This window comes from Lycium barbarum, chromosome 4 (genome assembly GCF_019175385.1).
Source record: "Lycium barbarum isolate Lr01 chromosome 4, ASM1917538v2, whole genome shotgun sequence".
Taxonomy (NCBI): Eukaryota; Viridiplantae; Streptophyta; class Magnoliopsida; order Solanales; family Solanaceae; genus Lycium; species Lycium barbarum.
In genome coordinates, this window is record NC_083340.1 from 103,639,613 (window position 1) to 103,711,701 (window position 72,089).

Sequence of the window (72,089 nt, forward strand, 5' to 3'; positions counted from 1 at the left end):
GTGTACTATGTCTAGAGGCTCGTAGACAGATATGTACAGTCAGTCAGGTACAGTTAGATATATGGTGTTCTAGCATGTTAATGTTGTTGTAGAAAGTGATAATGAAGTTGACTAGTCTATGCTCATAATGATGCTGCTAATGTTCAAAAACAAAAATATGGCACAGTTCATACGGCCTGCTAAGAGGAAAAAGTAAAAGGATAAGCAAGGGGTGCTCGGTACAAGTATCGGGTACTCGTCACGGCCCCTAGTCGGGTCGTGACAATACGGCACTACCATCCTGTCACAACAACCCATAATATCATTGCCTCACAGGGCTTCCACATAATAAAATTCTAAGAAAGGCTTACGAAAGCTCTCGAAAGCAGGGGATATAATATATGAGTAATGATAGAAAGAGGGGTGTTCAGATACTCTAATTATTACACTTCATTTATTGCATACTTACCTCATATTGTTGGCGTTCCATCTTGAGTCTCTTCTGGGGGTTGAAATAAATGCGGGTACTTGGACCTCATACTTTCTTCCGCTTCCCAAGTCATTTCTTCTTGGTTATTGTTTCGCCACAAGACTTTAACTGAAGTTACCTCTTTATTTCGGAGTCTTCGCACTTGCCTGTCTAGAATAGCAATAGGCACCTCTTCATAGGTTAGCTTTTCTATCACTTGCACATCATCTATCGGGACAATCTTTGTGGGATCTCCAATACACTTGCGGAGCATCGAAATATGAAAGACTGGATGGACTGATTCAAGCTCCGAAGGCAAGTCCAATTCGTAGGCTACATGAGCCACCTTGCGGGTAATTCGATAGGGTCCAATGTACCTAGGACTTCGCTTCCCTTTCTTACCAAATCTCATTACCCCTTTCATTGGTGATACTTTCGAAAATACCCAATCACTAACTTGAAATTCTAAGTCTTGTCGGCGATTGTCTGCATAAGACTTTTGGTGACTTTGGGAGGTTAACAATCGATCTCGAATCAACTTAACTTTTTCCACCGCTTGTTGAATTAATTCAGGGCCTACTAGTTGTGCTTCCCCTATTTCGAACCATCCGATTGGGGATCTACATTTCCTTCCATACAGGGCTTCATATGGAGCCATTTGAATACTGGAATGATAGCTATTGTTATACACAAATTCGATTAACGGTAAATGATCGTCCCAACTTCCACCGAAATCCAGCACACATGCTCGTAGCATATCTTCCAAGGTCTGAATAGTACGCTCGGCTTGTCCATCGGTCTGCGGATGAAATGCCGTGATAAGTTTCACTTGAGTGCCTAGACCTTCTTGAAAGGACTTCCAAAACTTGGCTGTAAACTGTGCTCCTCTATCTGTGATAATGGATAATGGAATACCATGAAGTCGCACAATTTCTTTGAGATATAACCTCGCATAATCTTCAGCTGAGTATGTGGTTCTAACTGGAAGAAAATGGGTTGCTTTTGTGAGTCTGTCCACAATCACCCATATCGAATCATACTTGCCACGGGAACGGGGTAACCCCACAATAAAATCCATGTTGATCACTTCCCATTTCCAAGTAGGGATTTCTATTGCTTGCAATAAGCCTTTTGGCTTCTGATGTTCAACTTTTACTTGTTAGCAATTTGGACACTGTGCTACAAATTCGGCTATGTCTCTCTTCATGGCATCCCACCAATACATCATCTTGAGATCATGATACATTTTGGTTGCACCTGGGTGAATAGAATACCGAGAACAATGTGCTTCTTCTAGAATTCGTCGGCGCAATTCTGCCACATTCGGCACACATAGTCTGCCTCAGTATATAAGAATTCCATCTATAGAAACTTCAAATGGAGATTTATCTTTTCCATAAGATATGTCTCTGTAATAGCACAGTTTAGGATCCTCATACTGGTGCTCTTTCACTTCCATGTTCAAGGATGAGGCTGTGGGATCATTAATACTAATCCCCGCATTACCCGAATCGATTACACGCACTCCAAGATTAGCTAATTGGTGGAGCTCATGAACCATATCTTTCTTTTCCGGAGGGACTTCACATAAACTGCCCATTGACCGGCGGCTAAGCGCATCAGCTACTACATTGACTTTTCTAGGGTGGTACAAAATGTTCACATCATAATCTTTTAACAATTCTAACCATCGCCTCTGCCGCAGGTTCAACTCCTTTTGCTTGAATATTTATTGAAGACTTTTGGTGATCTGTATAGACATCAACTTGCACACCATACAAATAATGCCTCCATATTTTTAAGGCATGAATAACCGCAGCCAATTTGAGATCATGAATTGGATAATTCTTTTCATGTTTCCGTAATTGTCTCGAAGCATATGCAATAACTTTCCCATGCTGCATCAATACGCATCCTAGTCCAACACCGGAAGCGTCACAATACACAACATAGCCATCTGGCCCTTCTGGAAGTGTCAAGACCGGAGCTGAGGTCAATCTGCCTTTCAACTCTTGGAAACTGCGCTCACAAGCATCATTCCACTGAAATTTGGCTGACTTTTGGGTTAGTTTCGTCAATGGGGCTGAAATAGATGAGAAGCCCTTTACGAACCTCCTATAATACCCTGCCAACCCTAGAAAACTATGAACTTCTGTAGGCGTCGTGGGCCTTGGCCAAGTCTTCACAGCTTCAATCTTCTGAGTGTCAACTCGAATGCCATCATTTGAAATAACATGGCCCAGAAATATCACAGAATTTAGCCAGAACTCGGACTTTGAAAATTTTGCATACAATTCTCGGGCACGAAGAATTCCAAGAACAATTCTCAAATGATCTACATGCTCTGATTTTGTGCGAGAGTACACCAGAATATCATCGATAAACACTATCACAAATAAGTCCAAGAGAGGCCTCAATACATTGTTCATCAAATTCATAAACACGGCTGGAGCATTAGTCAACCCAAACGACATCACTCTGAATTCGTAGTGGCCATATCTCGTTCTGAAAGTTGTTTTGGGGATATCCGCTTCTCTAACTCTTACTTGATGATAACCCGACCTCAAATCTATTTTAGAAAAGAACTTGGCACCTTGCAATTGATCAAATAAGTCATCAATCCTTGGAAGAGGATATTTATTCTTTATTGTCACTTTGTTCAATTGCCTGTAGTTGATACACATTCGTAGAGATCCGTCTTTCTTTCTCACAAACAAGACTGGTGGTTCCCACGGTAATGAACTGGGCCTAATAAACCCTTTTTCGAGCAAATCTTTCAACTGTGACTTTAACTCTTTCAACTCTGCCGGAGCCATTCGGTAAGGAGGAATAGAAATAGGTTGGGTGTCCGGCAATACATCAATGGCGAAGTCAATCTCTCTTTCTGGAGGAAGGCCTGGATGCTCATCAGGAAATACATCTGGGAATTCATTCACTACCGGAACGAATTTAAAAGTTGGCGACTTTTCCTGGGTGTCATGGACTCGAACTAGATGATAAATATAGCCTTTAGCTATCATCATCCTCGCATTAAGGTAGGAAATAAACCTACCCTTTGGAGATGCTGAATTACCTTTCCATTCGAGCATTCGAGCATGGGCTCTCCCGAAAATTAAAATCGCACCACTTTCGTTCGGCAATCGACATTAGCATAGCATGATGCCAACCAATCCATACCCATAATTACATCGAAATCTAACATCTTTAACTCAATCAAATCAGCTGTGGTCTGGCGATCACATATCACAACTACACAATTTTTATACACTTGTCTTGCTATGACGGGATCACCAACCGGAGTAGATACCTCGAAAGGTTTGATTGGCTCAGGTTTCACCCCAATACAACCAGAAACATATGGAGTAATATAATAAAAGGTAGAACCCGGATCTATTAGTGCATATACATCACGGGAGAATACAGACAATGTACCTGTAACCACATCCGGGGAGGACTCAAGATCCTGCCGTTCGGCTAAAGCATATACACGGGGCTAAGTGGCACCTGAAGTAGATGCTGCCCCTCTGCCTCTACCTCGGCCTGCTGACATCTGAGAAGTCTGCCCTGCCGGGCGCGCTGAGGAAGAACCAACTGCTGAACCTGTAGGCTGAGTACCAACTCTACAACCCATGGACGGGCAATCCCTCATCATGTGCCCAACTTGGCCACAAGTATAGCAAGCGTCCGAACCCTGGCGACACTGTCCCGAATGCAATCTACCGCACTGGCTGCATCGCGGTACTGGGGGTCTCCTCTGACTATAATCTTCCCTGAACTAGGAATCTCGGATCCTCGAACTCTGGCCCTGTCCTGAACGGAAGGAGCGGTCAAATCTCCTACCTGCGAATCGAGGGGGTACACTGGTCACCGACTAGCCTGAGTACCCAGAATATGTCTGTCTTGATCCCCCTCTATAACCACTACCTGCTCCTAAAGATCTAGCCCTCTTACCTTACCTTCTATCACTATCGCGGTCACTTCTTTGTGGTTGTTGTCGCCCCTCTAAATTCTGAGCATGGGCCTGTATTCGGGAAATATCCATCCCTTCTTGCAAAGAAGCCATTAAACAATCTCTGAATAAATGTGGCCCTAGGACACTTACAAATCTATGTACCCGATCTCCCATGTCGGCTACCATAGCCGGAGCATATCTAGCCAAAGAATTAAATTACATGCTATACTCCCGGACACTCATATTTCCTTGCCTGAGATGTAGAAATCTATCCGCTCTAGCTCGGAGGACCTCGGGTGGCAAATAGTGATGAATAAATGCATCCACGAATTCTTGCCAAACCGGAGGAGGCGCATTCTCTCCTATTGATAATACCCAATTGTTGTACCATAAAACTACCACATCCCGGAGTCTATAAGATGCAAACTCCACGGATTCAGTTTCGGAGGCATGGACAATCTTCAATGTCCTCAACACCTCATCTATGAAACCTTGCGGGTCTTCATCCGTCTTTGACCCGAAAAACTCCAGAGGATTTAGACTCATAAAATCACGGGTTTTGGTACTTGCTGCTCGGTCACTTGAACTCGCATTTTGTCATTGTGCCTATGCGGCGACCAATTGCGTCAATAAATGAATGGCCTCGGTCATTTGTTGACCCGAAGCGACCGGTGGAGGAATTGGAGCTAGAGCTCCTCCTTGTTCTTCCACATTAGGCGGGGTAGAAGAAGTATTAGACAAGGCCTCATTATGTGATTCGCCTTCTTCTATATTCATCGGAGGCTCTCTTTCTACCCGCCTCTTTGCCGTAGTCTTGCCCTTCTGGGCGGCTGTAGCCTTTCCCTTTGGCGACATTCTAAAATCACAACACACTATTAGGGAGGATAAAATCGTATACACGGCTCTATCGCACGATCTCATAAGAAGAAAGATGGTCATTTTTTCATAAATGCCCTGTAGCCTCTTATTTATTGATGTGGCGCGCAACACACCATAAATAAGATTCTACTAGACACGGCTCGTAGACACTTCCTAGGACTGAACCGCTCTGATACCACTTTTGTCACGACCCAGCTAGGGGCCGTGACGGGTACCCGGGGCTAGCCACCGAGCACCACTCGTTCTACTACACATCTTACTTATTTAATGCTGTTTTATCAGATTTATACTCAATTTGTAGGAAAATCATATTTTATATGGGAACATAAATACTTTTATATACATGTGCCTCTCGGCTATCAAAATAATATATACATATAGTAGCATCTCGTGAGACCATCTAACCCCACACTGCGCATCTATGAGCCTCTACTGGAGTGCTAAACATAAGGACGGGACAAGACCCCGTCATGCCCAAAAATACATATACATGAATATACACAAAAGAATCGTCATAAGCACCACCGAACAAAGGAGTGCTTTCAATCAGCTGACAGCTACTGCTGGTCTGGATCGAGCTCTCCTCCCTGTCTACCTGTGGGCATGATCACAGCGTCCAAAGAAAGTGGACATCAGTATGAATATTGTACTGAGTATGAGAGGCATAAACAAGGAAATAAGGCAATGATATACAAGCAGTATCAATATAGAATAACTGTATCTGACTATCAAGTGTAAGAGAAATAATGCATTCTGGCTTACTCATAGTCATCATCAAGTCATGTATGCATAATGTATAAGCTGCCCGCCCATATGGGCACGGTGTAGTAATACATAAGCTGCCCGTCCATATCGGATCGGTGTGATAATCATAGCATTAGCCTGCGTCCAGGCGTCCCGCGTCCGAGGTATCATCTCATGCCGCCCACTAGTGGTGTCTACCCATGCCATTTGGCCATGGTGTATCGTATAGCTGCCCGCTTTAGCTGTGACTGCCCGGCCAAATAGGCGCGGTGTTATATCATCATCATGCATGCTCATCATACTATGCTTATCGTAACATACTTATCATAATACATGCATATGGCTTATGAACAACTTTACTTTACCGGGGTGACGTAAGGTCGTGATCCCTCAAATTCATTATGGAGCAATTATTGACATCCTGCCTCACTTTGAAGAATTAGCATATAAGGTGAGTGTAAGCAATAAATAACATCATTATCATTATAGGATCGTCATATCATATCTCTTATCTTATATAGTCACTCGTGGACATAGGCTTTTAGCTTTTTGAAATAGGAACTCATGAAGAGGAAGGAAAATCATTCTAGAAGATTCATGCCATTAGAAACAAAGCACTAGCCTCACATACCTTTGACGTTTAACTAAGCTATCGTTCGCTTGTTCTCCTTCGATATCACGTTTCTACCTTCAACAGAGAATTCGCATTTACGTTAGTTAATCGACTATATGAACGCGCTACTATTTCTAGGGAAAATTGGGCGGCACTTCCTCGGTTTATACTACTTTTCCCATATGCTATATCAACTCCCACACGCTCACAACAACATTCACAATATCGCAATCAACAATTATCATTTATATACATTGACCACAATCCACCATTTCTCTTTAATTTCTCCACATTTATGGTTAGAGTTTACTATCGTGTTTCCTCATATCTAATACTTATTTCATGGCCTAAATGTCATTTATAACATATTCATAATCACAACACTCCAACATTCATAATCCAACCCAACTACTATCCAACCATGACACTATTCACTCATAAATGACCCATTTCCTATGTCTTTTTACAATTCAAGTATCTTAACCTTCCAATACCTTAAACAACATGGTTTAGGCATGAAACTTACCTTAGATAATGGTTGAACAATACTTGAATGGAATTACTCCTCTAGCACCAAAACCCTACTTCATTTCCTTTGGGTTTTCTTGAGAGAGATGAACTTTAGCTAGGTTTCATACACTTTGTTTCATGAATTTGGTGTTATTGATCATGGATTTCCTTTGATTTTCTTGTAATGAAGAGTGGAGAGTATTCTAGAGGCTTCTAGAGAGAAATATCGTGGAAAGGAAATGAATTGAATGAGCTTGGGTCTTCTTTTAATGACTTAACATCTGATCCGGAATGAACAGTAGTTGAAGTGCACAGTGGTCGTAAACTCAGTTTACGGTCCGTATTCCAGTTTACGGGCCGTATATCGCGGTCGTATTTAAGCATATCAAAAATAAAAAGGTATGCTGAGAACCATGGTGATTTACGATCGCGGTTTACGGGCCGTATTTCAATTTACGGTCCGTATTCCAAGTCGTATTTAACCATTTAAACATTTGACAGAAAGTTGAAGTTTTGTATGTTGAAATACGACATGGTGGTTTACGGGCCGTATACCACTTTACGGTCCGTATTTCACTTTACGGTCGACTGGGACAAAGTACAAATCTGCGACTTTCAAGTCTTCAGAACCTATAATTAGTCATTGTGAAGCATAACCTTATCCCTTATTCCCATTGCCTTTGAAATCTTACTTAGGGTCGTCAAACGTCATTCCCTTCTGATTAAAACACCATATACCCGTATTCTTCGTTAGTCTATTTGTGGTACGTTCATGGGGAAATTTTCGAGGTGTAACAGTGAGTTAACGGGAATTTGTTTTCCAGGATGTAACATTCTTCCCCCCTTTTGGAACATTCGTCCTCGAATGTTAAGCACTCGGGAATTCTACGAAAATTTTGCCAGAGTTTCCCCTGTAATATGGCACTACCATCCTGTCACAACAGCCCACAATAACATTGCCTCACAGGGCCACAACACAATAGCAATACAAGTTGGCGACACACGACCCATATGCATAAAAAGATACATACATACCTCGTAATCCTGATATTTCATCATGGATCTCTTCTGGGGGCTGAAATAAGTGCGGATATTTGGATTTCATACTCTCTTCTACTTCCCAAGTCATTTCTTCTCTGTTGTTATTTCACCATAAGACTTTTACTGAGCCACTTCCTTATTTTGAAGTCTCCGTACTTGCCTGTCTAATATGGAAATGGACACTTCTTCATAGACTAGATTTTCTGTCGCTTGAACATCCTCTATTGGAACAATCTTCGTAGGATCTCCAACGCACTTACGGAGCATTGAGACATGGAAAACTGGATGGACTGATTCAAGTTCTGAAGGCAAGTCCAATTCATAAGCTACTTGACCCACCTTGCGGATAATCTGATAGGGTCCAATGTATCGAGGACTTAACTTTCCTTTCTTACCAAATCTCATCACTCCTTTCATTGGTGACACCTTTAAAAATACCCAATCAACAACCTGAAATTCTAGGTCTCGCCGGCGGTTGTCCGCATAAGATTTTTGGCAACTTTGGGCTATCAATAATCGATCTCGGATCACCTTGACTTTTTCTACTGCCTGTTGAATCAACTCCGGGCCTATTAGCTGTACTTCTCCTATTTCAAACCATCCAATTGGAGACCTGCACTTTCTTCCATATAAAGCTTCATACAGAGCCATTTGGATACTGGAATGGTAGCTATTGTTGTATGCAAACTCGATTAAAGGTAAGTGGTCATCCCAACTACCACCAAAGTCTAGAACGCATGCTCTTAGCATATCCTCCAATGTCTGAATGGTATGTTCGGCTTGCCCATCAGTCTGCGGATGAAAAGCCGTGCTAAGCTTTACTTGGGTATGTGGACCTTCTTAGAAAGATTTCCAGAACTTGGTTGTAAATTGCGCTCCTCTATCTGTGATAATGGATATCGGAATACCGTGGAGCCGCACAATCTCCTTAAGATACGACCTTGCTTAATCTTCTACTGAGTATGTGGTCTGACTGGAAGAAAATGAGCTGCTTTCGTCAATCTATGCACAATCACCCATATGGAATCATACTTGATTCGGGAACGAGGTAACCTCACAATAAAATCCGTGTTGATCACTTCCCACTTCCAAGTAGGGATTTCCATTACATGCAATAATCCTCCTCGCTTTTGATGTTCGATTTTCACTTGCTGGCAGTTTGGACATTGAGCTACAAACTCTGCCATGTCTCTCTTCATGTCATCCGACTAATATATCAACTTGAGATCATGATACATCTTCGTTGCATCTGGGTGAATAGAATACCGAGAATAATGAGCTTCTTCTAGAATTCGACGACGTAATTCTGCAACATTCGGAACACATAGCCTACCTCGGTATCTAAGAATTCCATCCATAGAAGTTTCAAACGGAGACTTCTCTTTTTCATGAAGTGTGTCTCTATAATGGCTTAACTGAGGATCTTCATATTGATGCTCTTTTGCTTCCATATTCAGGGACGAGACTTTGGGATCATTAGTACCAATTCCTGCACTACCTGAATCAATTAGACGTACTCCAAGATTAGCTAGTTGGTGGATCTCATGAATTAACTCTTTCTTTTCCGGAGGAACTTCACATAGGCTGCCCATCGTTCGGCGGCTAAGCGCATCAGCTACTACATTTGCCTTTCCGGGGTGGTACAAAATACTCACATCATAATCTTTCAATAATTCTAACCACCGCCTCTGCCGCAGATTCAAATCCTTCTGTTTGAAAATGTATTGAAGACTCTTGTGGTCTGTATAGATATCAACGTGCACGTCATACAAGTAATGTCTCCACATCTTTAACACATGAATAACTGCAGCCAATTTGAGATCATGAATGGGGTAGTTCTTTTCATGTTTCCGCAACTGTCTCGAAGCATAAGCGATGACTTTACCGTGCTGCATTAACACATATCCTAACCCAACATCGGAAGCATCACAATATACAACATAACCATATGGCCCTTCTGGGAGTGTTAATGTTACACCCCGGAAATTTTCCGTTAGCATGTGTAAAATAGGCTAATAAGGATAAAATATGTGTGTGGCGTTTTGAAGGCAAGTAATAAGGTCCCGTAGATTGGTATCGAGGAGTTGAACAACTTTTACGTAGGTTCCATAAGGATCGGAAATGAAACCAAGTCAAGAAAATAAGCTTCAGTGAACTAGGAGTATACGGTCCATTATACGGACCGTAAAAGTGTTTTACGGTTCATTATACGGACCGTAGAAGTGTTACAGAAGAGGCTGGCTGAAGGGTGAGTTATACGGTGTACTATACGGACCGTATAACGGTTCGACGGTCCGTAAAATGAATCGTCAAAGTGTCACAGAATGAGGTTGAAAGAAGGTCGATTTTACGGTGAATTATACGGACCGTATAACGATTATACGGCCCGTCAAATGGATCGTCAAATGGTTACAGAAAGGGGTGATCTCTGGGTCCATTTTACGGCCAGTTATACGAACTGTATAAATTTATACGGACCATATAACGAACCGTATAATGACATCGGGACTGAAGTGAATTTTATAAAATATGATCCAAGTCTCATTTTCTTCATTCCCACTTTCTACTACACGATCCTCTCTCTCTCTAGAACCTTCCACTCTTCCAAACCAAGAACACAAGTAGAAATCTAAGATCAAATTCATCAATTCACCATAACCTAGTGCAAGAACACATCAAAAGGGATTATTTGAGTCAAGAAATTCCTAGAAGGAGGAACTAGGGTTTTGTTTGAGTGAAGCATTTCAACTCAAGGGTTGTTCAATCACCATCCAAGGTATGTTTCATGACCTTATTAAGTTATTTAAGTGTTAGAAGCATAGGAAAAGCTTGAATTGTAGAAAGACATAGAAAAATGGGTCTTGAATGGGTGAATAGTGCCACCATTGAGTGATGATGGAATGGAATCATATAAGTTGAAGTGTTAAGGTTATGAATATGCTAGAAATGATGATTTAACCATGAAATAAGTATTAGAGGTGTGAAAACACGATGATAAGCTAGGTAGGAAATTATGGAAAAATTGGAGGAAAATGGTGAAATGTGATGAGTCGATATGAATGATGGTTGTTGGTGGTAATGTTATGGGTGTTATTGTGAATGTTGGGAATTGATATAGACGATGGGAAATGTAGAATAAACAAAGGAAGTGCTGCCCAAGTTTCTTTAGAAATTAGCGACGCGTTCTTATAGTCCACTAACTAACGATAATTCGAATTCCCTTATGAAGGTAACGACGCGATATTGCAGAAGAACAAGTGAACGGTATTCTAGCTAAGTGACCAAGGTATGTGAGGCTAGTCCCTTTCTTCAAATGGCATGAATCCCATAGCATAAAATCCCCTTCTTTCCATGAGCTAATAGATATGATATGATAACGCTAAAGCGATGATTATGTCCTCATTGTATACACTCACCTCATGTACTAATTCCTTCGAGGTGAGGCAGAATGTCGGAAATTGCTCCATAAAGAGATCGGGGGATCACGACCCTACGTCACCCCGGTAGAGCACAAATGATCATGAGCTCACGCATGTATTATGATAAGATAAGCATGTTTTAAAAGTATATGATGATAAGTATTTTATGTTAAGCATGTCATGATTGCATTTACACCGCGCCTAGTTGGCCGGGCAGACACCGCTTCGGCGGGCGGCTACACGGATACACCATGACCCTCTCGGGCATGGGCAGACACCATTAATGGGCGACACGAGATGGTACCCCGGACGCGGGAGGCCTGGACGCGGGCTTATATTATTGGTGATCACACCGTCCCGACATGGACGGGCAGCTTGCATGATATGTATAGATGATATGATAAAGAGTATGAGTAAGACAACATGCATCATCCTTCCTATGATTATGATTCAGCTTCACATGTTCACTTTGATGTTCATTATGTTGTTATTGTTTCTCTCTTCATTATTTATGCCTCTCATACTCAGTACAATGTTCGTACTGACGTCCTTTTCTTTGGACGCTGTGTTCATGCCCACAGGTAGACAGGGAGACGAGCTAGATCCAGAGCAATAGGGGCAGTCAGCTGTTGAGAGCACTCCATTGTTCGGAGGTGCTTGTGATTTCTTTTGTGTATACGTACATATATATATATATATATATATATATATATATATATATATCCATTTTGGTGCATGACGGAGTCTTGTTCCGTCCATTGTATAGCATGTCAGTAGAGGCTCGTAGATGCGCAGTGTGGGTTAGATGGTTCCACAAGATGTTACTATATGTATATACTATTTTGATAGCCGTATGGCAAATGTATGTAAAACAAGTATGTTTCTTGTAAAGTATGATCTTCACATGTTTCGTCTATAAATTCTGAAAGGAGTATTTAATGAGTAATTGAGTATTAAGAAGAGCGGTGCTCGGTGGTTAGCCCCGGGTACCCATCGCGGCCCCTAGCCGGGTCGTGACAAAAGTGGTATCAGAGCGGTTCAGTCCTAGGAAGTGTCTACGAGCCGTGTCCAGTAGAGTCTTGTTTATGGTGTGTAGCGCGCCACATCAATAAACAGGAGGCTACAGGGCATTTAGGAAAATGACCATCCTTCTTTTCAGAGATCGTGCGATAGAGCCGTGTGAAGGATTTTATTCTCTTCTAAAAGTGCGTTATGATTTCAGAATGTCGCCAAAGGGGAAAGCTACAGCTGCCCACAAGGGTAAAGCTACGACACAGAAACGAGCAGAAAGAGAGCCTCCGGCGAATGTGGAAGAGGGAGAATCCCAAAATGAGGCATTGCCTAATGTAGAAGGGCAAGGAGGAGCCTCGGCTCCGGTTCCTCCACGAGTTGCTTCGGGTCAACAAGTGACCGAGGCCATACACTTATTGACTCAGTTGGTTACCGCCCAGGCACAACGACAAAGTGCGGGCCCGAGTGATCGTTCAGCTAGTACAAAAGCCCGTGATTTCATGACTCTAAATCCCCCGGAGTTCTTTGGGTCTAAGCCGGATGAAGACCCGCAAAACTTTATTGATGATATGTTGAGAACCCTAAAGATTATTCATGCTTCCGAGACAGAATCCATAGAGTTGGCTTCTTATAGACTCCACGATGTGGCGGTGATATGGTATAACAACTGGATGGCATCAAGGGGAGAAAATTCACCCCCTCCGGTTTGGCAAGAATTTGCGGATGCTTTTGTTCGTCATTACTTGCCACCCGAGACTCACCGAGCTAGAGCGGACAGGTTCCTGAATTTGAAACAAGGGAACATGAGTGCCCGAGAGTATAGTATGCAATTCAATTCTCTGGCCAGGTATGCTCCGAGTATAGTAGCCGATATGAGCGATCGTGTGCACAGATTCGTGAGTGGTTTGGGGCCACATTTGTTCAGAGAATGCTTGACGGATTCTTTGCAAGATGGGATGGATATTTCCCGAATACAGGCCCATGCACAGAATCTTGAGGAACGACGACAATTACAGAGAAGTGATTATGACAGTGACAGGAGACAAGGAAAAAGGGCTAGATCGATGGGAGCAAGTAGCGAATATAGAGGGGGGTCGAGGCAGATGCATTCTAGGCACTCAGGTCAGTCAGCGACCAGTGCCCCTTCTAGGTTCCCAGATAGGAGGGTTGATCGTTCTTTTCAGCCAGGACAGGGCCAGAGTTCGAGAGCCTCAGATTCCCAGTTCAGGGGAGATTTCAGTCAGCGGAGACCTCCAGTACCACGGTGCAGTCAGTGCGGTAAATTGCATTCTGGGCAGTGTCATCAGGGTTCAGATGCATGTTACGCCTGCGGGCAGGTTGGTCACCTTATGAGACATTGTCCTTCCGCGAGAGGCAGAGCGGGGACTCAGCCCACAGGTTCAGCAGTGGGTTCTTCTTAAGCACGCCCGACAGCACAGACTTCTCAGACTACAGCAGGTAGAGGCAGAGGTAGAGGGGGAGTATCCACTTCAGGTGCTGTTCAGCCCCACGTATATGCTTTAGCCGGGCGACAGGATCTTGAGTCCTCCCCAAATGTTGTCATAGGTACATTGACTATATTTTCCCGTGACGTGTATGCCTTGATTGATCCAGGCTCTACTTTCTCTTATATTACTCCGTATGTTGCTGGTTGCATTGGGGCGAGGCCTGAGTCAATTAAGCCCTTTGAGGTACTTACTCCGGTTGGTGAACCCGTGATAGCAAAACAAGTATACAAAAATTGTGTCGTTGTTATGTGTGACCGCCAGACTAGAGCCGATTTGCTTGAGTTAGAAATGGTCGATTTCGATGTAATTATGGGTATGGACTGGTTGGCGTCATGCTATGCTAATGTTGATTGCCGGACGAAAGTGGTCCGATTCCAATTTCCGGGAGAACCCGTACTTGAATGGAAAGGTAACACTGCATCCCCAAAGGGTAGGTTTATTTCCTACCTTAAGGTGAGGAAGATGATAGCAAAGGGTTACATTTATCATCTAGTTCGAGTTCATGATATCGAGGCAGAGCCGCCAAATTTTCAAACAGTTCCGGTGGTAAACGAATTTCCAGACGTATTCCCAGATGAACTCCCACGTCTTCCTCCAGAAAGGGAGATTGATTTCGCTATCGATGTATTACCTGACACCGAGCCTATTTCTATTCCTCCGTATCGAATGGCACCAGCAGAGTTGAAAGAATTAAAGGTACAGTTGAAAGATCTACTCGAGAAAGGGTTTATAAGGCCTAGTTCATCGCCATGGGGAGCACCAGTCTTGTTCGTAAAGAAGAAAGATGGATCTCTGCGAATGTCTATCGACTACAGGCAATTGAATAAGGTGACAGTGAAGAATAGATACCCTCTTCCCAGAGTTGATGATTTGTTTGATCAATTGCAAGGCGCTAAATGGTTCTCTAAGATAGATTTGCGATCGGGTTATCATCAGGTGAGAATCAGGGAAGCAGATATCCCCAAGACTGCCTTCAGGACGAGATATGGCCATTATGAGTTCCGAGTAATGTCGTTTGGGTTAACAAATGTGCCGGCAGTGTTCATGAACTTGATGAATAATGTGTTCAGACCATTTTTGGATCTCTTCGTGATAGTATTCATCGATGACATCTTGGTGTATTCTCGCACAGAATCAGAACATGCAGACCATTTAAGGATTATCCTTGGCGTTCTCCGAGCCCGAGAATTATATGCAAAGTTCTCAAAGTGCGAGTTTTGGCTTAAATCTGTGGCATTTTTAGGCCATATTATTTCAGGTGATGGCATCCGAGTCGACACTCAGAAAATTGAGGCTGTGAAGACTTGGCCAAGGCCTACGACACCGACAGAAGTCCGTAGTTTCCTGGGTTTGGCAGGATACTATAGGAGATTCGTAGAGGGGTTTTCCTCCATTTCAGCTCCCTTGACGAAGTTAACTCAAAAGTCGGCAAAAATTTCAATGGAACGACGCTTGTGAGCGCAGTTTCCAAGAATTGAAAGGCAGGTTGACTTCCGCCCCAGTGTTAACACTTCCCGAAGGACCAGATGGCTATGTGGTATATTGTGATGCTTCCGACATGGGATTAGGGTGTGTATTAATGCAGCATGGCAAGGTTATTGCATATGCCTTGAGACAACTGCGTAAACATGAACAGAATTACCCAACTCATGATCTCGAATTGGCTGCAGTTATTCACGCTTTGAAAATGTGGAGGCATTACTTGTATGGAGTGCACGTCGATATATATACATATCACAGGAGTCTCCAACACATCTTTAAGCAGAAGGAGTTGAATCTGCGACAGAGACGGTGGTTAGAATTGTTGAAGGACTATGATGTAAATATCCTGTACCACCCCGGAAAAGCAAATGTGGTAGCCGACGCGCTTAGCCGTCGATCGATGGGTAGTTTATGTGGAATTCCCTCAGAAAAGGAAGAAATGGTCCGTGAGCTTTATCGATTAGCCAAACTTGGAGTGCGTGCAATTGATTCGAGTAAAGTAAGTATCAGCATTAATGACCCCACAGTTTCATCTTTAAATGCAGAAGTGAAGGAACGACAATATGAAGATTCTCAACTAAGCCGTTACCGAGACCTATCTTGTGAGAAGGAAAAGTCTCCATTTGAAGTTTCCATTGATGGGGTTCTACGATATCAAAGCAGGCTATGTGTGCCGGATGTGGCAAATTTGCGCCAACGGATCTTAGAGGAAGCACATCATTCCCGGTATTCTATCCATCCAGTTGCAACTAAGATGTATCATGACCTCAAACTAATATACTGGTGGGATGGCATGAAGAGGGATGTAGCAAAATTTGTAGCGCAGTGCCCAAATTGCCAGCAGGTAAAAGCAGAACATCAGAAGCCAGGAGGGTTGTTACAAGCCATGGAAATCCCTATGTGGAAATGGGAAACCGTCAATATGGATTTTGTTGTAGGATTACCCCGTTCACGAGGGAAGTATGATTCTATATGGGTTATCGTGGACAGGCTCACGAAATCAGCTCATTTCCTCCCAGTCAGAACTACGTACTCGGCGGAAGATTATGCCCGCTTATATCTAAAGGAAATTGTGCGACTCCATGGGATTCCTTTAGCCATTATTACGGACAGAGGGGCACAGTTCACAGCCAAGTTTTGGAAGTCGTTTCAAGAGGGCCTAGGTACCCAAGTCAAATTTAGTACGGCATTTCACCCACAGACCGACGGGCAGGCCGAGCGTACTATTCAGACCCTGGAAGATATGCTACGACCATGCGTGCTGGATTATGGTGGTAGTTGGGATGAGCATCTACCCCTCATTGAGTTTTCTTACAACAATAGCTACCATTCCGGTATTCAAATGGCTCCATATGAAGCTTTGTACGGAAGAAAATGCAGATCTCCAGTTGGCTGGTTTGAAATAGGAGAGTCACAATTAATAGGTCCCGACCTGATTCAACAAGCGGTCGAAAAAGTCAAGATTATTCGGGATCGATTGCTAACAGCCCAAAGTCGCCAAAAGTCTTATGCAGACAATCGCCGACGAGACCTGGAATTTCAAATTGGTGATTGGGTGTTTTTGAAAGTGTCACCAATGAAGGGAGTGATGAGATTTGGCAAGAAAGGGAAACTAAGTCCCAGGTATATCGGACCCTACGAAATCGTTCGTAAAGTGGGTCAAGTAGCTTATGAATTGAAATTGCCTTCGGAGCTTGAATCAGTTCATCCAGTATTTCATGTTTCGATGCTCCGCAAGTGTATTGGGGACCCCACAAGGATTGTTCCGGTAGAAGATGTGCAAGTGACAGAAAAGCTAACATACGAAGAGGTACCTGTTGCTATTCTAGACAGACAAGTGAGAAGGCTTCGGAACAAAGAGGTAGCATCAGTCAAAGTTCTATGGCGGAACAATAATCGAGAAGAAATGACTTGGGAAGCGGAAGAAAAGATGAAGTCCAAGTACCACCAATTGTTTCAAATCCCAGAAGAGACTAGACATGAAGCAACGACGAATTGAGGTATGTACGCTTTATTTCTATGATTTTGGTCGTGTGTGACCATAGATGTATTGATATTGTAATATAGCCATGTGGGGAAATGATATTATGGGTTGCTGTGACAGGTAAATAGTGCCAGATTACAGAGGAAACTCTGGCGAAATTTCTGTAGAATCTCGAGTGTTTAACATTCGAGGACGAATGTTCCAAAAGGGGGGAAGAATGTTACACCCCGGAAATTTTCCGTTAGCATGTGCAAAATAGGCTAATAAGGATAAAATATGTGTGTGGCGTTTTGAAGGCAAGTAATAAGGTCTCGTAGATTGGTATCGAGGAGTTGAACAACTTTTACGAAGGTTCCATAAGGATCGGAAATGAAACCAAGTCAAGAAAATAAGCTTCAGTGAACTAGGAGTATACGGTCCATTATACGGACCGTAAAAGTGTTTTACGGTTCATTATACGGACCGTAGAAGTGTCACAGAAGAGGCTGGCTGAAGGGTGAGTTATACGGTGTACTATACGGACCGTATAACGGTTCGACGGTCCGTAAAATGAATCGTCAAAGTGTCACAGAATGAGGTTGAAAGAAGGTCGATTTTATGGTGAATTATACAGACCGTATAACGATTATACGGCCCGTCAAATGGTTACAGAAAGGGGTGATCTCTGGGTCCATTTTACGGCCAGTTATACGGACCGTATAACGAACCGTATAATGACATCGGGACTGAAGTGAATTTTATAAAATATGATCCAAGTCTCATTTTCTTCATTCCCACTTTCTACTACACGATCCTCTCTCTCTCTAGAACCTTCCACTCTTCCAAACCAAGAACACAAGTAGAAATCTAAGATCAAATTCATCAATTCACCATAACCTAGTGCAAGAACACATCAAAAGGGATTATTTGAGTCAAGAAATTCCTAGAAGGAGGAACTAGGGTTTTGTTTGAGTGAAGCATTTCAACTCAAGGGTTGTTCAATCACCATCCAAGGTATGTTTCATGACCTTATTAAGTTATTTAAGTGTTAGAAGCATAGGAAAAGCTTGAATTGTAGAAAGACATAGAAAAATGGGTCTTGAATGGGTGAATAGTGCCACCATTGAGTGATGATGGAATTGAATCATATAAGTTGAAGTGTTAAGGTTATGAATATGCTAGAAATGATGATTTAACCATGAAATAAGTATTAGAGGTGTGAAAACACGATGATAAGCTAGGTAGGAAATTATGGAAAAATTGGAGGAAAATGGTGAAATGTGATGAGTCGATATGAATGATGGTTGTTGGTGGTAATGTTGTGGGTATTATTGTGAATGTTGGGAATTGATATAGACGATCGGAAATGTAGAATAAACAAAGGAAGTGCTGCCCAAGTTTCCTTAGAATTTAGCGACGCGTTCTTATAGTCCACTAACTAACGATAATTCGAATTCCCTTATGAAGGTAACGACGCGATATTGCAGAAGAACAAGTGAACGGTATTCTAGCTAAGCGACCAAGGTATGTGAGGCTAGTCCCTTTCTTCAAATGGCATGAATCCCATAGCATAAAATCCCCTTCTTTCCATGAGCTAATAGATATGATATGATAACGCTAAAGCGATGATTATGTCCTCATTGTCTACACTCACCTCATGTACTAATTCCTTCGAGGTGAGGCAGAATGTCGGAAATTGCTCCATAAAGAGATCGGGGGATCACGACCCTATGTCACCCCGGTAGAGCACAAATGATCATGAGCTCACGCATGTATTATGATAATATAAGCATGTTTTAAAAGTATATGATGATAAGTATTTTATGTTAAGCATGTCATGATTGCATTTACACCGCGCCTAGTTGGCCGGGCAGACACCGCTTCGGCGGGCGGCTACACGGATACACCATGACCCTCTCGGGCATGGGCAGACACCACTAGTGGGCGGCACGAGATGGTACCCCGGACGCGGGAGGCCTGGACGCGGGCTTATATTATTGGTGATCACATAGTCCCGACATGGACGGGCAGCTTGCATGATATGTATACGTGATATGATAAAGAGTATGAGTAAGACAGCATGTATCATCCTTCCTATGATTATGATTCAACTTCACATGTTAACTTTGATGTTCATTATGTTGTTGTTGTTTCTCTCTTCATTATTTATGCCTCTCATACTCAGTACAATGTTCGTACTGACGTCCTTTTCTTTGGACGCTGTGTTCATGCCCACAGGTAGACAGGGAGACGAGCTAGATCCAGAGCCATAGGGGCAGTCAGCTGTTGAGAGCACTCCATTGTTCGGAGGTGCTTGTGATTTATTTTGTGTATACGTACATATATATATATATATATATATATCCATTTTGGGGCATGACGGAGTCTTGTTCCGTCCATTGTATAGCATGTCAGTAGAGGCTCGTAGATGCGCAGTGTGGGTTAGATGGTTCCACAAGATGTTACTATATGTATATACTATTTTGATAGTCGTATGGCAAATGTATGTAAAACAAGTATGTTTCTTGTAAAGTATGATCTTCACATGTTTCGTCTATAAATTCTGAAAGGAGTATTTAATGAGTAATTGAGTATTAAGAAGAGCGGTGCTCGGTAGTTAGCCCCGGGTACCCGTCGCGGCCCCTAGCCGGGTCGTGACAGTTAAGACTGAAGCTGAAGTCAACCTATCTTTCAATTCTTGAAAGCTACGCTAACAAGCATCATTCCATTGAAACTTAGTTGACTTTTGGGTTAGCTTCGTCAATGGGGCCGAAATTGAGGAAAATGCTTCTATGAACCTTCTATAGTAACCTGCCAATCCCAAAAAACTACGGACTTCTGTGGGCGTCGTAGGCCTTGGCCAAGTCTTCACAGCTTTAATTTTCTGAGTACCAACTCGAATTCCATCATCTGCCGCTGTGCCTGGGCGGTAACTAACTGCGTCAATAGATGAATAGCCTCGGTCACTTGTTGACCCGAAGTAGCTGGTGGAGGAACTGGAGGCATATGAGCTGGAGCTGATGCCCCTTCCTGTTCTTCTATAATAGGCGGAGTGGGAGAAGTATTAGATGGAGCCTCATTATGTGATTCTCCATCTTCTACATTCATTGGCGGCTCTCTTTCTATCCTCCTTTTCATCGTAGTCTTGCCCTTCTGGGCGGCTGTAGCTTTTCCCTTTGGCGGCATTTCTAAAATCATAGCATACTATTAAGGAGGAGATAATCTTATAATACAGCTCTATCGCACGATCTCATAAGAAGAAGAATGGTCATCTTTCCTAAATGCCCCGTAGCCTCTTGTTTATTAGTGTGGCGCGCAACACACCATAAAGAAGACTCTACTAGACACGGCTCGTAGACACTTCCCATGACTGAACTACTCTGATACCACTTTTGTCATGACCCAACTAGGGGGCCATGACGGGTACCCGTAGCTGACTACCGAGCATAACGCATATTGCTAATTATCATACTTATTCTGCATTTATCTATTGCTCCACATTTCTAGTCGTAAGGAAAACCATTTACAATTTGAAGCACATATACATTTATAAACATAAGCCACCTCGGATATCAAAATAATATATACAATAAGGACTTCATAAGACCATACTACCCACACATACGTATCTGCGAGCCTCTACTAGAGTACTAGAAATGAGGACGGGACAGGACCCCGCCATGCCCGAATATGTACAAAAAATAATAAATCAAATAGCACCTCCGGAATAATGGAGTGCTCCTGTAAATCTACTGATAGATCCTATAGATCTGCACCGTCTCCCTGTCTACCTGTGGGCATGAACACAGCGTCCAAGAAGAAAGGACGTCAGTTGGAACATTGTACTGAGTATGTAAGGCATCAACAATAACAATACATCAATGGAATAAGGAGGTATCAAATGAGGAGCAACCTGTAACTGACTATCAATTATAAAAGAATAATGCATGTTGACTTACTTCATAATCATCATCATATCATGTATGCATATATGTATAAGCTGCCCGACCACATAGGTACGGTGTGATAATCATTAGCCCGTGTCCAGGGTGTCTGCCCATGCCACCTAGACATGGTGTATACGCTGTTGCCTTAGCGGTGTCTGCCCGTCCATATAGGCACGGTGTAATCTCATCATCATGTACTCGTCATAATGCATGCATAAAACTCATAGATAGCTATACTTTATCGGGGTGACATAAGGTCGTGAACCCCCGATTCCATTATGGAGCATTCATAACCATTCTGCCTCACCTTGAAGGAATTAGCAAATAAGGTGAGTGTATACAATGAACAACATCAATGGATCGTAGCTAACATCATATCATGGATTATAGAATCTTTAGGCTTAAGCTTCTCATCATCGTTTTCATGCTCATAACGTATCTCTTATCTTTATGTCATATAGCAATTCATGAACACAGGCTCTTAGTTTTTTCGGAATGTAGGAAATTCATGGAGAAGGAGAGAAAATCATGCCATAAGATTCATTCCTTAGAAAGAAAGGACTAGCCTCACATACCTTTTCCTTTAGCTATTCTACCGCTTGATCGTTCTCCTTCAATGCTCACGTCTTTATCTTCAAGGGAGTTCGTATTAACATTAGCAAAACAATTATAAGAACGTGCTTACTAAAGCTAGAGAAAATTGAGCAGCATTTCTGTCACGACCCGACTAGGGGCCGTGATGGGTACCCGGGGCTAACCACCAAGCACCACTCATTTCCTTACTCGTCATAGTCATTATACACTCCTTTACCATTCATATACTCATAGTCATAAGACAACTATTTTCATTTGAAAACATAATTAATTTTATATACATAAGCCCTTCAGCTATCAAAATAATAATATATACACCATAGTAGCATCGTGAGACCATACTACCCACACATATGTATCTACGAGCCTCTACTAGAGTACTAGACATGTGGACGGGACAAGACCAGGTCGTGCCCAAAATACATATACATACATACATACATATATATATATATATATATATATATATATATATATATATATATATATATATATACACACACACACACAAAAGGATAAACTCAATTAGCACCTCCGAACCTCCGAAATAATGGAGTGCTCCTGTAAATCTGCTGGTAGTTTCAATAGGTCTCCGCCGTCTTCCTATCTACCTGTGGGCATGAACACAACGTCCAAAGAAAACGGACGTCAGTAAGAATATTGTACTGAGTATGTAAGGCATGAATGAAATAAACATGATAGAGAAATCATAAGTCATAAGATGGAAGCAAAACCTACGCGACCGTTAAGGTTGAATACATTTCATACATATATCATATATATACATAATCGTCGTACATGAATCATCATAGCGTATACTTCATTATGTCATATAATTCATCATTGTAGTACCGTATCTGCTCATACACATAAAACATTATCGACGTCATCCATATTCGGCCACGTAGTGGCTCGACAATATACGTATTCGGCCACGTAGTGGCTTGACAATATCACATACATGTCTTCCGTATTCGGCCACGTAGTGGCTCGACAATGTCACATACCTCATAACAAGGCTCGGCATATCTCATCATCATCATTTCCATCACATACATCTATTAAGCTTATCGTAATCTTTCATTAAAGCATACATTTGAATTTAACAAACAATCTATGAAAATAATATCATTTTCGTAACATGAACTTCACATAAATATCGTATAATATACTTTATAATTGCTAGACTTAGGCTCATCATTACCATCCTTGTATCTATGGCATATCTCTTACCTTTATCTCATGTGAAATCCTCTATAAACATAGACTCGGGACTATTCGGGACATTGATCGTAGGACGTGCATTAGAGCTTATAGACGATATTTAACAATATCGGGGGTGACATACGGTCGAGAACCTACCGATTACATTATGGAGAATTCATAGGTGTTCTGCCTCACCTTGAAGGAATTAGTATATAAGGTGAGTGTATACGACAAGCAACATCAATAGGTCATAGTTAATGTCGTCAGCTTTGTAGAAACATTATACCAGGAGATCTAGAACCTTTGGACTTAAGCTTATCATCTTCATTATCGTGCTCATAACATGTCTCTTATCTTTATCTCACGTGGCTATTTATAAACATAGACTCTTTGTTCCGGAATATAAGAAAGCCATGGAAATGTAACGAACATAATATCCTAAAAAATTACGTAAGGATCATTAGCTTTATAGACATCGTTCCTTGCTTAGAATCTCTAGGCTTCATCTTATCATCATTATTATCAGTCTTATGACATATTCCTTATCTTTATCTTATAAGAAGATCTCTATCAATGTTGACTCATAGTTCCCGGAATGAAAAAAAGTCATGGAGAGGTAGGGGAAATGACATCATAGGAATCCTATAAGGATCACCATCTTCGTAGGATTTTCATTCATGAGCTTAGGGACTCCTAGAATTAGATTCATCGCCAATATCGTCATGCTCGTAACGTGTCTCTTTTCTTTATCTTGTATGAAGTTCTTTATGATCGTAGACTCATAGTTTTCGATACAAAGGAAAAATCAAGAAGAAGGAGGGAATATCATATCATAGAATTCATGCCTTAGAAAGAAAGGACTAGCCTTACATACCTTTTCCTTTAGCTATTCTACCGCTTGATCGTTCTCCCTCAATGCTCGCGTCCTTACCTTCAAGAGAGTTCATATTAACAGTAGTTAAACGAGTATAAGAACGTGTTACCATTTCTAGGGAAAATTGGGCAGCACTTCCATTTTTTATACAACTTTCCTCATTTTACATATCATCAACTCCCAACATCCATCACAACATTCACAATATCACAAGCAACAATCATCATTCACCCACATTATTCGCATTTCACAATTTCACTCCAATTTCTCCATAATCATGGTCATAGTTCATTATTGCATTTTCTCACATATAATACTTATTCCATGTTCTAAACATCATTTTTAGCGGACTTATAATCACAACATACCAATATTCATAATTCACCTCAAACTACTACTCATCATGACACTATTCACACATTCATGACCCATTTTCTATATCTTTCTACAATCCAAGTGTTTTTAACTTTCAACGACTTAAACAATCAAGAATGATCATAAAACTCACCTTTTATGATGGATGAGCAACACTTGAGTGGAACTTCTCTTCTTGCACCAAAACCCTAACTCACTTCCCTTGAGTTTTCTTGGTGTAGATGAACTTTATTAGGTTTTATACACTTGATTTTGTGGGTTTGATGTAGTTTAGCATAGATTTCTCGTGGTTTCTTATGGGTGGAATGTTCTAGAGAGTTCTAGAGAGAAGAGGAGTGAAATGGGAATGAAATAAAATGAACTTGGGTCCCCTATATAAATCATGAAATCTGTTCCGACCAAGATATACGGACCAACATACGAGTCCCGACTATGGGCCGTGACGGGTACCCGGGGCTAACCACCGAGCACCACTCATTTCCTTACTCGTCATAGTCATTTTACACTCCTTTACCATTCATATACTCTTAATCATAAGACAACTATTTTTTATTTGAAAACATAATTAATTTTATATACATAAGCCCTTCGGCTATCAAAATAATAATATATACACCACAGTAGCATCGTGAGACCATACTACCCACACATATGTATCTACGAGCCTCTACTAGAGTACTAGACATGTGGACGGGACAAGATCCCGTCGTGCCCAAAATACATATGCATATATATATATATATATATATATATATATATATATATATATATATATATATATATATATATATACATAAAAGGATAAACTCAATTAGCACCTCCGGAATAATGGAGTGCTCCTATATATATATATATATATACATAAAAGGATAAACTCAATTAGCACCTCCGGAATAATGGAGTGCTCCTGTAAATCTGCTAGTAGCTCCTATAGGTCTGCGCCGTCTTCCTGTGGGCATGAACGCAGCGTCCAAAGAAAATGGACGTCAGTACGAATATTATACTGAGTATGTAAGGCATGAATGAAATAAACATGATAGAGAAATCGTAAGTCATAAGATGGAAGCAAAACCTGCGCGGCCGTTAAGGTTGAATACATTTCATACATATATCATATATATACATAATCGTCATACATGAACCATCATAGCGTATACATCATTATGTCCTATAATTCATCATTGTAGTACCGTATCTGCTCATACACATAAAACATTATCTGTATTCGGCCACGTAGTTGTTTGACAATATCACATACATGTCTTCCGTATTCGGCCACGTAGTGGCTCGACAATATCACATACATGTCTTCTGTATTCGGCCACGTAGTGGCTCGACAATGTCACATACCTCATGACAAGGCTCGGCATATCTCATCATCATCATTGCCATCACATACATCTCTTAAGCTTATCATAATCTTTCATTAAAGCATACATTTGAATTTAACAAACAATCTACGAAAATCATATCATATTTGTAACATGAACTTCGCATAAATATCGTATAATAGACTTTATGATTGCTAGACTTAGGCTCATCATTACCATCCTTGTATCTATGTCATATCTCTTACCTTTATCTCATGTGAAATCCTTTATAAACATAGACTCGTGACTATTCGGGACTTGATCGTAGGACGTGCATTAGAGCTTATAGACGATCTTTAACAATATCGGGGTGACATACGGTCGAGAACCCCCCGATTACATTATGGAGCATTCATAGGTGTTTTGCCTCACCTTGAAGGAATTAGTATATAAGGTGAGTGTATACGACAAGCAACACCAATAGGTCATAGTTAGCGGACTTATAATCACAACATACCAATATTCATAATTCACCTCAAACTACTACTCATCATGACACTATTCACACATTCATGACCCATTTTCTATATCTTTCTACAATCTAAGTGTTTTTAACTTTCAACACCTTAAACAATCAAGAATGATCATAAAACTCACCTTTTATGATAGATGAGAAACATACCAATATTCATAATTCACCTCAAACTACTACTCATCATGACACTATTCACACATTCATGACCCATTTTCTATATCTTTCTACAATCTAAGTGTTTTTAACTTTCAACACCTTAAACAATCAAGAATGATATAAAACTCACCTTTTATGATGGATGAGCAACACTTGAGTGGAACTTATCTTCTTGCACCAAAACCCTAACTCACTTCCCTTGAGTTTTCTTGGTGTAGATGAACTTTATTAGGTTTCATACACTTGATTTTGTGGGTTTGATGTAGTTGAGAATAGATTTCTCTTGGTTTCTTGTGGGTGGAATGTTCTAGAGAGTTCCAGAGAGAAGAGGAGTGAAATGGGAATGAATTAACATGAACTTGGGTCCCCTATATAAATCATGAAATCTATCCCGACCAAGATATACGGACCAACATACGGTCCGTACATTTTATACGGGCCGTATGTTTGGTCTAGTGAATTGAGTCATTCTGGGTTGATTATACGGTCCAACATACGGACCATATGTTTTATACGGCCAGTATGTTTGGCCGTATAATCCCCAGTGATCCGAAATTCGTCCTCGTCGACTCGTTTGATCTCCAACCTTATGGAACCTTCTTAGCACTTGTTTACCACCTCATTAACCATCTAAGGGACGTTATAACTCTCCTCCAAAGCATTATTAAATCCTCGTTAACTTGTTACTCGTAATTCCTTTTCGATACCTATCGTACGCCTTGCCTTCTCTTGGAAACTTTCTCCCCCTTTCTCGAATATCTTTGAAATCTTAATTAGGGTCATCAAATGTCATTCCTTGCTTATCGAAATACCGTATACTTCGTGCTCTTCATTAGTCTTTTCTCTGTGCATCAACGAAAATTTTTTCGCAGTGTAACAATTTCCTTTGTTTCTAATACTTTCTCCATATCGTATATCAACTCCCAAATGTCAACAATAACATTCATAATATCATCACCAATAAATTTTGTTAAATTCATCATTATCCAATCCCCACAATTTCCTCTCAAGGTCATCCAGAATCATGATCATAATACAACATTACATTCATTCTCATCTAATGTTTCTCTCATGCTCTTAATATCATTCATAGCGTAATTACAATCATAACATATCAATATTCATGATTCACTCCAAACTACTACTCAAAAATGGCACTATTCCCACATCCATGACCCATTTCCTATATCCTCCTACAATCCAAGTGTTTCAACTTTTCAACACCTTAAATAACATGAAAATACCATAAAACTTACCTTTGATAGTGTGAGAATGAGCTTTAAGTGGAAATAATTCACTTGAGAAAAACCCTAGTTCCACTTCCCATGAGATATCTTGCCTTAGATGAACCCTAGTGAGTTTCTTGCACTTGTTTCTCTTGATTTGATGAAGTTGATCATTAATTTCTCTTAGGTTCTTGTATATAAAAAGTGTGGAAGGTTCTAGAGAGGTCTTGAGTTGTGGAGAAGAAAAATGAAATGAATTAAATTAACTTGGGGTGTTCTTTTATAAATTAAAAATCTATCTCGACATCATTATACGGACAATTATACGGTCCGTATAACTGACCGTGAAATCGATTCAGCAACCATCCCTTTCTGTGTCAATTATGCAGCACATTATATGGTCCGTATAATTTTATACGATCCGTATAAATGATCGCGAAATCACCCCATCAACATCTCACTTCTGTGACCATTATACAGCACATTATACGGTCCGTATAAGTGACCGTATAATCTCATCACTGAGGGACTTCCACTGTGACGATTCTGCGGACCATTATACGGACCGTATAATATTATACGAACCATATAATTGGTCGTATAATCTGTCTCTTCTCCGACTTTTATTCTCGTCACTTCGCTTGATCCCGAATCCTTATAGAACCTTCTTGATACTTTTTAACACCTTGTTAACAATCTAAGGGACATTATAACTCCTCTCCAAAATATCATTAAGTCATCATTAGTTCAATACTCGTAAATTCGGCCCAACACACAACATATGCCTTGCTTTCCATAAAACCTTTAGTCTCCTACCTCAAATGTTTTGAAACCTCATTTAGGACCATCAATTGTTATTCCTTAACTATCAAAACATCGTATACATCGTGCCCTTTGTTGGTCTATTCACTGTACGTTAACGGGATTTTTTTTTCGGGGTGTAACACGGGATGTCGCCGTTCTATGGTATAATAATTGGATATCTTCGAGAAAGGAAAATGCACCTCTCCTGATTTGGCGGGAATTTGTAGATGTATTCCTTCGCCACTATTTGCCACCCGAGGTTCGAAGGGCCCGAGATGACAGGTTTTTGGATCTAAAACTAGGAAATATGAGTGCTCGAGAGTATATTCTTCGTTTCAATTCATTGGCCCGGTATGCTCCCACCATGGTGGCCGACATGGGGGACCAAGTGCGTCAATTTATGAGTGGCCAAGGCCACATTTGATCAAAGATTGCTTGACAGCTTCACTACAGGAGGGGTTGGACATCTCCCGTATTCAGGCTCACGCTCAAAATTTAGAAGAGCAACAGCAGCCGCAACGGGGTGAGCATGATATGGACAGAGGGCATAGTAAGAGAGCCATATTTACCGGTGCTAGTAGTGAGTATAGAGGGGTCTAGCGGCAACAACACTCCAGATATTCAAGCTAGTCCACAGCTAGTGCGCCTCCTCAATTCGCGGGCAGAAGATTTGATCGCCTCATTTGTTCTGGTCCAGGTCAGAGTTTGAAGGTCTCGGGCCCTCAGTTTGGAGGTGATTCTAGTCAGAAGAGACCACCGGTATCGCGATGTTACCAGTGTGGTAGACTACATTCAGGTCAGTGTCGCCGAGGCTCGGATGCTTGCTATGCCTGTGGTCAGACTGGGCATATGATGCGTGATTGTCCCTCGATGGGTGGCAGAGTTAGGGCTCAACCTACAGGATTAGTAGCAGGTTCTTCTTCATATGTGCGCCCTGTAGGGCAAACTCCCCAGATTTCAGCAAGCCATGGTAGGGGCAGAGGGGGAGCATCTAGTTCGAGTGGCCCTCAGCAGTCCCGTATTTATGCTTTAGCAGGACGACAGGAACTTGAGTCCTTCCCTGATGTCGTTACAGCTATATTGACTGTATTCTCTTATGATGTTTATGCATTCATTGATTCGGGTTCTACCTTGTTGTATATCACTCCTTATATTGCTAGTCACATTGGGGTGAAACCTGAGCCAATCAAACCTTTTGAGGTATCTACTCCGGTTGGTGATCCAGTAATAACTAGACAAGTATACAAAAATAGTGCGATTCTGGTATGTGATCGTCAGACTATAGCTGATTTGATTGAGCTGGAAATGTTGGATTTTGATGTGACTATGGGCATAGATTGGTTGGCCTCTTGTTATGCTAATGTGGATTACAGAACAAAGATGGTCCGATTCAAATTCCTGGGAGAACCAGTGCTTGAGTGGAAAGGTAATACAGTGTCTCCAAGGGGTAGGTTTATCTCCTATCTCAAGGTAAGAAAGATGATTGCTAAAGGCTACATTTATCATCTAGTCCGAGTTCATGACACTGAAGCAAAGTCGCCGACTCTTCAATCCGTCCCGGTAGTAAGTGAATTTTCGGATGTATTTCAAGAAGAACTTCCAGGTCTTTCACCGGAATGGGAGATTGATTTTACTATTGATGTGTTACCGGACACCGAACCCATATTTATTCCTCCTTACAGAATGGCTCTAGCAGAATTGAATGAGTTAAAGGCACAACTGAAGGATTTGCTCGAGAAGGGATTTATTAGGCCCAGTTCATCACCATAGGGAGCACCTGTCTTGTTCGTAAGAAAGAAAGATGGCTCCCTACAAATGCGCATTGACTATAGGCAGTTGAAAAAGGTGACGATAAAGAATAAATATCCGCTTCCGATAATCGATGATTTGTTTGATCAATTATAAGGTGCTAAGTGGTTTTCCAAGATAGATCTAAGGTCAGGATATCACCAAGTGAGGGCCAAGGAAGAAGACATTCCGAAAATGGCTTTCGGAACTAAATACGGTCATTATGAATTTCGGGTAATGTCATTTGGGTTGACTAACGCTCCGACAGTGTTCATGAATTTGATGAATAATGTGTTCAGACCTTTCTTGGATCTATTTGTAATCGTGTTCATTGATGACATTTTGGTATATTCTCGGTCAGAAATAGAGCACGCAGATCATTTGTGTATTGCCCTTGGGATTCTTCGGACTCAGGAGCTATATGCCAAATTTTCAAAATGTGAGTTCTGGTTGGATTATGTAACTTTTCTGGGCCATATTATCTCAGCTGACGGCATTGGGGTAAATATTCAGAAAATTGAGGCTATGAAGACTTGGCCAAGGCCTACAATGCCTACAGAGGTTCGAAGCTTTCTGGGATTGTGTTAGAACCCGTATTTTTGTACAGTGGAATAATCCGGATTTAATTATGATAAGTTAAGGACAAAAAAATTATTTCGGGATACAAAGTCGGGATTCTTCACCTTCGATTTTATTTTGAGATATATGTGGTGCATGAATTTATTGGTATGGAACAATTAGGAAAATTTGGGACCAAAAGTGATAAAAATTATTCACAATTTCCATGGTTGGCCCACACAAATGGTGTTCAATTTTAATTGGTCCACCACATTGTGTGGGCCACAAACCATAAGAGATATTATGGGGACTTAAAAAGATGACCTTAAGTCATCTCCTCACCATTCTATACTTAGCAAAAAAAAAAAAAAAAACAAAACAAAAGTGGAAGAACCAAGGGGGAGCTCACGGCTAGGAGCAAGAAAACCAACCCCCATTTCTTTGCCTTCAAAAATTAATTTCTTGGTGTTAACCCACTATATTGAAGTCCCTAAGTAGCGTGGAAGAGTTGTTTGGGTCATCTAACCATTCATTGTATCCAATTGCAAACCCTAGGCTATTGTAAAGTTGAAGAAGAAAAGGTAAGATTTGATTTTGTTTTTGCGTTATGAAGGTTATATCCATGTTGTAGTATGTTATAATGGAGGAAAATCATGAAATATGAAATGTTGGAGGTGAGTTGTGTATGTGGAGCTTGAGCCGTGTAAATGGGTGTTGTTGTGTTGTGATTGAAATTATGAATTAATGCCTAGTTATTTGATTATGATCATTGTAAGGTGAAGAACAATTTAATGCCCAAAGAGTCTTTTAGCTAATATTTGGCATTTTATGGCTTATTTTTAGATCGTGGGCAGCCCGAATCATAGTTTGGACTTAGCTTGAGTTGGATCATATTGGAGAGCGTTTGAGGTATGTAAAGCAACCTTCCTTCTTTTGGCATGCCTTAGTTTCACATAGGCTAGATTAGAGCTTTAAGGGAATTCCAAATTCGAGATCCGAGCATGTTATGATCCATATATATATTCTTTGGCACTCTTATGTATGTTTTTATGAAATATGAACCATGATGTATTTGAACTAATCGCTTTCCGAAATTCGCATAGAAAATGTTCACTTTAAGGAATTTTGTAATCTCTGAATGCCATATTTTTCGCATAGAGGCTCGGATCGCTCCAATAATTTTTATAGGAGTTTGCTTGATGTATAATGGGTATGTTTTTCATAGGCGGGCTCAGTTCGGGTCTATACTCGTCCGTGGGTCCCGCGACGCCCTTTATGTAAATTCGACAACTTTGAATCAAAAAGTGATAATTATTATTCCGATTTCGAATATGACTATTTTACTTATCCTTCGGATTTATAATAATGATTTTATGCATATGATTCCTCACTACTCTGCTCATGCCTACTATGATATCGTTCGCCGGTTCCCGGGCCGGTTCTGTTGTCGTGCGCTTTTTGATACATTCCGGTGTTATGCTGTGTTTATGGTTCACCGTGCTCCTCGCTCGAGGGCCGGGTTCCACTTATGTTTGGCGTTATGCTGTGTTTGGCGTTATGCTGTGTTGTGATGTGTGACGGGGATTCGGAGATTTGAAACTTTCTGGTGTTATGCTGTGTTGTGGCGCCATCGACAGGCGGGCGACCACATTTTCCAGTGCCCTATGCATAATTTATACTTTGGAAATAAACATTTTGATATGTATTATTTTCTATATATCTGATTCGATTATTATTCAGATTTATTTCTGTACCTTCTGCTTTGCATACTCAGTACATATTTCGTACTGACCCCCTTCTCCGGGGGCTGCGTTTCATGCCCGCAGGTACAGACGCACAGCCTGGTGATCCACCTGTTTAGGACACCCTTTCTGCTATTCGGAGTGCTCCTCTCTTTCCGGAGCTTATACTTTTGGTATATATATTTATTAGTGCATTTGTATATATTCGTTCATGGGTACGGCGGGGCCCTGTCCCGTCATATGATTATGTCGGTCTGTTTAGAGGTCTGTGGACATGTTTGTGGGTTAGGGTCTTTCTGTATGGATGTATGTACATGTCGTTTGGGCGATCCCATACGCCGAGGCGGCCGGCCCGCATATGTTGTTTGGGCGATCATATACGCCGAGGCGGCCGGTCCGCATATGTTTATATATTGCTTGGTTAGCCCTGTGTGGCTTTTGTTGGTATTTTCTGCGTGCAGGGTATATTGGATAGTCCGTAAAACAAAGGAAACTCTGCCGAAATTTTCTGGAAATTACCTAAATTTGAAATAAAGTCTTGTCGGCTTCCGCCATATACTAGAATGAGTTGATAGAATTTGAGATAATATTTGATAGATGGGTTCGGGTGCCCAGATCGGGCACTAGTCACGGCCTACGGGGTTGGGTCGTGACAAAAGTGGTATCAAAGCGGTTTGTCCTCGGAGTGTCCACAGATCGTGTCTAGTAGAGTCTTGTTTATCGGTGTGTTGTGCACCACATCTATAAACAGGAGGCTACAGGACATTTAGGATGTTGTCTTTTCTTCTGATCTTAGATCGTGCGATAGAACTGTGCTATTAGGATGATTCTGTTTTGATCTGTTGTTGTTTTTCTTTCAGTGATGCCTCCGAAAAAGGCGACGGCCGCCCAGAAGAAAAAGGGCGTAGTAGGAGAGACCAGCCGGGCTCAGAAGGGTACTCGGACCCTTGCTCAGATGATGCGTGATATTACGTCCCGGCCAGCCGACTCTGCTACGTCTTCATCGTCAGAGGAGTCTGGAGCAGCTTCACCATTAGCTCCAGGGGCTTCAGCTCCCGCGCCTCCAGCTCCTCAGCCAGGGGCGGAGGACAGGACACTGAGAGAGGCTGTGCAGTTATTGACCACTCTGGTAGCGGGACAGGCTCGCTGACGCGGGCGGAGAGATGATGATGATGACGATAGGCGTGACAGCCTGAGGGTTCGAGAGTTTCTATTATATGGCCCTCTAGAGTTTTACGGGTCTAAGCCCGACGAGGACCCCCATGACTTTATTCGGGGGATGCGGCGCTTATTAGATTTGGTCAGGGCTTCAGAGACTGAGTCTGTTGAGTTGGCTTCGCATAGACTACGGGATGTTGTTGCTCACTGGTATGAGTCCTGGGAGCTATCCAGGGGTGAGGGTGCTACCCCAGCTACTTGGGACGAGTTCGTGACTGCTTTCACTCACCACTTTTTGCCCCCAGAGTTACGGCGGGCGCGGGTTGACCGATTTTTGCATCTGCAGCAGAGGGGTCGGAGCGTCCGTGAGTATAATATGGAGTTTGATTCTTTGGCCCGGTATGCACCTGCCATAGTAGCAGATATGGCCGATCGGATGCACAGATACGTGATGGGGTTAGACCGCTATTTGATTGATGGCTGTATGGCGGTGGCATTGCAGGCAGACATGGATATTGCCCGACTACAGGCTTATGCCCTGGGTATGGAGGACCGACATAGAGCTGATTATTCTAGCAGAGATCGGGACAGGAGGCCGCCCAAGAGGGCCAGATTCGCAGGTTATTCTGGAGATTCTCGAGGCGGACAGCCTCAGCAGCAGCAGTCAGGCAGACATCCTCCTCCGTCAGGCCGGGGTACACCCCCACAGTTTATCGGCAGGAGATCTGAGGGTGCCGGATATTCAGGGGCAGGCCCGAGCTCTAGGGCTTCAGGTTCACAGTTGGACAGAGGTTCCAGCAGTCAGATGAGGCCACCCAGACCTTTGTGTTCCTATTGTGGGAGACAGCACCCGGGAGAGTGTTTCCGAGCTACGGGTGCATGCTTTGTGTGCGGCCGTCAGGGCCATCATATGAGAGACTGTCCGGCTAGAGGTGGTACAGGCAGTTCAGCTCAGTCTACCGGGTCAGCCGGTGGTTCATCTTCAGCCTCGGTGGCGATGCGCCCTGCGGGGCGAGGTACTCCAGCACCAGCAGGCCGCGGCAGGGGTCGTGGCGGAGCTTCGGGTTCTAGCGGTCCTTCGAACCGCATTTATGCCTTAGCCAGCAGACAGGACCAGGAGGCTTCGCCTAATGTCGTCACAGGTATATTACTGGTTTTCTCTCGTGATGTGTATGCATTGATTGATCCTGGTTCTACATTATCATTTATATCTCCACTCGTTGCTGATAAAATTAGGATAGAATCCGAACCGATAGAGCCTTTTGAGGTAGCTACACCAGTAGGGGATTCTGTTATAGCCAGTCAGATTTATAGAGATTGTTCCGTGATTATCTGTGGCCGCTGCACTAAGGCGGATTTGGTAGAGTTAGATATGATCGAGTTTGACGTGATTATGGGTATGGATTGGCTAGCTTCTTGCTATGCTAATGTTGATTGTCAAAAGAAGATAGTCCGATTCCAATTCCCAGGGGAGCCAGTTATAGAGTGGGCAGGTAATACAGTATCGCCGAGGGGTAAGTTTATTTCATACCTCAAGGCTGAGAAAATGATCAGAAAGGGGTATATTTATCATCTGGTCCGTGTTCATGATTTAGAGGCAGAGGCACCGACTCTTCAGTCAGTCCCAGTGGTTAATGAATTTGTAGATGTATTCCCAGATGAGCTTCCGGGTCTTCCTCCCGAACGGGAGATAGAGTTTTCTATTGATCTGTTGCCAGACACTCAGCCTATCTCTATTCCTCCGTACAGAATGGCACCTGCAGAATTGAAAGAATTGAAAGAGCAGCTGAGAGATTTATTGGAGAAGGGTTTCATTCGGCCTAGTGCGTCACCCTGGGGAGCTCCGGTATTATTTGTGAGGAAGAAAGACGGCTCGCTGCGGATGTGCATTGATTATCGGCAGTTGAATAAGGTAACCATCAAGAATAAATATCCCCTCCCCAGGATTGATGATTTGTTTGATCAGCTGCAGGGTGCCAGGTACTTCTCGAAGATAGACCTGCGATCGGGTTACCATCAGGTACGGGTACGAGAGGCTGATATTCCCAAGACAGCATTCAGGACCCGATATGGGCACTATGAGTTCAGAGTTATGTCTTTTGGGCTGACAAATGCCCCAGCAGTATTTATGGACCTGATGAATCGGGTGTTCAGACCGTTCTTGGATATGTTTGTGATCGTATTTATCGATGATATTCTGGTTTATTCTCGGTCAGAGGCAGAGCATGCGGACCATTTGAGGACGGTACTTGGCACACTTCGGCACCAGGAATCATATGCTAAATTTTCTAAGTGTGAATTCTGGTTATCTTCAGTGGCATTTCTGGGACATATTATTGGGGCTGATGGCGTCCGGGTGGATACCCAGAAGATCGAGGCCGTAAAGAATTGGCCTAGACCTACGACGCCGACAGAGGTGCGTAGCTTTCTGGGATTGGCTGGTTATTATCGGAGATTCGTGGAGAAGTTTGCTTCCATTTCAGCGCCTTTGACAAGGCTGACTCAGAAGGGAGCTAAGTTTCAGTGGTCAGATGCTTGCGAGCGTAGCTTCCAGTTGCTGAAAGAAAAGTTAACTACGGCTCCAGTCCTGACTGTTCCGGAGGGTCCAGATGGGTATGTGATTTATTGTGATGCCTTTGGTATTAGTTTGGGATGTGTGTTGATGCAGCACGGCAGGGTGATAGCTTATGCTTCCCGGCAGCTCAGAAAACATGAAAAGAATTATCCTACTCACGATTTGTAGCTGGCCGCGGTCATTCATGCTTTGAAGATGTGGAGACATTATTTATATGGGGTTCACGTTGACATTTATACAGATCATAAGAGCCTTCAGTACATCTTTAGGCAAAAGGAGCTGAACTTGCGGCAGCGGAGGTGGTTAGAGTTGCTGAAAGATTATGATGTTGACATTCTCTACCATCCTGGGAAAGCTAATGTTGTGGCGGATGCACTCAGCCGCAAGTCTATGGGCAGCCTAGCAGACGTGCCATCAGAGAGTAAAGAAATGGTTCGCGATATTCATCAGTTGGCTAGTCTTGGAGTTCGCTTGGCTGATTCTGGAGATGTTGGGGTTTCTGTTCGAGGTATTGCTGAGTCCTCTATTACAGAAGATATTAAGCGACATCAGTATGAGGATCCTATTCTGGCACAGTATAGAGACGCAGCGCTGGCACAGGAGAAGACTCCGTTTGAGATGTCACCTAATGGAGTGTTATTTCACAGAGGCAGATTGTGTGTACCTGACGTTGCAGGGTTGCGGCGACAGGTTATGGGCGAGGCACATTACGCCCGATATTCTGTTCACCCAGGGTCGACGAAGATGTACCATGATATCAGATGCCTATATTGGTGGGACGGTATGAAAAGAGATATAGCAGAGTTCGTTGCTCAGTGTCCAAATTGCCAGCAGGTTAAGATTGAGCACCAGAAGCCCGGTGGGCTATTGCAGGAGATGGAGATACCGACGTGGAAGTGGGAGATCATTAATATGGACTTTATTACAGGTCTACCTCGCACTCCACGGAGGTATGATTCTATTTGGGTTATTGTTGATCGGCTGACGAAATCAGCCCATTTTCTTCCGGTTCGGACCACCTATTCAGCTGAGGATTATGTCAGGCTTTATGTCAGGGAGATTGTACGACTTCATGGAGTTCCTGTGTCTGTTATTTCAGATAGAGGTGCCCAGTTTACAGCTAAGTTCTGGAGATCGTTTCAGGAGGGATTGGGGACCCAGGTGAGCCTGAGTACAGCCTTCCATCCCCAGTCCGACGGACAGGCCAAGCGCACTATTCAGACATTGGAAGATATGTTGCGTGCCTGTGTTATTGATTTCAGGGGTAGCTGGGACGACCATTTACCGCTTGTTGAGTTTGCGTATAATAACAGCTACCACTCCAGTATTCAGATGGCACCATATGAGGCTTTGTATGGCAGGAAGTGTAGATCACCGATCGGTTGGTTTGATGTTGGGGAGACTGAGTTGATTGGCCCAGATGTGGTCCAGCAGGCCGTGGATAAGGTGAAACTTATTCGAGAAAGATTGTTGGCAGCCCAGAGCCGACAGAAATCTTATGCCGATAAGCGACGTCGACCGTTAGAGTTTCAGATTGGCGATTGGGTGTTCCTGAAAGTGTCACCGATGAAAGGTGTTATGCGATTTGGCAAGAAAGGAAAGCTCAGTCCGAGATATATTGGGCCCTATCTGATTATTCGCAAAATAGGCAAGGTGGCCTACGAATTGGATTTGCCAGCTGACTTGGGAGCGGTACACCCGGTATTTCATGTTTCTATGCTTCGTAAGTGTATTGGTGACCCTTCCAGAGTCTTTCCTGTAGATGACATTCAGGTCACAGAGGAGCTATCTTATGAGGAGCAGCCTATAGCCATATTGGATCGCCAGGTAAAAAGGTTGCGGAACAAAGATATGGCTTCTGTTAAAGTGCTGTGGCGGAACAATAACCGAGAGGAAATGACCTGGGAAGCTGAGGAGCATATGAAGAAGAAGTATCCTCATTTATTTTCAGAGCCTACAGGTAATCCAATTCTCTATTTGACTATGTTGTTTGATAAATGAATCGTTGATCAATGATTGTATTGTTGTGATAGTTAGTAAGGAAACTTCCCCAAATTGTTGTATGACCGGTAAGGTTAATCTGACATTCGAGAACGAATGTTCTAAAGGGGGGGAGGATGTTAGAACCCGTATTTTTGTACAGTGGAATAATCCGGATTTAATTATGATAAGTTAAGGACAAAAAAATTATTTCGGGATACAAAGTCGGGATTCTTCACCTTCGATTTTATTTTGAGATATATGTGGTGCATGAATTTATTGGTATGGAACAATTAGGAAAATTTGGGACCAAAAGTGATAAAAATTGGAAGATAAAAATTATTCACAATTTCCATGGTTGGCCCACACAAATGGTGTTCAATTTTAATTGGTCCACCACATTGTGTGGGCCACAAACCATAAGAGATATTATGGGGACTTAAAAAGATGACCTTAAGTCATCTCCTCACCATTCTATACTTAGCAAAAAAAAAAAAAAAACAAAACAAAAGTGGAAGAACCAAGGGGGAGCTCACGGCTAGGAGCAAGAAAACCAACCCCCATTTCTTTGCCTTCAAAAATTAATTTCTTGGTGTTAACCCACTATATTGAAGTCCCTAAGTAGCGTGGAAGAGTTGTTTGGGTCATCTAACCATTCATTGTATCCAATTGCAAACCCTAGGCTATTGTAAAGTTGAAGAAGAAAAGGTAAGATTTGATTTTGTTTTTGCGTTATGAAGGTTATATCCATGTTGTAGTATGTTATAATGGAGGAAAATCATGAAATATGAAATGTTGGAGGTGAGTTGTGTATGTGGAGCTTGAGCCGTGTAAATGGGTGTTGTTGTGTTGTGATTGAAATTATGAATTAATGCCTAGTTATTTGATTATGATCATTGTAAGGTGAAGAACAATTTAATGCCCAAAGAGTCTTTTAGCTAATATTTGGCATTTTATGGCTTATTTTTAGATCGTGGGCAGCCCGAATCATAGTTTGGACTTAGCTTGAGTTGGATCATATTGGAGAGCGTTTGAGGTATGTAAAGCAACCTTCCTTCTTTTGGCATGCCTTAGTTTCACATAGGCTAGATTAGAGCTTTAAGGGAATTCCAAATTCGAGATCCGAGCATGTTATGATCCATATATATATTCTTTGGCACTCTTATGTATGTTTTTATGAAATATGAACCATGATGTATTTGAACTAATCGCTTTCCGAAATTCGCATAGAAAATGTTCACTTTAAGGAATTTTGTAATCTCTGAATGCCATATTTTTCGCATAGAGGCTCGGATCGCTCCAATAATTTTTATAGGAGTTTGCTTGATGTATAATGGGTATGTTTTTCATAGGCGGGCTCAGTTCGGGTCTATACTCGTCCGTGGGTCCCGCGACGCCCTTTATGTAAATTCGACAACTTTGAATCAAAAAGTGATAATTATTATTCCGATTTCGAATATGACTATTTTACTTATCCTTCGGATTTATAATAATGATTTTATGCATATGATTCCTCACTACTCTGCTCATGCCTACTATGATATCGTTCGCCGGTTCCCGGGCCGGTTCTGTTGTCGTGCGCTTTTTGATACATTCCGGTGTTATGCTGTGTTTATGGTTCACCGTGCTCCTCGCTCGAGGGCCGGGTTCCACTTATGTTTGGCGTTATGCTGTGTTTGGCGTTATGCTGTGTTGTGATGTGTGACGGGGATTCGGAGATTTGAAACTTTCTGGTGTTATGCTGTGTTGTGGCGCCATCGACAGGCGGGCGACCACATTTTCCAGTGCCCTATGCATAATTTATACTTTGGAAATAAACATTTTGATATGTATTATTTTCTATATATCTGATTCGATTATTATTCAGATTTATTTCTGTACCTTCTGCTTTGCATACTCAGTACATATTTCGTACTGACCCCCTTCTCCGGGGGCTGCGTTTCATGCCCGCAGGTACAGACGCACAGCCTGGTGATCCACCTGTTTAGGACACCCTTTCTGCTATTCGGAGTGCTCCTCTCTTTCCGGAGCTTATACTTTTGGTATATATATTTATTAGTGCATTTGTATATATTCGTTCATGGGTACGGCGGGGCCCTGTCCCGTCATATGATTATGTCGGTCTGTTTAGAGGTCTGTGGACATGTTTGTGGGTTAGGGTCTTTCTGTATGGATGTATGTACATGTCGTTTGGGCGATCCCATACGCCGAGGCGGCCGGCCCGCATATGTTGTTTGGGCGATCATATACGCCGAGGCGGCCGGTCCGCATATGTTTATATATTGCTTGGTTAGCCCTGTGTGGCTTTTGTTGGTATTTTCTGCGTGCAGGGTATATTGGATAGTCCGTAAAACAAAGGAAACTCTGCCGAAATTTTCTGGAAATTACCTAAATTTGAAATAAAGTCTTGTCGGCTTCCGCCATATACTAGAATGAGTTGATAGAATTTGAGATAATATTTGATAGATGGGTTCGGGTGCCCAGATCGGGCACTAGTCACGGCCTACGGGGTTGGGTCGTGACAGATTGGTAGGTTACTATAGAAGATTTGTGGAAGGGTTTTCTTTCATTCTAGCACCATTGACGAAGTTACTTAGAAATCAGTAAAATTTCAATGGACTGATGCTTGTGAGCGCAGTTTCCAGGAATTTAAAGATAGATTGACTTCAGCCCCAGTCCTGACGCTTCCAGAAGGGTCAGAAGGTTATGTTGTTTATTGTGATGCCTCCAGTGTCGGATTGGGCTGCGTGTTGATGCAGCACGGGAAGGTTATAGCCTATGCCTCCAGACAGTTGAGGAAACATAGGAAGAATTACCTGACCCATGATCTTGAGTTAGCTGCAGTTATTCATGCACTAAAGATATGGAGACATTATTTGTATGGTGTACATGTTGATATTTATACTGATCACAAGAGTCTCCAGTACATTTTCAAGCAAAGGGAGCTAAATCTACGGCAGAGGCGATGGTTAGAGCTATTGAAAGACTATGATGTGAGTATTCTATATCATCCCGGAAAGGCGAATGTGGTAGCCGACGCTCTTAGCCATAAATCTATAGGCAGCCTATGAGATGCTCAGTCGGAGAAGAAAGAATTAGTTCGCGAGATCCACCAGCTAGCTAGCCTAGGAGTTCGTTTAATCGATTCAGGCAATGTAGGAGTTGATGTTCACAATCCAGCTATTTCATCCTTAGACATGGAAGTGAAAAGGCGCCAATATGAAGATTCTCAGTTGAGTCACTATAGAGATACACTTCCTCATAAAGAGAAGTCACCATTTGAGGTTTCTGCAAATGGAGTTCTCAGGTACCGAGGTAGGTTATGTGTTCCAGATATTGCAGGACTACGTCGTCAGATTCTAGAAGAAGCTCATTACTCCCATTATTCCATTCATCCAGGAGCGACAAAGATGTATCATGATCTCAAGTTAATTTATTGGTGGAATGTTATGAAAAAAGCTATAGCCGAGTTTGTAGCTCGATGCCCAAATTGTGAACATGTGAAAATTTAGCATCAGAAGCCAGGAGGATTGTTGCAAGCTATGGAAATTCCAACTTGGAAAGGGGAAGTGATCAATATGGATTTTATTGTAGGCTTACCTCGTTCTCGGCGTACGTATGACTCCATATGGGTAATTGTTGACAGACTTACGAAATCAGCCCATTTTCTTCCAGTCAGAACTACATACTCAGCAAGAGATTATGCAAAGTTGTATCTTCAAGAGATAGTGCGACTTCATGGTGTACCAGTATCCATTGTCATAGATAGAGGAGCAAAATTTATAGCTAAATTCTGAAAATCCTTTCAAGAAGGTTTGGGGACTCAAGTAAGACTCAGCACCACATTTCACCCACAAACGGATGGACAAGCTGAACGCACTATTCAGACCTTGGAAGATATGTTGCGGGCATGTGTATTGGACTTCAGAGGCAATTGGGATGATCATTTGCCGCTTATTGAATTTGCCTATAACAAAAGCTATCATTCCAGCATCCAGATGGCTCCGTACGAAGCTCTATATGGAAGGAAGTGTAGATCGCCAATTGGATGGTTTGTGTCACAACCCGTCTAGAGGGCCGCGACGAGCACCCGGTGCTAGCCCACCCGGACACCCCTTAACTCACTTTTATGCTTACATCTAGGTGAGCCATACAATTAAACATATAAATCTATTCGTTCATCATACCAGTCCCATTGGATGACATTACCTTTATATAATGATTGGCATCGATGCCACATCAACGTACATGAGCCGACAAGGCTATCAAAATGATATACAAAATATGGGCCGACAAGGCCAGACATATCTAACCATATACAAGTGACTACGATCCTCTAAGAAGAGTATAACATAGCACATGAGCGGGACAGGACCTCGCTGTGCCCATAATTATGTACACAAAAGAATGAATACCCAAAAGTTATGGCTCCGAATGAAATGGAGCTCTGCTAGGTAATCTCTGAGAAAGCAGCTATGGATCAAGCCTGTCTCCCTGTGCACCTGCGGGCATGACGCAGCGTCCACAAACAAAAGGACGTCAGTACGAAGAATGTACTGAGTATGTAAAGCATCATCAACATCAATATAGAAGGATAAATAGCAACATAAGAAATAGCATAGAATGGGAGATGGCAGTATCATCATCATATGAACTTACTTGCCTTTCATAGAACTTTCCATTTCTAATACGTATTTGTGTACATACATCATTGTCCGTATTCCACAATAGTACTCGTACCATATTTGTGCTCGTATTCGTAAACGTGCCCTTATTCACATTCATATATATATAGTCATATCATATTCGTATTCATATCAAACATAATCATGTCATACACATAGCATTTACATAGCATACCCGACCACGTAGGATCGGTGTTTCATACATATCCTTATATAACATACCCGACCACGTAGGATCGGTGTTTCACGTACCCGGCCATATATAGGCTCGGTGATCATACATACCTGGCCAACCAAGGCTCAGTGTTACACGTACCTGGCCCTACCAAGGCTCAGTGTTGTCCATACCCAACTGCAGTGGTGTGCGCGCGTTACGTAAACATACATACATATACATCTATACATATACTACCCGGCCATATAAGCTCGGTGTTTCATAATAGCCATACAAGGGCATACATACATCTAGCTCATAAGCATCTTTACTATTATCATTACTATCCTCATCATCATCGTTATCATTATTGCTATTATCATCATTCATCACACTTATCTTTATAGGCTTAATCGTCATACGAGGAACTTGGTACAATCGTAGCACATCAAGACTCGTGAGCTTAATAGCTCGGAAGATCGAATCATTTATGAGACATCACAGACTTATGGAATATTTAGATGTTTGGCCCAAGAACCATGCCTTATGAAAGAAGGGTTAGCCTTACATACCTTTTCCGATCACCTATTTTACACTTGCGCGTTCTCCTCCAATGCTAGCGTTTCTACCTTCATTAAAGTCATACTATCATTAGAATCGATAGTTAACATATATGACTAAAACTAGAGGAAATCGGACAGCATCTCCTCTATTTATACGACATTTCTCCATAACGTATATCAACTCCTAAACGTCAATAATACATTCGCAATACTATAACAATAGCCTTTAGTCACCTACATTACCCATATTCTCGATTCACTTACAATTCTCCATATTCAAGATCATAACACATGATTTCGTCCATTCACATACAATGTCTAATTCATGATCTTAACGTCATTTATAACCTATTCATGTCACAACACAACAACAATCATAATTCAATCCAAACTATTTCTCAAAATGGTACTATTCAACATTCATGACCCATTTTACCATAGCTTTCTACAATCCAAGTATTTCAACTCTCCAATACCTTAAGAAACATATAATTATCATGAATCTTACCTTAGATGTCGTAGGAACGAGCCTTAGTTGATAATACTCCACTTTGAGCAAAACCCTAGTTTATCTCCATTAGGATTTCTTGACCTTGGATGATCTTTGATGGTTTTCTTACACTTGATTCCCTTGATTTATGTTGTTGATCACAAAATATCCTTGAATTCTTGTGGAATATATGTAGAGTGATGTTTTAGAGAGAGGGGGTGGCAAGGGAAATGAAATGAAATATAACTTGGCCCTTTCATTTATTGAGTCAAAATTTGTCCCGACCAAATATACGGACCAACATACGGTCCGTATAAATTGTACGGGCCGTATGTTTGGTCGTACATTTGGTCCAGAAACTTTGGCCTTGCTAGGTTGGTTATACGGTCCCAAACCTACGAACCGTATAAATTATACGACCAGTATGTTTGGCCGTATAACTCCCAGGGGTTCCGAAGTCCGCTTCGTCAATTCGTTTGATCTCCAATCCTTGTGGAACCTTCTTAACACTTGTTCAACACTTCAATACCAATCTACGGGACGTTATCACACTTCTCCAAGACACCATTATGTTCTCGTTAAATCATTACTCGCATTTCCTTTCCAATACTTATCAAATACTTTGCCTTATCTTAGCCAACTTTCTCATCTTACATCGGATGCCTTTGAAATCTCACTTAGGGTCATCAAATGCCATTTCTTACTCATGGAAATATCGTATACTTGCACCCCTAACTAATTCATTCACTTGCGTACCAACGGAGGATTTTCCGAGGTGTAACATTCTTCCCACCTTAAGAACATTCGTCCTCGAATGTTAAAGTGTTCGGGAATTCTATAAAAATTTCGCCAGAGTTTCCCCTATAATATGGCACTGCCATCCTGTCACAACAACCCATAATATCGATGCCTCACAGGGCCACAACACAATAGCATACAAATGTGGCCACACACGACCCAAAAAAGCATAAAGGAAAACATACATACCTTATAATCTTGACGTCTCATCTTGGATTTCTTCCACGGGCTGAAATAGATGCGGGTATCTGGATCGCATGCTTTCTTCCTCTTCCCATGTCATTTCCTCTCGTTTACTGCTCCTCCATAGAACCTTAACCGAGGCTACTTCTTTGTTTCTAAGCCTCCGTACTAGCCTATCTAGTATGGCAATGGGCACTTCTTCATAAGTCAACTTTTCTGTCACTTGCACATCACTTATTGGCACGATCTTAGTAGGATCTCCTACACATTTCCGAAGCATCGAGACATGGAAAACTGGATGGACTGACTCCAAATCTGGAGGTAGATCTAATTCATAGGCCACTTTGCCCACTTTGCGCACGATCTCATAAGGCCCAATATACCGAGGACTAAGCTTCCCCTTTTTGCCAAATCTCATTACACCCTTCATAGGCAACACTTTCAAGAATACCCAATCTTTCACTTTGAACTCCAAGTCTCTTCGACGATTATCCGCATAGGACTTTTGACGACTTTGGGATGTTAACAACCGATCTTGGATGAGCTCAACTTTCTCTATAGCTTGCTGGACCAAGTCTGGCCCTATCAATTTAGTCTCTCCTGTTTCAAACCACCCAATTGGGGATCTACACTTTCGCCCATATAAAGCTTCATACGGTGTCATTTGAATGCTAGAATGATAACTATTATTGTAAGCAAATTCAATGAGTGGCAAATGGTCATCCCAATTTTCTCCAAAATCTAGCATACATGCCCGTAACATATCTTCAAGAGTCTGAATCGTACATTCAGCTTGTCCATCGGTCTACGGATGAAACGTCGTGCTAAGGATCACTTGGGTCCCCAGACCCTCTTGGAAAGACTTCCAAAAATTAGCTGTAAACCGAGTCCCTCTGTCTGAGATAATAGATACTGGAACACCATGGAGCCTCACTATCTCTTTAAGATAAAGCTTTGCATAATCTTCTGCCACATAGGTCGTTCTGACTGGTAAGAAATGAGTTGACTTCGTGAGCCTATCCACAATCACCCATATAGAGTCATGCTTGCGTCTAGAACGAGGTAAGCCTGAAATGAAATCTATGTTAATCACTTCCCACTTCCAAGTTGGGATTTCTATTTTCCGAGGTGTAACAGTTTGAAGTCGAAGAGACACAACTAATAGGTCCAGAATTGATTCAGCAAGCGATGGAAAAGATTAAGCTCATTCGAGACCAATTGTTGACAGCCTAGAGTCGCCAGAAATCTTATGCAGACATTCGTCGACGGAACTTAGAATTCCAAATCAATGATTGGGTGTTCTTAAAAGTGTCGCCGTTGAAAGGTGTAATGAGATTCGGCAAAAAGGGCAAGCTCAGCTCCCGGTATATTGGGCCTTATAAGATTGTACGCAAGGTGGGCCAAGTGGCTTATGAACTAGATTAACCTCCAGAACTTGAATCAATTCATCAAGTTTTTCACGTGTCTGTCACGACCCAGCTAGGGGCCGTGATAGGTACCCAGGGCTGACCACCGAGCACCGCTCGTTCTACTACTCATCATACTCATTAAGCCTCCTTTTTCGTTCATAAACTCATAATCATAAGAAAATCATTTTCATTAAGGAACATAAATACTTTTATATACATAAGCCCTTTGGCTATCAAAAGATAATGTACACATATCTACATATATATACAGTAGTGACCTTGTGGTCACGACCCAACCCCGTGGGCCATGACTAGTGCCCGAGCTGGACACCCGTATACGAAATTGTTAAAATATAATCAAACTGAATCTATGAACAATATGGAAACTTGCAGAAGAACTCCAATGGTTCATAACGTCATCATACATGTATATTCAGATAAACTGTCTCCTGAGGACTCACAACTGATCAAATCATAAAATGATACGCAAGCCGACAAGGCTGTCACTACACATCAACATCATGTCATATGCAAGCCGACAAGGCTGCCACTGCAGACGGACATCATATCACAGCACATCGGATAGACACAGCTGGACAGAACGTATACACAACCCACACATATGTCTACAGACCTCTAAGAGTATCGATAGCGAAATATGGCGGGACAGGGCCCCGCCGTACCCCTGGATAAACATATACATATACATTATAAGATCCGAACCAAAAGTCTAGACTCCGGAACAACGAAGCTCTCCAAGACAGCTGAATAGAAGTCCTATGCTGAAGGGTTACCAAACCGACTATCTGTACCTGCGGGCATGAAACGCAGCCCCCCGAAGAAAGGGGGTCAGTACGGAATATGTACTGAGTATATAAAGCATGCAATACAGTAAAAAGGATCATAACTGAAATAAGGAGTGCAGGAGACAAGTATAACACCCAAAATACCAAAACACTTGCCTTTTTAAACATAAATCATGCATGTCAATATCATATATCATACCCGGCCCATTATGGGACTCGGTGAATAGAGTCATCATATGCCCTCCTGGCCACCATAACATATCATCATATCATATATATATATATATATATATATATATATATACCGTACTCGGCCCTCTAGTGAGGGACTCAGTGAACAATGCAGTGAAACTGTGCACGATAACATACCCGGCCCGGGACTCGGTGAAAGACATATTGAGGCATGCACGAGCAGAGTAGTGAGCAACCATATGCAATTTAAAACATTATCAAGACTCAAACAGAATAAGAAGAAGGGATTTACACCTGAGTATCAATAGCGACAATCATATCAAATATCCCTCGAACGTCATCATAAATAATATCAAAATAGCCTTAGGAACCATAGACATATGTCAATATAGAATGAAACAGCTTATAGAAGTCAATGACATCAGTTATCGTAGAGTTTCTAGGAATAGGAACTTATATATATATATCGACTATTATCCAACATATAGGAAACTGAAGAGGGATGCTCAATAACTTAAGAGTTCTAACATCAAGAAGTGAATAAGAATCATGAATCACATTCAAGACTTATGAATAGGATTACCCCAAAGCTCATATCATTCATCACTTAAATCTAATACATGCCAAAAGAAAGAAGGGACGGCTTTACATACCTGTTTAACGACTATTCGCAAGCCCGTTCGCTTTGTCGCTCTTTTAGCCTATTTAATATAAAAGTAACACTATCGTTAGTAACTATATATCCTAGTTCGTAAACCTGTATTCCATCGCTTATAGGACTCATTCTTTAACTTATACTTTCTCGATTAGGGTTTTCATTAGTTAAGGACTTAACGGAAATCGGGCAGCATTTCCCCTATATATTCACCTAACCCGAACTTCCAATTATCCTCCTGTTATCACAGAAATACCAACAATGACAGTAATAGCAATGTTCATATAGAATACTTACAATTCAGCCCATAAACAACTCTAACAATCCAATAACCCTTTTTAATCCTTTTCAACCCACAATTTTGTATAACAACGGTTTCATGCAATTTCTTACTTCCAATTTCGTCCAATCCAATTTTAATCCTTCCATTACAACACCATTAATACAATTATACTATAAAACAAGAAAATCTTACCTTAATTTTTCTCGGAGGAATTTCTACACTTAATTGCTCCAATTTCACGATTTCTTCTTCCTCAATTCAATATCCAATGTTGCTATCACCTCCTAGGACTTGTAAATCACCTTGGAATTAAATCAAAGAAAGTTTTTTTTTTAAAACCGCCATGGCTGGCCGTGAACAGTAGCAGCCATGGCTGCTCATGCTCATGCTTCATTAAGCTTAACTCTCTCAATTGAATTGAGAATGAAAGTGAAGTGCATGACTAATGTTAGTCATCACTAATGATCTTATATGTTGGCTATACTTATTACACGTGCCCCACTTGGATGTGTCATGGCTTTGTTTTTTAATTTTTTTTATGGGTGGGGCCCACTCCAACATAATTAACTTAATTAATTAGTTTTAGTTAATTACTAATCCTTACTTAATAAATCATAATTAATTAGTTCCTAATCTCCAATAATATTTCTACACTAAATAAAATTTATGAACAATTTGTGTTCTAATTAAAATTGAAAATTAAAAGTTCATATTTCATGTCCGAAAGTAATCCCTTCTTTAACTTGAGTCGATTTGCTTGCGACTAATTCGACGTATAAATATACGGGGTATAACACTTGTGAGACCATATAACCCACACATACATATCTACTAGCCTCTACTAGAGTACTAGACATATGGACGGGACAAGACCCCGTCGTGCCCAAAATACTTATACATATATATATACACAAAAGTATAAACCCGATTAGCACCTCCGAAATAATGGAGTGCTTCTGCAAATCTGATGATAGCTCCTAAAGGTTTGCGTCGTCTCCCTGTCTACCTGTGGGCATGAACACAACGTCCAAAGAAAACGGACGTCAGTACGAATATTGTACTGAGTATGTAAGGCATGAATGAAACAAACATAATAGAGAAATCATAAGTCATGAGGTGAAGGCAAAACCTGCTCGACTGTTGGTCCAAAACGCACATGCAAGTATACGTGGTCGTACAAATAATATACACTGTTAAGTCCAGATATCGATCCCACAGAGACTTATAATTAACTATTTATCAAATTAAACTAATGCTAATTATCTACACAAGATAGAAAATCCAAATTATATTTGTAAACTAATTAAAAATAAAAGAAAACAATTAATGAACTTCAACCAAGAAAGAAAAATTTTTTATTGGAGAAGAGATAGATCTAGGACTATGACCACTAACAATCCAGTTGAGTTTTCAAATCGTTCTACCTATGGGTTAGTAGTTGACGGGTTAATTATAACTTTATGATATTCTCTCGAACTACTCACAAGCCTGTAGATGCTACTATAACGCCTATATCTCTATGGTCGTCAGAGTTAACAAGAACGCATTTATTTCTCCGTATTCAACTAAGTAGGGCTAAAGGGTATATCTCTATCCTCAGTAGCAAAACGATTAAATCGAGCAAACTCTATTTATTCTTATTACGTGCGTGAATTCCCTTTCTCAAGTCCAATTCCCACACCACAGATAGTGTTCAATTAGTGATCAAGTAATCAAACAATTAAGACCAAGAATAAATAAATAACCCAAAGATAGAAAATCAATAGATAGAAACGATAATCAAACGTCAACTTTCATGTTTGTGTCAAAGCCCTAGAACTAAAGAGTTTAGCTCCACATAGACATGGAGGAAAAATAACAAATCATCCGAATAAAAATATCAAAATAAGTGTTACAGAGAAGAGAAGATAAAACCCTGTAACTATGGCCTCCACGGCGGCTCCAGGCTCTCTCTAGGTCCAAAGTTATGAACTAAGGGTTACAAGCTATCCAAAGTTATGTCAAAACTGTGTAGAATATCTATTTATAGGGTACTAAAAGGCCTGGGCTTTTAAAAACCAAATACAACTCGGACCAGGAAAAATCGCGGGCTCGCATCACACCCGCATCGCGGGTGAAATGCGGATACAACAGAGAGTCAGAGAACAGTTCTGCATTTTCTTTCGTCTTCTTTGCTAACTTTAATGCCACATAGACAAATGCTAAGGTAAGCTCCATTAAGCTGCTTGCTTCATTTTACTCTTATTTGTTGGCTTCTTGTCATGCCTTCGTCCCCTTTTTTTTTGTTTATTTATTTTCTCTTTTTGTAACTTCAACACTTTTCAGTCGATTTTGCTTCAAATCTCTTCACCTTTACACCTCTTTATTCCTACATAGTAAAATATAATATTAAGCACAACTCATTACAATTAATACTTAAAAGACAATTAAAAGTACTGAAATGTGAGGCGACAATGGCTAAATATATGCAATTTATGGCCAAACATCACCACCCCACACTTAAACTCTTGCTCGTCCTTGAGTAAGCACTAAAATCACTCTGAATAAATCAAGCCTAGGATCACCACCACTTTGGTTGATACCAACAATTAGGCCATATAGCAACCCAGAACATCAAATTTACACTTCCTGATCATCATGCCAGATATACAAATCAACCAACAAACAAACAACAAACTTCTAACCTCCCAATCTCAAAGATGGACTCTAACTCATCCAATTTAAGCTCGCTCACCTACTCTGTCAAAGAAATTTAATAACATCACCTATCTATCATGAAACAAGTGCCCTCACAAGAATAAATAGTCCGCACACTCAAATCAAGGAATGAATGTAAATTAAGGACTTAGCATCAAAACACAACTCTCACGCTCACAAAGAAATTCACATGTATGCACAAAGAACCATAGGCTTGCCCATTATGAACATCTCTACTAATCAAGTGTGCTCGAATGGAATCAAATAGGACTTTAAAGGGTTGTAATGTTGGCTAGGGAATGGGTAGGAAAACTATACAATAGTGACTTACACTTCCCTAAGCACTTTGTACTCTTAGACTTCATCACCCATTATTTCATGTTTTCACTTTGTTTTTCAGCCCTCTCTTCATCAATTATTTCACAAGTATTTCTCATCATATCAAGAACGTTTCGATCATTTTTTTTTTCAAGCACAATTGTTCTTTCCATTCTTTTTTTTTCATGTCACATTCTTTTTAAGGGGGTTTTTTCATCACTTTGCAGCTATCATTGGTCACCATTTTTCACTTGACCATCCTTTTCTTCAAATTTCACAATTATAACACAGTCTATGCTACAGTGCTCAAGGAACCAGGGAGCAAAAACTAGGGATTCAACAAAAGGATCAAGGCAAAAATACGGCTAACAACAAAAGGCTACAGGCTCAAAGGGCTAGCTAGTGATACAATATCTGAAAAGGATGAAATTCACAAGACATATCAAAGAAAGCCTATAATCATTTTCCAAATAGAGCAACACTTTTTATGTCGCTTCAATAACAAGCAGGGCAAGTTCTAGACTAAGATGCAAAACATGGAATATATGCAAGAAATCCTCACCACACATCGCACAAGTCTCAATCAAGATGGATTAATTCTACTCTAGGACCGATAGGATCATGACGAACTACAAAATAAGAAAACAATACACATAGAGTCACAACCATGAGCTAGGTGTCAGAAAGTCTGTTATCTTTTTCATTACTCAAGCACTCACAGGAAAGTACTACTCAAGCTCAGGCCTAAATATACTAGTATCAAACAAGTCACAAGGGTTTTCTACTCTCTCCATTCTACTCCTAAAACAAATAAAAAAATAATAATAAAAAAACATTAATCCTAAAAAATAAAAAAATTACCCGGTTCAAAGGTCCCCCCTCGGGAAAGAACCGAGACCATAAGAAAACCCAAGGGGTGGATGATGAATGCCACTAATGAGGGACTTAAGAAGTTACTAAAGAAAATCAAAGAAATTAAAAACTTTTTCGAATTTTTCAATTTTTTTTTTCCGACAATAGGACTCAAAACTAATACTAATTAAAAAAATCCTAAGGCATATTAAATCATCATCCTCAACCTTACCAGGAACGTATTTCCCACCCCACACTTAAAATCATGCAATGCCCTCAGTGCATATAGATGGAAAAATTAAAAACTAGTAAAGCAAGAAATACTCCCTGGGCCCTCTAGGGCCTAGCTAGCAACATGCTTTCATCATTAAGGGTCGGCACGACCCCACACTTAAGCTCAAACATGTTCCTCAGCTTTCAACTTTTGGGTACTCAGACTTCCCCTAATCTGTAAAACAAAAACAAAACAAAACGTGACACTATAAAAATTAAAAATCTATAATTATTATACATTGGGTTGCCTCCCAATAAGCGCCTTAGTTAACGTCGTGGCACGACGTGAATCAACTTCACCACTTTTTCCTCCACTTTGAGGATATGAATTGCGCCCCTAATTTTGCATCGAATTTTCTGCTCCACTCCTGGGGCGGCGGTGTGAAAATAAACGAACCAAGCAATAGGTGTCGCATTTTGCACTTCTTGGACCTTAAGTGAGGAATGTCATTTTGTGTCTTTGGTGTGGAAAATTTCAGGATGTAAGGCTCTTGTTCCTCATCTATACACATCTTCACCGGCGTGGAGGGCTCCATTTTCATGTCGCCAACCAAACCTAATGTAGAAAAATGTTTAGAATGAGGACCAACACGCCCCAACTCTAAAACTGCATTATTTCTGACATCCTCACTTTTGTACACTTCCCCAACATAGGCATCATCAACAAGGATCTGATCGAATGGTTGGAATTCCTCTATTTGCTCCACAAGTTGGCCAGTATCCACAACAATTGGTGGTTGGGCATCAGAGACCTCAACCTTTTTATTTATTTGAGCCTGCAAGTTATAGATGTCTGAGCCAAATTGGTCTATCTCTTGTCCGAGCTTTGTTCTTTCTTCCATGAAGTATGTCATGTCACTTGTAATTACATCAAGATAACCCCCCCATACATCTAATCGGTGAGCTCGAACCAATAGCCAAGTATCACTCACAACATCCACTTTGTGAAAATCACTTGAGAGACTAGAACAACACTTAGGATACTCTTTCCACGGACCACCACACTGGATACAAAAGTTCCAGTCATAGAATTTAGAAGGGTCACACATCACATCCCGTATGTACCAAATTTTAGAACAATTTTCCCATAAGTGGGGTCCTCCACAAAGTGCACAAAAATCATTAAAACATGAATACCCAACATTCGATAAATTTTCGTTCAAAGATGCCATGTCAAGAAGAATACTAGAATATTAAACAAAAAAAAATTAAATAAACAAAAAGAAAAGTCTAATCCATATAAACAATTAATTTCTAAGTCCCCGGCAACGGCGCCAAAAACTTGTTGGTCCCAAACGCACATGCAAGTATACGTGGTCGTACAGGTAATATAGACTGTTAAGTCTAGATATCGATCCCACAGAGACTTATAATTAACTATTTATCAAATTAAACTAATGCTAATTATCTAAGCAAAAAATAAAATCCAAATTATATTTGTAAACTAATTAAAAATAAAAGAAAACAATTAATGAACTTCAACCAAGAAAGAACAATTGTTTATCGGAGAAGAGATAGATCTTGGACTATGACCACTAACAATCCAGTTGAGTTTTCAAATCGTTCTACCTATGGGTTAGTAGTTGACGGGTTAATTATAACTTTATCATATTTTCTCGAACTACTCACAAGCCTGTAGATGCTACTATAACGCCTATATCTCTATGGTCGTCAGAGGTAACAAGAACGCATTTATTTCTCCGTATTCAACTAAGTAGGGCTAAAGGGTATATCTCTATCCTCAGTAGCAAAACGATTAAATCGAGCAAACTCTATTTATTCTTATTACGTGCGTGAATTCCCTTTCTCAAGTCCAATTCCCACACCACAGATAGTGTTCAATTGGTGATCAAGTAATCAAACAATTAAGACCAAGAATAAATAAATAACCCAAAGATAGAAAATCAATAGATAGAAACGATAATCAAACGTCAACTTTCATGTTTGTGTCAAAGCCCTAGAACTAAAGAGTCTAGCTCCACATAGACATGGAGGAAAAATAACAAATCATCCGAATAAAAATATCAAAATAAGTGTTACAGAGAAGAGAAGATAAAACCCTGTAACTATGGCCTCCACGGCGGCTCCAAGCTCTCTCTAGGTCCAAAGTTATGAACTAAGGGTTACAAGCTATCCAAAGTTATGTCAAAACTGTGTAGAATATCTATTTATAGGGTACTAAAAGGCCTGGGCTTTTAAAAACCAAATACAACCCGGACCCGGAAAAATCGCGGGCTCGCATCACACCCGCATCGCGGGTGAAACGCGGAACCAACAGAGAGTCAGAGAACAGTTCTGCATTTTCTTTCGTCTTTTTTGCTAACTGTAATGCCACATAGACAAAAGCTAAGGTAAGCTCCATTAAGCTGCTTGCTTCATTTTACTCTTATTTGTTGGCTTCTTGTCATCCCTTCGTCCCCCTTTTTTTTTTGTTTATTTATTTTCTCTTTTTGTAACTTCAACACTTTTCAGTCGATTTTGCTTCAAATCTCTTCACCTTTACACCTCTTTATTCCTACATAGTAAAATATAATATTAAGCACAAAACATTACAATTAATACTTAAAAGACAATTAAAAGTACTAAAATGTGAGGCGACAATGGCTAAATATATGCAATTTATGGCCGAATATCACCACCCCACACTTAAACTCTTGCTCATCCTCGAGTAAGCACTAAAATCACTCTGAATAAATCAAGCCTAGGATCACCACCATTTTGGTTGATACCAACAATTAGGCCATATAGCTACCCAGAACATCAAATTTACACTTCCTGATCATCATGCCAGATATACAAATCAACCAACAAACAGACAACAAACTTCTAACCTCCCAATCTCAAAGATGGACTCTAACTCATCAAATTTAAGCTCGCTCACCTACTCTGTCAAAGAAATTTAATAACATCACCTATCAATCATGAAACAAGTGCCCTCACAAGAATAAATAGTCCGCACACTCAAATCAAGGAATGAATGTAAATTAAGGACTTAGCATCAAAGCACAACTCTCACGCTCACAAAGAAATTCACATGTATGCACAAAGAACCATAGGCTTGCCCATTATGAACATCTCTACTAATCAAGTGTGCTCGAATGGAATCAAATAGGACTTTAAAGGGTTGTAACTATACAATAGTGACTTACACTTCCCTAAGCACTTTGTACTCTTAAACTTCATCACCCATTATTTCATCCTTTCACTTTATTTTTCAGCCCTCTCTTCATCAATTATTTCACAAGTATTTCTCATCATATCAAGAACGTTTCGATCATTTTTTTTTTCAAGCACAATTTTTTTTTCCATTCTTTTTTTTTTCATGTCACATTCTTTTTAAGGGGGTCTTTTCATCACTTTGCAGCTATCATTGGTCACCATTTTTCACTTGACCATCCTTTTCTTCAAATTTCACTATTATAACACAGTCTATGCTACAGTACTCAAGGAACCAGGGTGCAAAAACTAGGGATTCAACAAAAGGATCAAGGCAAAAATACGACTAACAACAAAAGGCTACAGGCTCAAAGGGCTAGCTAGTGATACAATATCTGAAAAGCATGAAATTCACAAGACATATCAAAGAAAGCCTATAATCATCTTCCAAATAGAGCAACACTTTTTATTTCGCTTCAATAACATGCAGGGCAAGTTCTAGACTAAGATGCAAAACATGGAATATATGCAAGAAATCCTCACCACACATCGCACAAGTCTCAATCAAGATGGATCAATTCTACTCTAGGACCGATAGGATCATGACGAACTACAAAATAAGAAAAAACTACACATAGAGTCACAACCATGAGCTAGGTGTCAGAAAGTCTGTTATCTTTTTCATTACTCAAGCACTCACAGGAAAGTACTACTCAAGCTCAGGCCTAAATATACTAGTATCAAACAAGTCACAAGGGTTTTCTACTCTCTCCAATCTACTCCTAAAAAAAAAAAAAAAAAAAAATTAATCCTAAAAAAAAAAAAAATTACCCGGTTCAAAGGTCCCCCCTCGGGAAAGAACCGAGGCCATAAGAAAACCCAAGGGGTGGATGATGAATGCCACTAATGAGGGACTTAAGAAGTTACTAAAGAAAATCAAAGAAATTAAAAACTTTTTCGAATTTTTCAATTTTTTTTTTCCGACAATAGGACTCAAAACTAATACTAATTAAAAAAATCCTAAGGCATATTAAATCATCATCCTCAACCTTACCAGGAACGTATTTCCCACCCCACACTTAAAATCATGCAATGCCCTCAGTGCATATAGATGGAAAAATTAAAAACTAGTAAAGCAAGAAATACTCCCTGGGCCCTCTAGGGCCTAGCTAGCAACATGCTTTCATCATTAAGGGTCGGCACGACCCCACACTTAAGCTCAAACATGTTCCTCAGCTTTCAACTTTTGGGTACTCAGACTTCCCCTAATCTGTAAAACAAAAACAAAACAAAACGTGACACTATAAAAATTAAAAATCTATAATTATTATACATTGGGTTGCCTCCCAATAAGCGCCTTAGTTAACGTCGTGGCACGACGTGAATCAACTTCACCACTTTTTCCTCCACTTTGAGGATATGAATTGCGCCCCTAATTTTGCATCGAATTTTCTGCTCCGCTCATGGGGCGGCGGTGTGAAAATAAAAGAACCAAGCAATAGGTGTCGCATTTTGCACTTCTTGGCCCTTAAGTGAGGAATGTCATTTTGTCTCTTTGGTGTGGCAAATTTCAGGATGTAAGGCTCTTGTTCCTCATCTATACACATCTTCACCGGCGTGGAGGGCTCCATTTTCATGTCGCCAACCAAACCTAATGTAGAAAAATGATTAGAATGAGGACCAACACGCCCCAACTCTAAAACTGCATTATTTCTGACATCCTCACTTTTGTACACTTCCCCAACATAGGCATCATCAACAAGGATCTGATCAAATGGTTGGAATTCCTCTATTTACTCCACAAGTTGGCCAGTATCCACAACAATTGGTGGTTGGGCATCAGACACCTCAACCTTTTTATTTATTTGAGCCTGCAAGTTATAGATGTCTGAGCCAAACCGGTCTATCTCTTGTCCGAGCTTTGTTCTTTCTTCCATGAAGTATGTCATGTCACTTGTAATTTCATCAAGATAATCCCCCCATACATCTAATCGGTGAGCTCGAACCAATAGCCAAGTATCACTCACAACATCCACTTTGTGAAAATCACTTGAGAGACTAGAACAACACTTAGGACACTCTTTCCACTGACCACCACACTGGTTACAAAAGTTCCAGTCATAGAATTTAGATGGGTCACACATCACATCCCGTATGTACCAAATTTTAGAACAATTTTCCAATAAGTGGGGTCCTCCACAAAGTGCACAAAAATCATTAAAACATGAATACCCAACATTCGATAAATTTTCGTTCAAAGATGCCATGTCAAGAAGAATACTAGAATATTAAACAAAAAAATTGAATAAACAAAAAGAAAAGTCTAATCCATATAAGCAATTAATTTCTAAGTCCCCGGCAACGGCGCCAAAAACTTGTTGGTCCCAAACGCACATGCAAGTATACATGGTCGTACAAGTAATATAGACTGTTAAGTTCAGATATCGATCCCACAGAGACTTATAATTAACTATTGATCAAATTAAACTAATGCTAATTATCTAAACAAGAAATAAAATCCAAATTATATTTGTAAACTAATAAAAAATAAAAGAAAACAATTAATGAACTTCAACCAAGAAAGAACAATTTTTTATCGGAGAAGAGATAGATCTAGGACTATGACCACTAACAATCCAGTTGAGTTTTCAAATCGTTCTACCTATGGGTTAGTAGTTGACGGGTTAATTATAACTTTATGATATTCTCTCGAACTACTCACAAGCTTGTAGATGCTACTATAACGCCTATATCTCTATGGTCGTCAGAGGTAACAAGAACGCATTTATTTCTTCCGTATTCAACTAAGTAGGGCTAAAGGGTATATCTCTATCCTCAGTAGCAAAACGATTAAATCGAGCAAACTCTATTTATTCTTATTACGTGCGTGAATTCCCTTTCTCAAGTCCAATTCCCACACCACAGATAGTGTTCAATTGGTGATCAAGTAATCAAACAATTAAGACCAAGAATAAATAAATAACCCAAAGATAGAAAATCAATAGATAGAAACGATAATCAAACGTCAACTTTCATGTTTGTGTCAAAGCCCTAGAACTAAAGAGTTTAGCTCCACATAGACATGGAGGAAAAATAACAAATCATCCGAATAAAAATATCAAAATAAGTGTTACAGAGAAGAGATGATAAAACCCTGTAACTATGGCCTCCACGGCGGCTCCAAGCTCTCTCTAGGTCGAAAGTTATGAACTAAGGGTTACAAGCTATCCAAAGTTATGTCAAAACTGTGTAGAATATCTATTTATAGGGTACTAAAAGGCCTGGGCTTTTAAAAACCAAATACAACTCGGACCAGGAAAAATCGCGGGCTCGCATCACACCCGCATCGCGGGTGAAACGCGGAACCAACAGAGAGTCAGAGAACAGTTCTGCATTTTCTTTCGTCTTCTTTGCTAACTTTAATGCCACATAGACAAAAGCTAAGGTAAGCTCCATTAAGCTGCTTGCTTCATTTTAATCTTATTTGTTGGCTTCTTGTCATGCCTTCGTCCCCTTTTTTTTGTTTATTTATTTTCTCTTTTTGTAACTTCAACACTTTTAAGTCGATTTTGCTTCAAATCTCTTCACCTTTACACCTCTTTATTCCTACGTAGTAAAATATAATATTAAGCACAACTCATTACAATTAATACTTAAAAGACAATTAAAAGTACTAAAATGTGAGGCGACAATGGCTAAATATATGCAATTTATGGCCGAACATCAGCGACCTTTAAGGATGAATACATTTCATACATATATCACATATACATAATCGTTGTACATGAACCATCATAGCGTATACATCATCATGTCATATAATTTGTCATCGTAGTGTCGTAGCTTCTCATACACATAGGGCTCGACAATATCCGTATTCGACCACGTGGTGGCTCGACAGTATCCATATTCGGCCACTTAATGGCTCGACAATATCACATACATATCTTCCATATTCGGCCACGTAGTGGCTTGACCCCATCACATACATCATAACAAGAATCAGTATATCTGATCATCATCATTGTCATCATATACATCTCATAAGCTTATCGTAACCTTTCATTAATGCACACATTTAAATTTAAAGATAATCTATGAAAATCACGTCGTATTCGTAGCACGAATTTCCTATAAGTATCGCATGATAGTCTTTATAATCTTTGGGCTTAAGCTCATCATTTCCATTATCATTTCTATAGCGTATCTCTTACCTTTATCTCACATGAAATCCTTTATGAACATAGACTCGTAGTTTCTCGAAACATTGGTCATAGGACATCCATTGAGGCTTATGAACAATCTATAACAATGTCGGGGTGACGTAAGGTCGAGAGCACCCGCTTACATTATGGAGCATTCATAGGTATTCCGCCTCACCTTGAAGGAATTAGTATATAAGGTGAGTGTATACATCAAGCATTACCAATACATCGTAGTTAATGTCTTTATCTTTTTTTAAACATTATACCATGAACTCTAGAATATTTATTCTTAAGCTTATCATCTCCGTTATCGTACTCGTAACATGTCTCTTATCCTTATCTCACGTGGCTATCCATGAACATAGGCTCTTGGTTCCGGAATATAAGGAAGCCATGGAAATGTAGGGAAATAATATCATATCATAGGATTCATGCCTTGGAAAGAAAGGACTAGCCTTACATACCTTTTCCTTTAGCTATTATACCGCTTGATTGTTCCTCTTCAATATTCACGTCTTTACCTTCAAGAGAATTTGCATCAACGTCAGTTAATCGACTATAAGAACGCGTGACTATTTCTAGGGAAAATTGGGCAGCATTTCCTTCATTTATACAACTCTTCCCATATTCTATATCAGCTCTCAAATATTCATAACAACATTCTCATGATGATAGACAACACTCATCATTCGTTTACAATATCCGTATTTCATAATTTGTCTTCAATTTCTCCATAATCATGGCCATGGTCCATTGTTGCATGTTTGTCGCATAGGACACTTATTCCATGTTCTAAATGTCATTCATAGAATTTTTATAATCACAATTTATCAATGATCATGGCTCAATTTAACTATCATCCAACCATGACACTGTTCACTCATTAATGACCCATTTCTTACATCCTTCTATAATCCAAGTGTTTCAACTCTTCTATACCCTAAATAACATGTAAAGTCCATAAAACCTACCTTAGATGTTGTAGGAACAAGCCTTGAGTGGTATTGTTCTTCTTGCACCCAAAACCCTAGTTTGCTTCTCTTGAAATCTCTTAACTTGGATGAACCTTGATGGGTCTCATACACTTGATTCACTTAGATTTTTTATATTGATCTTTGATTTCCTTTGTTTTCTTGTAAGTGAAGAGTGGAGAGTATTATAGAAGTTTCTAGAAAGAAATGTCGTGGAGATGAAATGAATTTTATGAGCTTGGGTCTCCTTTTAATGACTTAAAATCTGATCCGGAATGAACACTAGCTGAAGTGTACAGTGGTCGTAAACCCAGTTTACGGTCCGTATTCCAGTTTACGGGCCATATTTCGTGGTCATATTTAAGCATATCAAAACCATAAAGGTATGCTGAGGATCATGGTAATTTACGATCGCAATTTACGGGCCGTATTTCAATTTACGGTCCGTATTCCAAGTCGTATTTAACTATTTGAACATTTAGTAGAAAGTTGAAGTTTTGTAAGTTGGAATACGACCTGGCAGTTTACGGGCCGTATACCACTTTACGGTCCGTATTTCATTTTACGACCGACTGGCCAAAATGCAAATCTGCAACTTTTTTTTTTCATATTTTCAAAACCCATGATTAGTCATTGTGGAGCATAACCTATCCCTTATTACAATTGCCTTTGAGATCTTACTTAGGGTCGTCAAATGTCATTCCATTCTTGTTCAAACATCAAATACCCGTAGTCTTCGTTAGTCTATTCGTTGTACGTTCACGGGGAAATTTTTCGAGGTGTAACAGTGTCGATGCTCCGCAGGTGTGCTGGAGATCCTTCTAGAATCGTGACAGTGGATGATGTTCAAGTTACCAAAAAGTTGGCTTATGAAGAGGTACTCATTTCCATACTAGATCGGCAAGTACGAAAACTCAGAAACAAAGAGGTAGCCTCAGTTAAGGTCTTGCGGAGAAACAATAATAAAGAGGAAATGACTTGGGAATCAAAAGAAGATATGAAGTCCAGATATCCACGGTTATTTCCCCTCGGAAGGGATTCAAGATGAGACGCCCTTGTCGTAAGGTATGTAATTCTTTCTCTTTATGCTTTTGGTCGTGTATGGCCAGGTTTTCTTGTTGTTGTTGTTGTGGCCCTATGAGGCGATGTTATTTTGGGTTGTTGTGACAGGATGGTAGTGTCATATTACAGGGGAAACTCTGGCGAAATTTTGGTAGATTCCCCGAGAACTTAACATTCGAGGATGAATGTTCGTAAGGGGGTGGGTGGAGAGTGTTACACCTCAGAATTTCGGTTTGTTGTGTGGTGAATAGACTAACACAAGTTAAGGGGTATATGATGTCCCTACGGGTAAGAAGGAATACTTAATGATTTTAATTAAGATTCCAAAGACATTTGAGGCAAGAGAAGAAAGCTTGTTGGAGAAAGTTAAGGTAGAAAGTGCCTTACCCCGTGTACAAATGTACCAGCAGGTATTACAGATAATTTATGGGGTTAGAAGTTGAACGAATCAAATCGACAAAATCCGAACTGATTCAGGAAACTCTGCAGACACCAGTCAGTGTCAACGGGCCGTCGACATGTCGACGAACCGTCACTGTGCACCCTCAACATGTTTCTGTAATCAGTGATCTGAAGGCGCATGTGGACGGAGCAAGTGGATGGTCCGTCTACATGTCGACGGATCGTCGACCCGTTCATCAAACCGCCTTTCTTGAATATTCCAGTCCCAGCTATAAATAGACGACCCTTTTCCTCATTTTTCAGATTCCACCTCTTCCAAAAGTCCTGAAAGCTCTAGAATATTCCATCCACTATATTAACACATATCCAAGTGAAATTAAGGATTAAACACCAAGAATTGGTAGAATCAAGTGTATGGATGCTCACTAGGGTTCGTAAAGATCAATAATTCCTTTTGTATTGAAGTTGGGGTTTGTCTTAAGGGGAGTATCTTCATCCAAAGCCCATTCCTACATAATCAAAGGTGAGTTTTACACTTATTTCATGTTATGAAAGGTATTGTGTGGTTGAAAGACTTGGATTGGAGAAAAATGTAGCATATGAGCTCAAATATGGGAATAATGGTATTTTGAGTAGTAAATTAATTTGAGTCATGATTCTTAGTATGATATGAGTATAAAATTGTTATGAATGATGTTAGTAACGTTGAAGAAGTATTATATGAAGAACGAAAATGGTGTTGTAGTGTACTCATAGTTATGGATGGGTTGGAAGTGAATTTGAGAAGTGAACAATATTTAACTTGAGAAATCTATTGATTATGATATTATGAGTGTCTCTATTGATGTTTGGGAGTTTTTATATTATATGGAGAAAGTTGTCGAAACAAAGGAAATGCTGCCCAATTTTCGTTAGCCCTTAGTCGCTTTAGTTTAGCCTTAAGCATGTTTCTAATGATCTAATGTACTATGAATTCACTTGAATGTAGAGTTATGAGCTTGGAAGGAGAACGCTTAGTCGTTAAGGAGACGTAAAGGTATGTAAGGCTAGTCCTTTTTCTTTTAAAGGCATAACCCATCTACTACGATTCCTTTCTTACACTTCCATGACCTTCTTACATTCCAAAGATGAAAGTTAATGATTCTTAAGAGCTTCTTATGAGGTAGAGATGAGATATGTTCTATGATAATGATGATGATGATGAAGATGCTTTCATGAGTTTGATAATCCTATTTTATTTCTGATCTCATTGATGCTACTTCTTGTTGTTATCTCACCTCATGATATTATTTCCTTCAAGGTGAGACCTAGAGACGAAGATTATTCCATAATGTAATCGGAGGTTTCCGACCTTATGTCACTCCGATAGAGTTACAGCTTTTACTTGAGCTATCATGCATGCTTTAGATTATGTATATGTAAGATTACACCGTGCCTAGTTGGACGGACAGACACCACTAGTGGGCGGCTTGGGATGTTTACCCCGGATGCGGGCTAATGATGATCACACCGTACCTATATGGATGGGAAGTTTATATATGTATACATGATATGATGTTGTTTATTATGAAAGTTAGCATGCATAATTCCGCCTGACGAGGCAATCAGTTAGAGGTTATCCCTCCACTTTATGTTCTCTCATTTCTTTATTATGGTTTATTTGCATGCCTTACATACTCAGTACATTGTTCGTACTGACATCCTTTTCTTTTGTGGATGTTGTGTTCATGCCCATAGGTAGACAGGGAGACGGTGCAGACGCTTAGGAGCTTACTCAGCAGTTGTACAGGAGCACCCCACTACTTCGGAGGTGCAACCTATTGGCATATTCTTTTGTGTACAAATTTGGGGCATGGCGGGGTCCTATCCCATCCTTATGATTTCAGTACTTTAGTTAGAGGTTCATAGATACTTATGTGTGGGTTGTCGATGCCATGTGAACTCTTCATTGTATAGTCTGTACATCATTTTTGTAGCCTCGTAGGCTTATGCACATATACATGTTTTGGGAGATATTTGGATATTATTTCACGACAAGTCTTGTGTTGAGAATGATGTATGCCCAGGTTGAATATGATAGATAGCATGATGAGTGGTGCTCGGTACTCAGCTCCGGCTACCCGTCATGGCCCACCTATTGGGTCGTGAAAAAAGTAATAGAACAGGATGGAAATTCCTTTTCATTTTGATATTTACTCTGTTTCAAAATCATTTATGCCATATAGGTTTGAAAAATCAATTTTCAAAAAGAAATTATAAAAGGTGTAATTAGTGTTATGAAGGTTATGTAATCTCAAGATTGATAGATAATTGTTCTCCTTTTCCCCAATATGAAAGTTGTTTCTCTTTATAACTTAGTTTCCCTCTAGGTGACTTAGTTGGCCATTAACTTCAAAAGCAACTTGTTTTTTTTTTCCTGGAATTTGCATAATTAGACCTTACTGAGTAGAAAAATGACTTTGAAATAAGTAAAGCTTTACTGGATTGCAGTCTTGTGTCTCTTTACTTATAAAAAATCTGAAAATATGAACTTGTGTATCCTGTCTTTGTGTAATTTGCTATGTGTTCATTTTCAGTACATCTTTTTGACCTTAGAATAAAGACCATGCACCTTTGAGTTCTTTTCTGTGAATTTTCTGTAAATTGATGTAGTTTTCTGGAAACTGACTGACTATGTGAATAAAAAATGAAAAACTTGCCTTGAAACTTGCTTTTATACCATACTGTGTTCATTGAAATGCTATGTGGGATCATTGTGATCCATTTGGGATAGAACTTGCTTTTGAAAATTGTTGTCTACCTTAGTTAATAGTTTGTGTTACACGTCGAAAAATTTCCCGTTGATGCACAGTGAATAGAATAACGAAGGGCACGAAGTATACGATGTTTCAATAAGTAATAAATAGTATTTAATGGTTCTAATTGAGATTTCAAAGACATTCGAGGTAAGAGAAGAAAGTTCGTCAAGAAAGGCGAGGTATACGTTGTATATCGGAAAAGATTCACAAAGTACCAAGTCAATGATGGCTTAATGATATCTTATAAGAAGAGTTATAATGTCCCTTAGATTGATAATAAGGTGTTAAAAAAGTGTTAAGAAGGCTGCATAAGGATTGGAGATCAAACGATTCGACGGGAACAAGTTTCGGAAAGCTGAGCATTATACGGTCCAACATACGGACCGTATAAAATGTACTAGCTGTATATTAGGCCGTATAATCTGCCCAGAGTTGGAGCCTTCACTGGACCAAAGATACGGTCACACATACGGTCTATATAAATTATACGGACCGTATGTTTGTCCGTGAAACCAAAGCGAGACAGATTTTAAGTTAATAAAAGGGGACCAAAGTTCATTTAATCTCATTTCATTTTTCATTCCCCTTCTCTCAAGAACTCTCTAGAATATTCTCCACATTTCTTCCACAAGAATCCAAGAGAAACTCATGATCAACTTCATCAAACCAAGAGAATCAAGTGCAAGAAACTCACTAGGATTCATCCAAGGCAAGAAATCTCTTTGGAAGTGGAACTAGGGTTTTCCTTAAGTGGAGTATTGCTATCCAAAACTCATTCCAACTCAATCAAAGGTAATTTTTATGATCATTTCATGTTGTTTAAAGTATTGAGAGGTTGAAAGACTTGGATTATGGAAGGAAGTAGGAAATGGGTTATACACATGAGAATAGTGACATTGTTGAGTAGTAGATTAATATGAATCACGATTCTTGATATGTTGTGATTATAATTATGTTATGAATGATGTTAAGAACATAGGAGAAACATTAGATGAGGATGAATGTAATGTTTTATTATGATCATGATTATGGATGACCTTGAGAAGGAATTATGGGAGTTGGATAATGATGAACTTGACAAAGGTTATTGATTAAGATATTTTGAATGTTATCATTGATGATTGAGAGTTGATATATGATATGGAGAAAGTTTTATAAACAAAGGAGATGGTGCCCAATTTTCTCTGTCTTTAGTTCAAGCGTGTTTATGTTATCGATTATCTAATATTTGTATGAACTCTCTTGAAGGTAGAAATGTGAATGTTGGAGAGGAACGTTCAAGTGATAGAGTAGCTAAACGAAAAGGTATGTGAGGCTAGTCCCTTCCTTTCTAAGGCATGAATCTTATGACATGATTTTCCCTTCTTCTCTATAACCTTCTTACATTCCGGAAATTATGAGTATATGTTCATGAAGAGCCTCATATGAGATAAAGATAAGAGATATGTTATGAGTATGATAATGATAATGATGAGCTTAAGTCTAAAGATCCTAAAGTTCATGATATGATGCTTCTACAAGCTAATGATCCTAATTATGATTAATTGATGTCGTTCTTTGTGCTACACTCACCTTATATGCTAATTCCTTCAAGGTGAGGCAGAATGCTTATAAAACTCCGTAATGGAATCGAGGGTTCACGACCATATGTCACCCGATAAAATATAGTTATCTTTGAGTTCCTATGCATGCATTATGATGAGTACATGAGGATGATATTACATCGTGCCTATATGGCTGGGCAAACACCGCTAAGGCGGGCAGCGTATACACCATGTCTAGATGGCATGGGCAGACACAACTAATGGGCGACATGAGATGGTTACCCCGGATGCGGGAGGCCTGGACGCGGGCTAATGATTATCACACCATACCTATATGGTCAGGCAGTATATATATGTGTATGCATACATGACGTGATGATGTTTTTGAAGTAATTTAGCATGCATTATTTCCTTCTTAAGTGACAGTCAGTTACAGGTTGTTCTCCATTTAATGCCTCCTTATTTATTGATATGTCGTTATTTCTTATGCCTTACATACTCAGTACAATGTTCGTACTGACGTCCTTTTCTTTGGACACTGTGTTCATGCCCACAGGTAAACAGGGAGGCGACCCAGATTCATAGGAGCTGACCAGCAGATTTACGAGAGCACTCCATTATTCTGGAGGTGCTATTTGATTTATTATTTTGTGTACATATTTGGGCACGGCGGGGTCCTGTCCCATCCTTATGTCTAGTACTCTAGTAGAGGCTCGTAGATACGTATGTGTGGGTGATATGGTCTCATGATTTCCCTCATTGTATGTATATACTATTTTGATAGCCGAAGGGTTATGTACATAAAGGCAGATAGGCTTGAAACTGAAAAAAAAAATGGTTTTCCTTATGATTAGATGTGTGAGGGCAATAAATGTATGCAGGATAAGTTTGATGAGTATTAGAATGAGTGATACTCGGTAGTTAGCTCCAGGTACCCGTCATGGCCCCTCATCGAGTCGTGACAGTTTGACACTTAGAAAATTTATGCCTATTTAGTAGCTGGGCCTGTCCACTGTCTCAGCCGATATATTTGAGAAAAATGTCCCTTTTGCATAAACTATCCAGCCCTATTTGTTTAATAATTACGGGCTTGGCCCAAATCTGTTGTAATTTAATTTTTGGCCTTGTAATTTGATTAATGTCCTTAATCAATTACTAATGTTATGTACCCATTTGTTGTGATTAGCCCTATCCGTTGGTGGGTTCAACGAGGCCCACTAACCTTCTTAGATCAAGTTGACCTCAATCATGGACGGACTAAAGCATTGGAGCATAATTTGGAGCGGAAAATTTTACCTATGCATTTTTCTGTTGGGTTTGGTCGGCCCAACTCCTTATCTCTTTTATTACTCATTCGCTTAGACTTAATTCAAGGTGACTTATTGGAACCCCTTGAAAAATTATCACAATTAGAGTTGCCAAAACCATTTTCTAAAATATAAAACTGATTTTTTGACAAGTACTAGCATATAAAATGGTGTTTGGATAATTAAGTCACTACTGATGATAAAAATGGACATTTTCTCAAACTTGAAAATATAATTTTTTGGACAAAAAGTACTTGGCAATTTATGGACATTGAGACAAATTGGGACCGTACCTATGGACAATTTTGACAAACGGACTTAAAATGACACTGGACTAATATTGGACTAAAGAGACTAAAAATCTAAAAAATATAAAATATGGTTAGAATATGGATAATAATAGTATGCCAAAAATGATTTTGTAAAACTTAAACTAAAAACTCTTTTTTTTTTAAAACCGGGTGGGCTTACGTGGTGTTCTACTTAGGTTAACGCCTTCGTGTTTTAACTTAGGTGTTCTAGTCTGAAACCCAAAACACTCAATTTTGGGCAAAACTTTGCCACTTTTATTTCTTGAAAGTGTAGTATTTTTGCATGAATGACTATCCTTTTATAGCAGGAATCTAAAACAAAAGCAGTTTTTATCAAAAACAATTTATATTCACAAGGAATACTATTAGAACCCATAGATCAACTGTATTTTACGGATCCTTAATACCGTGGTGCCTAACACATTACCCGGGGGATCACCAGAACCCTTACCCATACTTTGGTAGATATTGGTTTCTTTTAAAATTTGACAGTTTTAAATAAACCCTTTCGAACTAGTTTTCCTAACTTACCTATAAGTTAGGTGGCGACCCTAAAACGATGTCCATTTAAAGCACCATCCCCGTAGAAGTTTATTTTTTCCTTTTCCCCGGTACGATTGACAACCGTACTTTATCAGGACACATTCCTTTTTAAATGAGGCAAGTGCAAATACGAATCGGGAAAAATACGACCCGCTACAATTCTACACTATCTCTCCCTTCCAAATCCCTTGCTCTCAATAATATTCTCCATATCCCTTCAATCACAAAACGTTTACTCCATGTTCAACGATTTGCTTGCGATAATAACACCTTTTTTGAATTTCATCCCTATTATTTTCTTGTTAAGGATCAAGCAACTAGGGTGCTTCTTCATGTCAGAGTAATGACGGGCTCTACTCACTCAATCTCTAGTCATCCTACCCGAGATAGCCTTCCAAGTCACTGTTGGCTTTTCTTTCTGCCAAGACATCATCTGTGTGCTGGCATCTTCGCCTAGGACATCCCGACAAACGAATGGTCAGTAAATTCCTTCAGCAGCATATTTTACCTTGTTCAATTTTAATGATATTCGTGATGCTTGCCAACTCGGCAAGTCACAAAGGTTACATCTTCCAGTTTCAACTAATAAAAGTTTGTCTATTTTGCAACTCTTATTAGTCGATGTTCGGGGTCCTGCCTCTCATTTATCTGCGGGGGGTCACAAATATTTTCTCGTCATTGTAGTTGACTTTTCAAACATTGTTTGGGGATTTCCAATGAAATTAAAATCGGAAGTTGCTTCAATTTTCTGTCAATTCAAACTGCTTTCTGAAAATCACTTTAACACTAAGATTAAGTCAATCCAATCAGACTGGGGTGGTGAATTTCGTGCTCTATCTCCCATCCTTTCTCAATTCGGCATCTCTCACAGAGTTTCTTATCCTCACACTCATGAACAACCAGGTAAAGTTGAACGCAAACATCGTCATATAGTTGAAACAGCCTTAAGTCTCTTAGCTCATAGTTTAACTCCTTCCTGTTACTGGCACTTCACCTTTGATACAACCGTATATCTAATCGATCGTCTCCCTTCACCCTCAAACAACGACAAATCCCCGTTTGAACTTGCATTCCACAGATCTCCCGATTACACTCTCCTAAAAGCCTTAGGATGCCTTTGTTTTCCTTACATTCCCCCTTACAATAAGCATAAATTTGACTTTCAAAGTGTGCCATGTGTTTTTCTCGGGTACAACTATAAACACTATGGAGATTGCTGCCTTGATAGAGCCTCTCGATGCCTCTATATAGCTAGGCCAGTTTGCTTCGACGAAACCGCATTCCCATTTTCTTTGAAGTCAATCCTAGGTCCTCATCCCTCAACTCTGCCCAACTTGATACCTTGGAAATCCTCCCCAATATCCTTACCAAAAAAAATTCCCACTACCACTCTAGATTCACCACTAGTTGCATCAACTCAGCCCTTCTTCCAAGTCCCGCAACTAGCACTTCATCCAGTAATCCGAGTACTTTCTCATCATCTCCAGCAGCTCCTCTAGTTGGCAATATTATTGGAAACCCATTGTTACCCCAGCTCGTTCCTCCATCTCTATGAGCTATCTCACAACTCGGGAAACCACCTCAACAGATTCATCATATGCGACTTCGTCATATGCTTCCCTCATCTAATTTATCCACTGTCATAACTTCAAACTCATCGTCTCCCCCTTTCGCTGAGCCTATTAGTTTCACTAAAGTGAATAAACAAAAGGTCTGGTGGGATGCTATGTCCTCTAATATGAATGGCCTATTACGTAATGGTACTTATTCTCGCTTTCCTTATAACTCATCCATGAATGTTCTAGGCAGCAAGTGGTTCTTTCGAATTAAGAAAAAATCTTTAGGCAACATTGAGCATTACAAATCTTTTTTAGTTTAGAAACGATTTCATCAGATGGCGGGTGTCACGACCCGACTATGGGCCATGACGGGTACCCGGAGCTGGCTACCGAGCACCACTCATACTGCTAATCATCATACTTGTCCTACATTCATTTATTATTCTCACACATTTAGCCATAAGGAAAACCATTTTTCACTTTCACCCATATCTACATTTATATACATAAGCCCTTCGGCTATCAAAAATGATATACGAGAAGACATTGTGATCATCATGTTCAATTAACTACCCACACATACGCATCTACGAGCCTCTACTAGAGTACTAGACATAAGGAAGGAACACGACCTCGTCATACCCAAGTATATACACAAAATAATGTATCAAAATGGCACTATCATAAAACATATCTCATCTCTAACTCATAAAAAGCTCTTTATCAACATAGGCTCATAATTTCCGGAATGTAAGAGGGTCGTAGAGAATAAGGAAAGTCACGTCGTAAGATTCATGCCTTAGAAAAGAAGGTACTAGCCTCACATACCTTTATGTCTCTTCTAACACTACCAATTCGACGCTTTCCTCCAACGTTCACGATTCTACCTTCAAGAGAATGCGCACTAGAGTTAGATAACCGGAACATACTTAAGCTTAAAATAAAGCTAACAAAAATTGGGCAGCATCTCCTTTGTTTCTACAACTTCCTCCATACGACACAACAACTCCCAAACATCAATAACAATATTCACAATATCATAATCAATGACTTGACAAGTTCAACATTATTCAATCTCAACATTCCCCTTCAAGTCACTCATAACCATGGTCATAATGCAACATTACATTCATCTCTATAAAATGCTTCTCCATCATTCTTAATACCATTTATAACAAGGTTCTACTCATCACATCTCAATAATTATGGTTCATGTCATACTATTATTCAAGAACACCATTATTGCACATAAAAGCTCCATATTTTTCTTTCTTCCATAATCTAAGTCTTTCAACCATTCAACATTCTAAACAACATGAAATAATGATAAAAATCACCTTTGATTGGGTAGAAACAAGATTTAGATGGAAATGGTTCACTTAAAGAAAACCCTAGTTTCAATTCCAAAGAGACTCTTTGCTTCCATCAACCCTAGCTAACATTCTTACACTTGATTCTACTACTTCTTGGTGTTT

At 40.3% G+C, this 72,089-nt stretch overlaps 1 protein-coding gene across 1 annotated transcript; it reads left to right on the forward strand.

The window, feature by feature from the left end:
* The first annotated feature begins 33,908 nt into the window (after positions 1–33,908).
* On the forward strand, positions 33,909–35,209 carry LOC132636171 (uncharacterized). Its single transcript, XM_060352891.1, has 2 exons — positions 33,909–34,985; positions 35,080–35,209. The coding sequence occupies exons 1-2, from the start codon at positions 33,965–33,967 to the stop codon at positions 35,082–35,084; spliced, it is 1,026 nt and encodes a 341-aa protein (XP_060208874.1). The 5' UTR covers positions 33,909–33,964; the 3' UTR covers positions 35,085–35,209.
* Positions 35,210–72,089: the final 36,880 nt, after the last annotated feature.

What these genes read in the sequence shown, in the direction of transcription:
- LOC132636171 (XM_060352891.1), top strand. Translation starts at nt 33,965, where the DNA reads ATGCGGCGCTTATTAGATTTGGTCAGGGCTTCAGAGACTGAGTCTGTT.